The sequence below is a fragment of the Neovison vison genome, chromosome 7 (assembly GCF_020171115.1).
Source record: "Neovison vison isolate M4711 chromosome 7, ASM_NN_V1, whole genome shotgun sequence".
Taxonomy (NCBI): Eukaryota; Metazoa; Chordata; class Mammalia; order Carnivora; family Mustelidae; genus Neogale; species Neogale vison.
Genome location: NC_058097.1, coordinates 147012449 through 147082736, shown reverse-complemented (window position 1 = coordinate 147082736; position 70288 = coordinate 147012449). Strand labels below are relative to the sequence as shown.

The 70288-nt window shown below is 53.0% G+C and overlaps 2 protein-coding genes across 2 annotated transcripts in view; both read right to left on the bottom strand.

The window, feature by feature from the left end:
- The window catches only part of LRRC32 (leucine rich repeat containing 32), a 13238-nt gene extending 6517 nt beyond the window's left edge, over positions 1-6721 (bottom strand). The window contains exons 1-2 of the mRNA XM_044258482.1: positions 6690-6721; positions 1895-1985 (exon numbers count right to left, since the gene is read on the bottom strand). Coding sequence (XP_044114417.1) covers positions 1895-1981 — 87 coding nt within the window. The 5' untranslated portion in view covers positions 1982-1985; positions 6690-6721. The remainder of the gene's footprint in view (positions 1-1894; positions 1986-6689) is intronic.
- A 14412-nt stretch (positions 6722-21133) lies between these two features.
- Positions 21134-55592, bottom strand: LOC122913491 (guanylate cyclase D-like). The gene is made up of 18 exons (XM_044260203.1): positions 54890-55592; positions 52069-52364; positions 49685-50039; positions 45992-46076; positions 45221-45317; positions 45008-45136; positions 43545-43625; positions 42848-43024; positions 42456-42612; positions 42027-42176; positions 38497-38645; positions 35616-35779; positions 34999-35191; positions 28603-28777; positions 27502-27600; positions 26500-26594; positions 25083-25168; positions 21134-21242 (listed from the first exon to the last, which is right to left on the bottom strand). Exons 1-18 carry the CDS (start codon positions 55590-55592, stop codon positions 21134-21136), a joined length of 3300 nt encoding a protein of 1099 aa, XP_044116138.1.
- Positions 55593-70288: the final 14696 nt, after the last annotated feature.

The window sequence follows — 70288 nt, the reverse complement described above, 5'->3', positions numbered from 1 at the left end:
TTTCTATTGGGACCCAGCCAGGGACCCAGGCTGACTCAGCAAGGTAAAGAGTACCAGCCAGCCTTTACTGAGCCTCTGCTGTGTGGTGGGCACTGTACCAGCATCCACATGACCCCACACCCCATTTCACCTCTGGATATCAAAGGCTCCCGGGACACCAACGCCTGAGAGCCAAGCCAGGACACAATGCTGGCCACTCCCAGTTTTCTACCGTGGTGCCTACAGGGCCCAGCCGTGGCTGCTGGTCAGCAGGGCAGCACTGGGCTGCCGATCCAGAAGGAAGCTTAAAGGCCAGAGCTGCTCTCAGATCTCTGTTTCTAAAGATGCCCCCACCCCCTGAGCGCTGAGTCTCCAGCATGACAGACAGAGCCAAGTTCAGAGCTCCCCTTGACAACCTGCGACCCATTCTCTCTGGGATGCCAGGATGCCACTGCCCCCATTTTTTTTTTTTTAAAGGAAGGAAGAGGACTTGCCACCCAACTCCATTTGGCTATCTTTCCATAGAAGGGAAACGGGGTATAAAAAAGTAGCTGGCAGAGGCCAGCATAAGCTCAGGAGAGCTGAGTTCAAGCCCTAGCTCTGGTACTTCCTGTCTGTATGAGCCTGATGGGTCACATCTCTTCTCTCGGCCTTGGTTTTCTCCACTGAAAAGAGGAGTTCTTTGCAGGATAAAATGAGAGAAAGCCTTTAGTGCGGTGTGGGCCCTTCCCCAGCCCTCAGGATTGTGGCCATTTCTTTTTACCATTTTACAAATGACCATAATCCCTGTACTGATCTTCCCTAGCAGTGCGGAGAGTGCTTTCCTGCTTATCGCCCCCCAGAATCCAAAGTCACCCAGCTTCCCTCTGCCTGTGGGGTGGTCCAGGCCCTTCACCTCTCTGAGCCTCTCTTCATGGGCAGAATGGGACTCTGCACCTGGGGATGTCTGAGGCCTCCTCTGCTGGTTATCTGGGAATCTCAGGAGGGCTCTGAGGAGCGAGAAGGGAGGTGGCAAAAGCAGGACCTGGCCAACCCCAGGGAAGGGCTGAGGGCCCCTGCCCGCCAGCACTCCCAGAGGTAGCTGCCTTGCCTGTGTCAGGAGTGTCTAGTCCTAGCCGGCTCCAAGTGGGGCTGCTGGAGGGCCTGTCGCTTCCCCAGCCTGACTCTGCCCTTGACCTCAGTGACTGCCCAGCCTTGTAAGAGGATCTCGGTGGTTCCTCTTCCCTGTATCCCGCAGGGTCCCAGTGACTTCAGGGCTAGTCTCCCTGGCCAAGGGCAAGAAAAAGGAACAAAAGTGAATCTAACCTTGTCCCTGCTCTGAAGAAGCTCTTGGTCTGGCAAGTGAAACAGGCTTGGACCCATTCACCAACTCCCCCATGTGCTCAGTCTGAGAGTCCAGAAAAGGGCACCCAGAACCAGATCAGCCTGGAAGGGGCTGGGGAGAGGGGGCTCCCTGGAGGAGGCAGCCGTGAGTGAGAGGAATCCCATCAGAGAAGCAGCAGAGGGGCACAAGTCAAGGACCTATTAGCAAAGGGGATTTGGCCCAGAAGGAACCCAGCTCACCCACCCCAAGTTCCCTACACATTTTGTGCATCATGCTGAGGGTCCACTGCCCTACAGGGGCAGCTGGAAGGAAGAGAGTCCAATCTCAGCCCCACTGGTGCTAGTCGAAAGACCTTGGACGAGTCATCTAACCTCTCTAAACTGCAGTTTCCAACTCTATAAAACGGTAACCATGGTACTTACCTAACGGGATGAAGAGCACCTCAGGTCTTTAAACATCCTAGTAGGTACTCGTGAAATACAAGGTTTAAATGCCTTCCCTTTCCTCTTCTAACCCCTCTGCCTTCTGGCTCTTGGGGCTGGGGCAGGAGGACCCCTCAAGGGTTTACCCCGCCTGGGCAGGGCTTCTTACCATCTCACAGGGCGCCTTATCTTGCTGTTGGGAGATGGGCAGGCCCCGGGTCAGCACGGCCAGGAGCAGCAGGATCTGGTGGCTCATGGCTCTGCAGAGGGTGGGGAGGAAAGGGAAACACTGTAAGACCCCTGGCTCCTTTCCACTGCCAGCCCCCATCGCTCCTGTCCTGTCAGGGCTGCCTTCAGGGAACCCCAGGTCACAGCCAGAGCTGCACCAAAGACATGGGTGCTGGGGCCTGCCGCCTACCCCAAGGGCCCTCTCGTGCCAGGCCAAGGGACTAGGCTGTCGCCCCAGGCAACAAGAGTTTTGAGGCAGTGGGTGACTTGGTCAGATCTGGGTTTCAAAAGACCCTCCGCAGTGGAAGACTGCATGGAGGCTGTGAATGGGAGACAGAGGGACTCTAAGGGCTGCTCTGGGGCCAAGCGCAGAGCTGGGGTGGGGTAAGGAGGGGAGTTAGGCCTCTGCATTTTTACCCAGACCCTAAGCGGGTCACCCATCCTAGTTTCTTAGGCCATGAACGGAATTCCTCAATCCCCCCACCCCTGGACCTTTATTTTGCCCTTTTTCTTTTGATTTTCTGATTCTGAAGTCCCTGCCATTGTTTGAAGGCTGGGCCTGGAGCCCTGACAGGAAGCCCCGCCAGGAGGCCTGCCCTGCCCCCAGCACTGTTGCTGCGGACTTCCCCAGGAGCAGGTTCCAGGCCCTTTACTTTCACTGAAGTTACCACCAGCGCCGGGGCCACTGGGGCGGGCCTGCTGGTGTCCTCTCTCCGTATAGCCCAGTCGAGGTGGCGTTGAGGGGGATCACAGAGGCCCTGAGCAGAATCAAAGGCCAGTGTGGCTAGGGGCTCACTTACTGAGGACCTGGGTTAAGGGCCACATCAAGTCATTTCTCTTTCTTTCTTCCTTTTTTCTCTCTTTCTCTCTTTCCCACCTTACTGAATGCCTCCTCCAGTCTGGCTCTGTGCTGGGAACTAGGGTCACAATAAATGCACAGAAGGGACCAGAATGCATACTGAGTGTTCACGAGGAAGGACATACAAAACCCTTCGAGAGCACTGGGCTCAGTCACCCGTAACTCTCTCTCCCTCCACTTACTTTCTATGGGACCTTGTACAAGTCACTTCACTTCGCTGAGCCTCAGTTTCCCCTTCTGAGGTTAATGTCAACTTTGCTAAGTTTTGGTAAAGAACAAATGGGCTGCATTGCATGAAAATGCACTCACGGAGCCCTAAATATGCACCAGACAGTCTTCTTGATACTTTAATCATTAACTCACTTAATCCTCACAGTAATTCAAAGATTGGGGTCTATGATTACCACCCACACTTTGCAGGTGGGGGAAACTGAGGCTCAGATTAAGTAACACACCAAGGTCACACAGTTCACTGGTGGCAGGCCCACGCAACCTGTGCCCTTAACCTCTACTCTAGAAGGTCACCTGCAGGTGCTCAGTAAGTGAAAAGTGAGTTGTGACTCTGAAGGATGCTTTAGAAGAAGCAGCATCTATAGGACCTTTGAGGACTGAGTCTTTGACCATTGGAATCCACTTGGGCCCTTGCTATGAATTTTAGATTAAGATGGTTAGTCAGAGGCCCTTTTTTGCCCAAACATGCTTGAGCCACAGTGGTCTCTTTTCAACCTTATTCCCCGGCTTCAGCTGACGGCCATGGGCCCCCTGCTCCCCACAGCTGCTCCCCTCTCACCTGCGTTCACAGGAAATCTGGTTCTGCTGTTTAAAAAGCAGAACATCACCACCCATTTGAAAGCTAGTGTACTCAGAATTGAATGGAAACCTCTCAGTGGGACCTTTGAGGCCCTTGGGGAGTGTATCTGCCAGGCCAGCTCTTCCCCCAGCTTCATGGCTGGTTCACTGTTGCCTCTCCCGCTCTGGCTTCTTCTGGCAGCCTCCCACGTCCTTCAGTTCTGTGAGCACCTTTTCCTTGCCCCAAACCTTCAATTCCTCCCCTGCCTTGTGCTGAATGCCTCCTCGTCCTCTGGGTTTCTACTTAGATACCCATTCCTCCAGGAAGCCTTCTCTGATTCCCCAAGTTTGATGATGGAGAACTCATCCTCCAGGTTCCCACAGACCTTGAGCTTCCAGTGAGCACAGCACTGAGCACTCCGTTCCTTCCTCTGATCCCTACTCCCCTCCCACCCAGGGCCAGGGAGGCACTGAGACTGACACAAGGTGGGGGGAGGGGGCAGAGGGCAGCAGGGGAAGACCTCTCCCTTCATCTCCCTGTCATACTCCTTCCCCCCATCAGCAAGTCCTGTCTGTTCTGCCTGAAAAACAGATCCTGGGTCTGCTACCTCCCTCCTCCATCGCCATGCCACACTGAGGCACTGCCCCAAACCTTGGCCCTGAAAGCAGCAGCACCCCGTTTCCACCCTGACCCCTGCAGGTGGTCCCCCACACAGAGCCAGAGTGCTGTCTTTAAATCATATATCAGAGCATGAATCTCACTGCTTGAGAACCTCCCCTGAAATCCAGGCTTTACCCACTCTCCTCTCTGACCACATCTACCATGTGCCCTGCCCTTACCAAATTCTAGTTTTTTTCTCACCATTCCTCAAACACAGCAAGTGCATTCCTGCCTCAGGGCCTGGAATGCTATTCCCCAGATTCCCACACATTTGGTTTCCTTGCATTGATAATTTCCTGCTGATAGCTTTCTTTCTTTTTATCTTTCTAACTTTCTTTCTTTCTTTTTAAGATTTTATTTATTTATTTGAAAGAGAGAGAGCAGGGGGACAGGCAGAGGGAGAAGAACAAGCAGATTCCCCACTGAGCAGCCCCCCCCCCATACGGGATTTGATCCTGGGAGCCCTGGATCATGACCTGAGCTGCAGGCAGAGACTTGACAGACTGAGCCACCCAAGCACCCCTCCTATTAATTTATTTCTGATTCTATGAGAACAGGGGTCTATTAAATGGTGCTCACCAAATATCTATTGAACAAATGGCAAAGCAAGGGCTAGAACCTCTACTTGAGGGGGCTGGGAGGTCAGGACAAGGAAGGACCTGGATTGGTTCTGAACCTGAAGTCAGGGGCACTCAAAGGAGCCCTCACTATTCCCCTTCTTCCTCCACCTGCCAGATTTCACTCTACCCCCAAGGCGGCACCTCTGCATCCAGCAGAAGTCTCTGGCACCTCGTGTGCAGGCCCCCTTCGGTTGTGCCCCCGACTCGCTGTGTAGCACGTGAGGGCCACTCACTCTCAAGAGGGAGGACTGTGGTCACATAGACCCAGGCTTACATTCAGACACCCCCACTTCCTTGCTCCCTGGGCAAGTCCCTTAACCTTTTGGTGCCTCAGTGTCCCATCTGTACAGCAAGTCGCCTGGTGGCCCTTCTGCCACCGGCTTCCCCCAACCACTGTGATGATCGAGCTGAGATCGACTGTGAAGGTGTCCTAGGCACACTGTCTTTCCCAGCTGGGGCAATGACTCAGAGGGCTGAACGGCCCAGGTTGAGGAGGGAGGCCCCAGGCCTGCAGACTAGTAGCCTAGACAAGAGAAGGCAAGAGACATTTTAGGACTCTGACTGGGAGGACAAACGCCAGATACACACAGTGTGTGTGTGAGAGAGAGAGAGAGAGAAAGAGAAATAGATTGGGGGAGGGCAGTGCCTATTATACTATCTAATAAGCCTATCCCTAATATTTCAGGACATTAGACATTGTTCTAAGCACTTGATCTGTATTATCTCATTGAAGCCACAACCCAATAAGGTGGTTACCATAATTTCCATTTTACAGATGAGAAAACTGAGGCTCATAAAGTGACTTAGCCCATAGTTCATAAGCATTTGGGGAGGGTGGGGGTTAACCCAGGTCCACATAACCCAAATGCTGAGCTACCTGCTCTCTATAGAACTACTCTTACTTTCCCCAGAGGGGATTACAAGGCTCAGAGAGGTGACTTAAGACAAAGTCACACAGGCAGTAAATAGCAGATGCATTCAGAATCTGGTCTGTCTGCCTCCAAAGCAAATGTTTCCACTACACCAGGCCAAGATCTCCCCCTCTAATCACCTCCAGCGATGCCCACCCGCACCCCTATCACACACAGACAAGCTCACAGGGCTGGGGTCTGGGGTGCTCCTCTCCCTCCTCCCGGCCCCAGTCTCCAGCAGAGTAGGGTCCTGGGAGAGCTGCTGTGGATGTTCATACCAAGCAGTGAATCACTACGGGCCTGCCCCATTCTGGAGACATGTGCATCCCACGGGGGAATTAGACCTTAACCCAAAGGAATGTAGCTGTGATGGCGGAATTTCAGGCAGCTCGGGTGGGGGTGGGGGGTCCCTCACATCTTACCACTCACGAAGAAGGCCAACTTCAGAACCCTTCAGGGAGACGTGGGTGCCCCCCTCCCCGCCAATCCCCACCAGAGATGGGCAAGCTATTTGGTGCGTTTTTGATGCCGTGGGATAGGAAGCGCGGATCCGTCTGAGTCCGAGGGCGGTAAGAGACTTGGATTCAAATCCTGATCTGCCCTTGACAAGCTGTGAGTTCCCGGGCAAAAGCGTGCCGGGCTTTCGGCCGCTTTTTTCCCATCTGTCAAATAGGAACGCTGGCCTCTCCCTTCTCGGGAAAGATCAGCTGAGACAGGAGCCTCAGGGCCAAAGGACGGTCAGGCTTGGCTCCTCGCGGAGTGGGGGCGGCGGCGGGAGGGGACTACTGGGGGGCGGGGGGGGGCATCGGGATGGACCGGTCTCACCCCGCGCTCTCCAAGGGCACGGGACAGCCTGTTCCCCGAGGGGCTGGCAGCCTCGCCAGGGCGGCTCCTACCTGGCTCAGCGCGGCCGCCGCTCCTCTCCCGCGCAGCCCCGGCACATCTTGCGCAAACCTGACCCCCCCCACGGCCCCACCCCGCGCCAGACCCTGGGGTCACGGCCCGCGGAGGCCCACGGCTGCTCCACTGCCCCACGGGAACCCGACCCGCGAGGGGGCGGCTCGGGCTCCAATTTAAATACCTCTCCCGCCGACCCGCCCCACCACGCCCCCCCCCTCGGCCAAGCTGCGGGGTCCTAGCGCCCGGCCGGCGCGCCCCCGCGTGACTCGATTTCTCCGGAACGCGCGAGGGAGTGAAGCATCTTTCCGCTGGAGCCCGGGCTGGGAAGGGGCGGGGTGGCAGGGGGCGGGATGAAAGGGCCGGGGAGGTGGGGTTCGCTAAGGAAGCACTGGGCGGGCGAGGCCGCCCGGACCGCCGCACGTGCAGCTCGTGGCCCCGCGGGGTCCGGAGAGGCGGGAGTCGTGGGGGGGCGGGGGACTCTAGGAACCGCAGGTCCGCAGAGGAAATCCGGCCTGGACCCGTTTTCCCGTGGCCGGCGCCGCCGCACTTAGGGTGAGCAAACAGGAGAGCTGACGGCAGGGGCTGAAGGCGGAAGGAAATGACCCTTCTCTGGCCCTGGGGCGGCCACAGAGGGGGTTCCCCACAGCAAGGCCATCCCCTCTGACGAGTCCAGACAGGTCACTTCCCCTCTCTGATTGTGCTCTCTCCTATCCGCGCTGGCCTTCCTCCATCTACAGGACCCTTAAGCAGTCGTGAGAGATGGTGCAGTCCAAGACCCCAGTCCCCAGTCCCAAATGGAGAAAGTGAGGCTAGGGATGGGACAGCGAATATAAATAAATAAAAACCAATTGTCTGGGACTAGTAAGGTCCTCGTTTATGTTTGGGGAAACTGAGTCTCAGAAAGGTTACATGGAGCATCCAAAGTCACGCAGCCTGTAAGAGCAGGAGTTTGAGGCTGATCTGAGTGCTCTTTTCCAGGCAACATCCTGCTCAGGTTAGTTTAAAGTATGAGGGAAGGGTGACTCAGTGGGTTAAGCTAAGCGTCTGCCCTGGGTTCCCTTCATGATCCCAGGCTCCTGGGATTGAGCCCACACTGGGCTCCTTGCTCAGCCGGAAGCCTGTTTCTCCTTCTCCCACTCCCCCTGCTTGTGTTCCCCCTCTCGCTGTGTCACTCTCTGCCAAATAAATAAATAAAATCTTAAAAAAAAAAAAGTGCAAGGGAAAGTAGCATGGTGGTATTCTTGTCTTTTACATTACAGGTTGAGGTGCATCTTCCCCACAAAGCCACCCTCTCTCCTGGATACCTTGGCCCTCCCTAATCACAGGTACTCTGCCCTGCTACGTGTTGACACAAGGGTAGGGGTGCCTGGAAGAGAAAGGTCATGGCAGTCCTTCTGGCCCCCAGTTCCAAGGATAGAATGTTTCTCTTCCCAGCCTGGACAGTGACACAGGGTGCCCCACTTTGCAGATGGGAAAGTGACCACCCAAAGCCTCATGGTAAATCAGGGTAAAGCTGGACTTAGAAGTCAGGATCCCTGAATCGCTAGGTGGCTGCCATCTTTGTTTCCTCCCATCTGGCTCACACTGGGGACAGGCCTGCACTGATGGAGACAGTCCAGAGAGGACAAACTGTGATAGCAGATGGCCCAGGGCCTTATCTAGCCTCAGCGGAGGAGATCGGGGAAGTCTTCCCTAAGGACGGGCCTCAACTGTGATAAAGGCATGGGTAGGAAAGGGTTTAGGAGCAGGGAAGGATGTCCAAACATCTCCTGTCCCTCGCGGCCACTGGAGGCCTCAGATTTATGCTCATGGAGGTCCCAGCTGGTCACCCGAATCCTCTCTCTGAACTCTAGTGCTCTTCTGGTCACATGAAATCTCTGTTTCCCTGCCTCTACAGTGAAGAAGATAGTAGCTACTTCTTGGGGTTGGTGCCAGAATGAAATATAGTGAACCCAGCCAGGGGCCTGGGCCCAGCAGGTGTTAGGTAACTTCTTTTTATTGTTGATACCTCTGCTGTGCCCTGCTGGTTTCCTTGTCTAGATCCTCGTCCAAGGGGCCAGATGCCCAGAAAGTGCTTCGTGGCATCCCTGCAGCATGGGCAGAGCGTGGCTGAGCCAGACTCTGGCATCTCCCAGGTTCTTTCTCACATGCAACCCGCTCCTGCCACACCCAGGCCCAGGCCAGCTATGTGCCAGCTCTTCTTTGCCTGAGTCATTGGCAAGCAGAGATCCCTGGGCTGGCACGGAGCTTTGGCTGGTGTTGGGGTAGGGCAGGGCTTGAGCTGTGACAGGCTGGGGGACAGCGGTCTGCCTCCCACACCCCCCCAAAGGCTGTGGTTGTGGTTAGTTAGTTCATGGGGTTCCACCTCACTTGGTGTCCGGATGGGGCTCCCCAAGAGTTGGAGATAGATGGGCAACCAAGTGTGCCTACCTGTGGAGGGTGCCCCATGGGACAGGGGGCTAAAAGCCAAGAACGCTGCGTGCTCAGCACCCCTTCTTTCGTCCCTTCGCTTCTTCAGCCATCACGTTGCTGTGGGACTTTTGGCAGGTTGCTTGAGCTCTCAGACCTCAGTTTGTGAATCTGCGAAGTGGGGCTAATAATATCATCTGACGTCGTGGCTTGCTGTGAACAATCAAAGGCAACCTCGTGTGTAAGGTACCTGGGCAGGGCCCTGGGCCGTGGTGCTTGCTCAGTAAACATGACCTCCTTTCCCTGATGGGCCCCAGAAAGCGGAGGAATAAAAGTGTCCAGGACCTACCCTTGTGGAGCTCCCAGACCAAATGGGAGGCAGATGAGAACATAGGATGATTGAGTCTAGAAGCCTTGAAGGCCGAGTCCAGGAGTCTGAGCTTGACCTGAGTGAGGGGAAGAGGTTGGAACTGAGCAGGGTCAAGGTTGCCTGGCAACCATGTGTGTGTGTGTGTGTGTGTGTGTGTATGTGTGTGTGTGTATGTAGGAGGGGTGGTTTTCTTTAAAAGGCCACCAAGGCCGGCTTGCCATCCAGTATTGATTAAGTCCCAGCTTGAGCACCCCCAGGAATATGGAGTTCTCCTGAACAGCCTATCGATGGGTGGCTTAGTCTGCACCATGTTGGTATTTTTGTGAAAATGCTTCCACTCCCTCATCCTCTTTGTGAAGAGAGTAAATGCGTCTTTTCCTGCATTGTCAGACTATCACGCTGAGCTAAGAGGGTTCTCTCAGTCACCAAGTTGGGCTCAAGGCTCCCTGGGAGGCCTTCACCTTAAAGCCAAGATGAAATCCAAAAGTCTCAAGTAGGATCGAGTGGCCCCTGAGACCACACAGGATAGCCCAGGAGGGCGATGATGTGCATATCCTGTGTGACCTTGGGCAAGTCGCTTAAACCTCTGGGCCCTGCTGCCCCCATCTAACTGTGAAACAAGTGGAAAGGATCATGGCACCTTGGGCCCTCAGTTTGGTTTCCACTGCTCTTTGCTAAAGCCCCAGTGTGGGCCAGTTTTTCATCTCATGTGGCAAATCAGGATAAAAACAACCACAGAGAGCCTTACAGTGAGGTGTCTTTATTATCAGTTACTGACTAGGCAACAGGTTCAGTGAGGTTAAGTAACTGGCCCAAGTCACACAGCTTTGGAGTAAGGAATTGAACCCCCGTCTTTGTACTCCCAAGCCAGATCTCATGGTAAGGATATGACTGTCCTCACTCCCTGCCCCTGCCTAGCACCTTTGTGGGCCCCTGGGAGTCAGGAAGTCCCTAAGCAGCCCCTCCTGGGGCCCTGCCTTCTGGGGCAGAACCCTGGGTTCCCCAGTTCTTTTACCACCAACCCCCCCTCTTTGCTCCCTGGGGCAACTGGGTTCAGACTGTGCTAGCTATGTGCTGTCTCCTGGAGTCACAGTAGGAGAGGAAAACAAATGTTAGTGGATGTCAGCTATAGGGAGTTTATGAGCCAAAAACCAATGTTGGGTACTGGGAAGTTAGCACTTATAAAGGGACAAGAGGTGTGTCCCTTGCTCTGAGGAAGCTGATGTATTAAATGGGAGTAAGGAGGCCTTGCAAGACCAGGCCTGGTACTAGGTACCACACTTGAATTATCTCCTCCTTACAGCCTTCTGATGAGGTGGGGGTTACTGGTGCCGCCCCGCCTTTTACAGAAGAGACACCAAGGCTTGGAGGGATGGTGGGACTTGCCCACAGTCACACAGCTAACAGGACAGGGCCTAGCTACCATTTCCATCTGAGTCCTCAGACTCCACGGCCCTCACGCATGGCCAGAAACTAGCTTGGCTGGTTTTCTATTCTCAGTGGGGGGTCCTGAGCACTGGCATTGACCAATGCCAGGGAAGGCGAGGCCCCATGTACCCCTCCACTGCCACACAAGAGGCTCCGGGCTCTGAGTCTGGTCATCGAAAACTGGTTCTGAGGAGTCTGGAGGCTCCGGGAGGCCCCAGGGGAGAGGGGGGATGGTAGACAAGAAAATTCGAGACTACGTGAAGCACACAAGCAGGATCAGAAGCGTCTCCAGAGCTTGACTGGGCTGGGCCGTGGACCATGAAACCACAGCTCTCTGCAGCACCCAGGCTGCTGGGAACTTCAGGGTTTGTCCCTTTGAGGCACATAACTTTCTCTTCCATTTTAACCATTTGAAGGTTAAACCCCATGTAGCTTTTTCCTGAAGATCTAGAGTTATCGGTGTCGGCTTGGGTTAGAGTCCACAATGTCGTGTCCTGGTTTCCAACAGCAGTATCCCAGCCAAGCCCAGTGGGAGACAGACAGCAAGCACATGAATGCCCTGAGGACAGCATTAAGTGGAGGCCAGGCTGCCTTGGGGACAGCCCACCACAGGCGAGCTGGACCACCTCATGCAAGTCATTCTTCCTGGTAGTCTCAGTTTCTCATCTGTGTACTGGGGACCGTCATTCTGCCACCTCAAGGGGGCATTAAGATGATACTCTGGAAAGCTGAGTGGAGTAGGCGTTGTTGGGTCAGTATGATTGTTGATGTCGTCTTCTTCACCTGAGAGGCTGTGACTCTGTGGTTGACTGAAGGGACCTGCTGCTGCCAGATGAAGCACCCAGCGACAGGAGACAATGACTGTGAGGGGCTGAGGTGGAGGGGCCTGAGGGCTGTAGGCTCAGGACAGAGGTGGGCAGCAAGCCCAGCTCCCATGACAGGAGGGATGGCCCAGGGAGGACATCTCATGGTGGGCGTACTCTGCATCCAGGGCCTCCTTGAAGGTCCCTTCCCAATGTCGGGTTCCCCACTATCCTGAGCTCCCAGCAGGCTCTGGGCTCCTGTCTTCCCATGGGGTAGAGGAAGCCCCAAGCTTCCAGAACCTGTCCTCAAACTGTGGAGACAATCGGAATCCTGGAGGGCTTGATAAAAGTGACTGCTCTGTACCCCCAAGACTCTGGTTCTGTAGGTCTGAAGTAGGGCCCAGAAGCTTCAGCTCATGCCAACCCCCAGGGGCACTGGTGCTGCCCGTTCGCAGGTCGCCCTTGGAGAACTGCCACACCTGTGAGGGTGAGGGGCAGCCTTCATCCTCTGTGAGATGGAGTTGACCGCAGGCCTTTCTCACTGAGTTGCCAAAATGAAGGCACGGAGAGGGAAGCTATGGTTACCAGGATTATGAGTCTTTCTCATCATGTGTGAAATTCTGAGACCAGTGTGAGGCCTGTGTATACTTTCAAGTTGGGAAGGGGACAGGCTGGTCTAGGCAGCTTTCTGATGCAGCTTTTGTGTTGTAGCCCATTCAATCCTACAACACCCAGTGAGGTAAATATTATTATTATTATTATTGTCATTATTACCTCCATTTTATAAAGATGACATATGAGGAAACCCAGAGAGGTTAAGTGATTACCTCAAGCTTGCACAGTCAGCTTAGAAACGTCTAGGCAACAGGCCTCCATCCCAGACCCATTTCATACTATAATGTGTTGTCAATTGATGGAACATTAATTAGCCGAAAGAGCATGTGTTCTAAGCGTCTTTAAATACACCACGATGCCCCTTGTGTGTAATGTCTTTTCTCCCCTCTTGGGTAGGAGGAGGAGTGGCCTGAGGAGGGCAAAGCCGAGAGAGAAGCAGCCCAGATTTCAGAGGCGGACCCCCTGGCTTCCCATCCTCACTGTGCTGCCCACTGCTGTGTGGCTTTGGGCTGGTGGCCTCCCCTCTCTGAACACATTCTGTCTCTGTGAAGTGGAGCAATAGTGACCAGCTAGGGCTGTTTGAGGAGTGAGCTCCTTTGTGTCAGAGCCTGCCTGCCCATGGCATTCATCCAGTCGACGGCACCATTATGATTTCTGGCGGGTTATTGTTTGCTTTTTTTCCCTTGGCAGCCGTTCTATCTTCTTCATGCTGGTTTCGTTCAGGGAAGGAGTGAAATGGTCTGTGAAGCTTTCCCTGGCTCTACTTGGAAGATGTGGGGTAGGAGGCCTCTCTGACGAGTATCTGTGGTTGCCCCCAGGGGCGGGGAGAACGGGTGGCATTCCCATTCTGCAGGGGGCGGGTGGGGCTTCCAGAGCACGGGCTAGGGGGGCAGAGGGCTGGGCACACCCAGCTTTTACTGGGACCATCTTCTTTGGCACAGGCCTCTGTGACCCCTTCCTGTCCTACTCACACTGCCTTCCTCAAGACCAGTAGGCCTTCCTAGAATACACTAGCTCACGTCACACAGCCAGAACATGGCAGCAGGGAAGCTAGATATCTGCCCTCCCAGCAGTGCTGGGCTGTCCCCCTCCCCTTGTAACAGCCCCTCACATGCACATGTTCCCCGTGCCCAGACACACTGCACCTGCGAAAGCACACGCCCCACCCCCAACCCCCACACCTCTGTATATCCCCTCAAAGACCACACAGGACACACAGGGCCACAATTCATGAAAACAACAAGCACCAGGCTTACACAAACATTACACAAAGGTACACACTGTCCACAAACATTCCACGGAGACATGCTTGAAAGTCACATAGTCACAACACACAGGTACGCACACGCTCCCAAATCTGACTCCAGTGTTACACCACACAGGCAGCACATGGCACAAACGGACACCTTGAGCATACCTGATGTGCACCCTGGAGATACATATACATATCTATCCCGTGCAAACGCTGGTCACAAACGCACCACACACACTGCCCACCAACATACTTCCTATCCCGTAATCACAGCAAAGACTTAAAATCCCCAGGCTCCCAGACCCAGGGCACATACAAGAACCCGGGCGTGTGGGAACTACGCTGTGACCTCACAGTGCTTGTGACTCTGATTTTCTCCAAAGTAGATCATACACGAGTCAAGTGGCTGATCTCCTGGGGCATGAAAGGGAAGAAGGGAAAGGACACAGCTTGACAGACTGGCGTGGCCTCCTAGCAAGCCTGTGCTCCATCCCAACGGGATGCTGGAACCTCGGGACACCAGGAGTTAGAGGCTGGGCTGAGGCTGCAGGACCCAGAGGATGCCTGGCCCTGTCCCCAAAGCCAGCCACTCTCACTAGGTCTGAAAGCTTGGGAATGAGTATTCAGCTTTATAAACTGCTGTTCTCTGGACTCTTCTGGGCTGTGTGACTTCTGCCCAGTTGCTCTCCCTCTCCTCTGCATGCTAGGGACAGGCCTGGGTTTGAGGCCTGATCCAGACCCCTGAAACTGTCCTCACCACTGCTCTCCTGGTGTCCTGGGAACCGGGCTGTGCTTCCTGCTGGCGGAGGCCATCTCTTGGGAGGACTGGGCAGCCCCTTTCCTTGCAGCCTCTCCCCTCAGCATGGACACTCCCGTATTTCCCAAACCCCATCCCAGTCCCATCTGATCCATGGCCCCTCCAGCTACTGCTGCCTCCTTTTTTCTCCAGGTGAGACCTACCCTTGCTGTGTCCATTCCCACCCTTCTCCGACCCCCACCCGCATGCCTCCCTCCTTCCTCCAGTCATCTCCAGCCTCATGTTCCAACCAGTTCATCCCCAGCTCCCTCTGTCCCTTGGTCACTTAGCCGTCCCCTACCTCTTTCCTGAATCACCCTCTGCCCTTGGCACCCTGTGACGCCCTCTCCTGGCTCTCTTGCCATCTCTCCAGCATCCCTTCCCTGATCCTTCCCCGGCCCCTCCTCTTCTTCCTCCTCCATCTGATCTTTAAGTGTGGACTCTCCTAGGTCACCCTCTGCTTTTGGCCTGGCCTGTTTCTCCCCTTGCCCTCCCTCCAGGATACCTTCCTGCCCCAGGGTCTCCCTTTCCTATTCATCCATTCAGCCATTCATCCTCCACGTGGCAGCCAGATGGAGTCTTTCCTAACCAGATCTGACCAGGTCGCTCCCTGCTTAAAACCCTTTGATGGCCCTGGGGGTCCAAGCGCATGTCACATTTCCCATTTTCCTGTCTCTTTCACTACTCCCAGGGACCAGATATCACGCACCCACATACATCCTCCACCGTCTCCTTTCCTGCCATGTCCCGGCTGTGCTGAGTGATCTCTGCCACAACTCCCGCTCTCCCTTCCCCCCACTCTGTCCTGCTCTTCCCCACCCCCACATCCCCCTTCTGTCTCCGTCCCTCTCCGTGTTTAGTGTTGCCAGAGGACCACCCTTCCTAGCGCTGCCTGCCTTGAAGACAATCTGCCCAGTGCCTGGAAGGCCCCATGAGGGCTTCTGGTTGGCCAGAGTCCACTGCCGCCCTTGTTATTTTGTTCTCCCACTGCCCCACTGACACTGCAGACACAGACCTTGACCTCTGACTGCAACACCCTCTGACGTCTGCCCATTCAGCATCTCCATCCGCCATCCGGACACCTGGCTATTGGCCTTGGCTACCCCTGGGGACCGGCCTCACCTGCCTGCTCCTCTGGGCCTCACCCCAGAGCTCACCCCACTTCCTTTGGCTGGTCCCACCCTGTAGCTGGCGGCCGAGGCCGTCACCATGTCTGTGTCAGCTTTTTCCATGTAGTGCGTAGCTGTGGCCAACAAGGCTTTGGAGGCTAGGACTGGCTCTGGGTAACCATGGACTGAGTCTCAAGAACTCCATGGAAAATGTGGGGACACTAATGTGTACTTGGCATGATCACAGTGGGGTGTAAAGCGCAGGTATGCTGTCCCAGCCTCCTGTGGGCTCCCCATAGGCAAGTGAGCCTGATTCAGCCCTTTAAAAGGTTCCCAGGCCTTTGACCAATCTTATAATTGCTCTTTGGGTAGCTACCGATGAAGCAGGATGCAGACGCTGGGTGCTGGTTGACTTGGGACGACAGGGGGGTTGGGAAAAAGGGGAACAGGAGGGGAAACTGGCCCTGCCAAAGAGGGGACTGGGGGAAGAACTGAGGGGCTGGGAGGGGTTCATGAAGCCCAGCTATATGATGCAGTGATGTGCTCTGGCTCCCAGGACATCTCCAGCAAACTCTCTACTTCTCACGATGCACTGGGAAGTTGGGTCTGGTTTTAGGGCTAAATCAAAGGGCTGGGTGTGGGCTCCAGGTGGACGCACAGGGAGACTACAGACTGCCTCCACAGCCCATCTTTCCCCAGGCCATGCACCGGATGGCATTTGGGACATGCGCCAAGAGGATATTGTGATGTTTCTCAAGCTAGTATTTGGGACTTGCACACCACGGTCACCCAGCCTCCAGAACACTGAGTCCAGATCTTGGGGATGTGGGAAAGGGCTGGGCACCAGACGGGACAATGGGGAGGACCCACTGGACAGAGCTCCCTGGAAAAGTGCCCTGGCCATCTGCAGTGGGGAACGTGCTAAGTGGGAAGGTGACCTGGCAAGGTCTGTGCTGCTGGTAGACTGGAGATGGCACAGGCCAATGGGGAGTGGCAACAAGAGAGTGGACCGGGGGTCGATGCCATCACCGAGTACCCTGATGGTGGAGCCTGAACAAAGGCAGAGGCCAGTGTAGCGGTGGGACAGACCTGGGGATTGATTGTGGGGATACAGGTTGGGGAGAGAGTCATGGGAAGGACAGGGAAGAGAAGGTGATCACTCCCAGTTCTGGCCAGGTGACCAGGCAGAGCACAGTCAGGGCCTAGAGCCCAAATGGAGGACTAAGTCAGTGATGGAAGAGAGCTGCCAGCAAGAACTTCATTCTCCTGTCCGTGCATGGGGACCACTACACCTGCCTCCCGGGGCAAGGTATGGGGGCCTTGTGGACGTCCCCTAGGTGTTACTCAGTAGCACAAATGTCTGGAGACTGGACAAAAGTCTGACATAGGTCAACTTGGGCCAGGCTTTTTGAATGGGGACAGGACACTGAGATCTGTCCTCTCATTGTCCCTCACTCATCGGAGACAGTCCCCCAGCAGGACTCCTCTGTGAGGCAGGGCCCCACCTGTCTCTCTGTGTGCACAGTCAGTCCTCCCTTTCTGGCCTGGTAGTCAGCCCCTGAGCCTGCTGGCTGGGGAGGGACCGGGAATCCTGGGGTGGCCAGAGGGGCTCCTGCTCCTTTCTGGAACAGCTTGCCTGCCCCCTAGTGGACTTCTGAAGAGTCTCAAGGACTCCCAGAAACTGGAAAGCAACCTTGAAGATTTAGTAGACCCCTTCCCCGTTGTGATTGGGAGACTGAAGCCCCCGGCAGGAATGGCTTCTGCGAGGTCAGGGCTGGAGATGGCATGGCTGGCCCTTGGGGAAGAGCCCAGGCTTTGGCGTCCTGCGGCCCCAGGTGAAGAACAGAGGCAGTGGGGATGACAGCACCCCGTGCCTAGGGCTACAAGGCTGGCTCCCTGACAACACACACACTACATGCTCAGTCATGTGTGGCCCTTTCCTCCTGCTCTATGTCCCTTCACCTCCCCCTGGAAGAGCATAGATTCAGCTCGAACAGTCTTTGTGCAAATCTGGATCTTCATGCCCGTGGATTTCCTCAAAGTGAAGTTCTCTTGCCACCACAGTAGCCTCCTCTAGCTCCCCTGCCCTATTATAGTTCTTTCCCACTGGAGTCACAGAAAGGGGGCTTAGACCCTGCCCTGCCATTAGAAAGCCCCCAGTCTGCAGGGGCAGGACAGGACAGGGTGGCCAGGGGATTGGGGGCCCAGAGGAGTGCCCCTCCGACAGTATGCAGGGGTGAAGGGAGGGCTTCAGGAAGGACTTCCTGGAGGAGGCGGCAGGGAAACAGAGGCATAGAGGGTGAGGAGGAGCTGGCCAGAAGGGGTGGGAAGCACGGGGCTAGGGAAGGTCACTCAGGCTAGTGCAGGGGTGGAGGTGACACCCTCCATAGTAGGAGACGGGGTGGTGGTGAGGAGAGACAGGGCAGCTAAGGGAAGCCATGGGCTGACACCCTACCTGTACCTGGCGTGCAGGGTCCTAGCTAAGCATTCAGCTAGGCAGGAGAGCTCAGAAGCTGGCCATGTGGAGGGGAGACTCCTTGCTGAGAGTCTTTGGGCGAGCTAGTTCTTTAGTTTGTGAGTTTATCCATTCAGTTTCCCACTGCACACTTCCCCCTGGGCATTGGACTAAAGGAATGAACTAGATACAGATCCTGCCATCAAGGGAGGGTCAGGCAGGCCACTACTGATTACATATAGAAGGCATATTGAGAAAGGTTTTCTGGAGGAGGTGGTTTCCAGATGGGTTATGAATGACATTTGGGAGTTCACCAAATGTGGGAAAAGGGATAAAGACACGTGTGTGGAGAAAAGAACAAGACTAAGATGTGGCATCATTTGGGGTTTGGGGAAGAACAGTCTGTCATGACCAGAACATTGAGTGGAAGGGGGCAGTTGGGGTGAAGCCAGCATGAGTAGAAGAATGCCAGGCTAAATCATTTGGCTTTCCCAAGGAGTCCGTCCTGATCTGTGCCTTCCTGAAGAACCATATGCCAGACACTTCCAGACCACCAGGACTGGCATCCACCTTCTGGAACCCTGTGGCTCTGTCTGCCGTGGTGAGAACTCCACTCCTTAGATGTGCCAGGAGTGTTGCTGGAAACCGACCAAGGGATTGGATGATGGCCCCGGGCTAATGGCAAAGGTGGGGGACTTCATGGGGACCAGCTAGCAGTGACTCACCATGAAAGTCATGACTTGGGGCCCCATCTCTGGGGTTCCACCGGGGCAGTTGCATGGAAGCCCCATGCAAATGCCAGGCCGGCTCCTCGTGAGAGGAGGATGAAGTCCTCAAAGCCTCCTCAGCCTTCCCTCCTCAGAGGGAAGTTCTGTCCTCACCCACCTCATTCACAGGAAAGCCGTGTGCCCCCTGCCGATGCCCCCTCTAGAGCTTTCCAGGGACCACTGCTCTTTCTCTGGCCTTTTGTCACACTGTGTAACCATATCCAATCAGAAGGCAGAAGGAGGCTGGCATGGATGATCACTTCACCCCTCTGAGCCTCTGTTTCCTCATCTAGAAAGTGGGCCTTTGTCCTCCGTGATCTTGTCTCCAACTGATGAGGGAAGGTTGGGGAAAGGCAAAGACCTGGTGTGGGGTCTGAGAGGGACCTCTGAGAACAGAGCTGCTTCTGCCCTTCTCAACATGGGCAGCTCAGGGGGTGGCTAGATGGACAAGTCCTACTTTCCCCACACTGCCGTTCTAGAGGGTCCAAGAGAAGGGAGACCCATGGCTGGGTCCAGGCACAGTCTGACATACAACCCATATGTGTACAAGGCATGCACTTGGACACATACCACAAATGGACACAGACACGAATATATGGAGATCAGCCACTGCTCCCAGACACACACCTATGGACACATAATGTACACAGAGCCATATAGGTCTGTTCATACGCATGTGTGCCCTGAGGCCTCCCTCAGGTGACAGCATGCCTTCATAGCTGTTGCCACCTTTGACCCAACAGCAGCCCTATAAGGCAGGTAGGGCAGGGGCCTGGTCACTGCTCTGTGGCAAGGAACCCGGGGCATGGAGAGACTGGGGTCTGGGATGCCATAGGAAAGTTGGCTCTTGCTTGGAATTCTGGTCTCCTGGGTCTGCCTCCCACAGGGGTCTCACAGAGACTCATGCCCAGAGGGACCTCGTAGTCGCCTCGACCCCACATCCCTTCCACAGATGAGGAGAGAAGATCCACAGGCAGAATGTGGGTCACAGAGTTCAGTGGAGGAAACAGGGTCACGCTTTTGTCCCCATCACCCCCTTGGCTCTATCACGGGCACAGATGTGGTCCCACCCAAAGCCATGGATATGTCCCACCGATGGGGATGTGCAGGTCCTCCCTCCTCAGCACCTCCACGGCCTTGCTCTGCCTGATGTGCTGTGTCCACAGTGCTCTCTCTCAAGGGAGCTGAGGGTAAGCAGCCCCGTTCAGCATTTCCGGAAAGTCCGGAGTAAAAAGATTAGGCCCAAAGTCATGCAAGGTCAGGAACGGCAGTGGCGTCTTGCAAAGCTAAGTCTAGCACTTTGCACTACACAGCTGTTCCTGGCTCCATACACACAACATCCATGGGCCTCTCACATTTCCTCTCTCTTGCTCCAGTGCAGGCACACATGCACACACGCGCACACACGCAACCTAGCATCTGTGAGTGCACCCACCCACTGGGACATTTTTCCAATGACCCCCCAGTTCCGTGTAGTGCCAGCTCTGTTTCCCAAGGGCTCTTTTGAAGAAGGACAAGTTTGTTTAGGGCTGAACCTGCCCCCTGGCCCCTGGCCCTCTGCCCCCAGTCAGGGAAATGAATTCCACTTGCTTCTGTCTGCCCACTCTGAAATCAGCCCAGGGGCTTTGGTGAGCACGCTTTGATGTTAGAAGCCAGTTTAATGAGTGGGTTGTGGATTTGTTTGCTTTTTTTTTTTTTTCCCCCTGTAAGACAGAAGTCTCATTTTCCTAAGAACTAAGGAATTATCACTCCACTCCTCTTCCTTCCCCGACATCCTGAGCGCGCGAGACCTGGACTCCCTGCACAGTGCTCACAGATACCCAGAGGGTGAGGCTGGTTAGGATGGGAGAGGCAGGGAAGGAAGCAGCGCACTTCCGGGGCTTCATAAACAGGGCTTCCATGGCCTCATCAACAGCCATTTTAGAGAGGACCAACAGTCTCGGAAACGTGAAGTGCCGTCAGGAGGGAGTCCCTCTCAGTCGGGGGCTCTCATCTGCCTGGCTCTAACTCCATCGTGCTTTCCCCTGTGAAAGCTGTGCCCTGGGGCACATGGCCTCCGGCCTCTGGGCACAGGCACTTCAGCCTTCCAGTGGGAACAGTGTTCTGGATGTGAGGAATAATGAGCCCTGTGATAACAAGCTCTCAGAGTCAAAACGATTAGTCAGGAACAAAGCACTGCCTGAAAGGGAGGGAATAATTCTATTTTTATTGGTTTTGTGTCAAGGGGCAAGTTTACCCACAGGATTCATACTGGAATGCATCAATTAATATCGCTCTAGGGCACTTAGTAACGAGGACCCTGATGGCTGCCCGGTTGCTCAGCGAGAGAATTCTAGAGAATTCTTTGCGGAGACTAGAGCAGGGAGAGGATTGAGGGGTAACCAGGCAAAGAGTTTCTGGACTGGCACAGGACCCTGCTCCACTCTGTCCTCCTACTTAGGGCCCAGCGAAGGCTTTCCCCGAGCTCCCGGGCCTCGCCATGCTCTGGCGTGCTTTGCCAAAGGCCACCCTGATTTCTTGGTTGATGAGGTCCTGCCAGGGATCTCTAGGAGAAAAGGAGAAACAAGAATAATAAGACCACCACCCAGAATAGGGGTGGACATTTTGAGCCCCCAGGTGCTCACGAGGAGCCCCTTCTGCTTCTTGGGCTTGTCCTGCTCCTTGTGGCAGCCCCGCCATGGGCATCCCCAGACCAGGCTTGGAGAGGGGCAATGTCATAGACTCGTGTGCATGCACAGCTTCATGTCCAGCAGCCTCCCAGGAGGTGGGGAACAGGCCCCACATCCATCCCCTGCTCCAGATGGTTGCCAGGAAGTCAGAATGCTGTGGGCTGAGGGGTTCTGTGACTCTTGGGGTATGAGGCATATCTGGGATAGGGACCCTGGCCCCCCGCCTGCACACAACTTCATTTTCTTATTTGCTTCCCTTATATGCCTGGAGGAGGGTGGGTTAGGGTTATGGCCTTTGCTTGGAGAAGAGAGCAAGGCTCTGAGTGACAGCCAGGGCCTCACATCAACCTGGCAGGGGACACTTTTGAGCCCGACTGGCAGGGGTAGAAGGAAGAGAAGGGAGCTTTCCGTGGAGTGTTTCTGTGACAGATGAAAGGCACCTCTGTGAGCCCTGCTGTTTTGGTTGTGTCCCCTTCCCCTGATCTTCACCAGCTTCCCCAAACATCCCCAAATAAATAACAATTAATAACTTCCGCAGGTATGGTAAATACAGAAAGGGAGGATAAAAGCATCTTTAGAAAACTTGACTTTAAAGAAAATCATGTTATAGCATATACTTCAAGTAAAAACTTCAAATTTCATAACTGCCTTATAGCCACAACTCCAAGACAAGTCCCCCTAAGCTCTTCCTGTAGAGATTTTGGTTGTGCATGTGCACGCACGCGCGTGCGGGGGTGAATGCATATCTGCTGGTCTGTCTGTGATCTCATCTCCAGGAAAACAGAGGGGCACGTGGTGGCCTTTCCATGCATGCGTGTATCTGATGCCCACGACGGAGGTAATGTGGGTGCGCACACATGTAGGCACACTTACGTTTGTGGGCCCACGTGTGTCCATGTGCTAGGACAGAGCCCATGGGTGAGGTGGGTGTCGATTCCCCCCTGCCTGCCTGAAGGCCTGGGAGGCTCCCAAGTCAGGTAGAACTCCCTGCGACTCATCTCAGCTCTCTCTCCTCCCTGAGCCAAGAAGATGAAAACGTTTCTGGCACTTTCTAAAGTTTCCATCCGGGAGTGGAAAAGTCATCAGCTGACAAGCTCGGGATGACAAATGGTTGCCAGACCTGCTATTCCCGCTCCTCTGATGGGGTGGGCCAGGGCCTGATGGGAGCCAGCGGGAGCTTGCGAGTCCCCCTTCCCTGGGCTCCTGGCACTGAAAGACCTGTGGTGTATCCGCCAGCCAGATCTCCTGGAGCTTATGTAAGCAGGGGAAAGTTCCATAAAGAACTCAAAAAGAAGCGTCAGGAAGCAGCAAGTGCTGTGGGGATGCAATGCTGGGAGATGGGAAGGAGGTGACAGCAGGGTTTCCTTTAGTGCATGGCATCAGAGCGGCCTGCCAAAGGAGCGGCGTCAGAGCTGAGGCCCCGGGGACAGGATGGGAATGGGCCAGGGCACCTGGATAGCAGGCACAGAGGCTCTGAGTCAGAAAGACGTTCAGGGTGTTTTAAGGTAACAGCAAGGAGGTCCCAAGTCGGTGGTGTGCAGTGGAAGGTGGCCAGTCCACGGGACGGCCCAGGTCCCAAGGAGCAGGCCTCCAGGGCAGGAGGGAAGAGTTTGGGCTTGAGCCTCAGAGTAATAGGGAGATCCAGAGGGTGTTAACTGTGGGACTTTCCTATGGATCGTGTTCGTGTTGTCCTTCAGACCTCGCTGGGGCTGCCAGGTGCTGGGTGGAGAGGCACAGTGGGTAGGGGAGTGGTGAGGCGCCCCTGCAGAGGGCAGGAGACAGGTGCCCAGGTGGAGCCCTCAGGGGGTGGGAGGGGAGCTGCTGGGGGACTCCTGGACGGCATCCTCCACCTTTCAGACGGAGGATGGTGAGGCCACCCACGAGGAGAGAGCCCTGGAGGAGGACCAGGCTGCCAGGTGGAGCTCCCAAAAGGATCTGTTGAGGGACAATGAGCGCTCCATAGCTCCGAGCTCTGGAGGGGAGGTCAGGCCGAGGCACATGATAGACATCATCAGCGTCTGGGTGGGAAGGGAATCCCCGCATTTCAGGGGAGAGGCATGGGGCTGGCTGACGTGGAGCCTGAGGAGGGTGAGTTGGAGAGGAAGGAGCCCAGCTGGGAGGCCTGGGGCATATTTCTGGGAAGAGGGAGGGCAAAGGGGAAATGCTGCTCCAGCTGTGGGTCGGGTTAAGAACCAAAACTGGCCCGCAGATCTAGTGACACGGATGGAGGTCACCAGTGACCTGCACGGAGTCTTCTGCATGCGTGGGGGTGAAAGTCAGACTGTGGGGGCTGGGCAGGGAGTGGTGGGTGAGGAAGTGAAGTCACCATGAGCAGACAGGCCTTCTGAGAAGTGCGGCTCCCTGTGGGGGTGGGACCTGGAAGGCTGGGAGACCGAGGCCTGCTCTTGGAAGGGCAACAGAGGCAGGTTGGAGCAGAGGACCTTGGTGGGCAAGGAAAGGACACAAAGGGCCATAGCTGTTCCCCTGCAGATGGTGAGCCAGGGTCTGTGGCTCTCAGTCCCGGGAAAGGCCCCGGGGCCACCTGTGTTCCTCACCCCACATGGCTGCCCCAGCAAAGTGTCCCCACAGACACTGGGAAGCAGAAGGACTCTGGGCTGCGTGGAGGCCTTTCTGAGAGCAGAAGCTGTTTCTGCACCCAGGAGGCTGGAGTGGCCTTATAAAAAGGGAGCCCTGTGTGTCCTACAACCTGGCCTGTACACTGGTGTGGGCCCGCCGCCCTTCACTGGCCCTGCTATGCTGGACCCCACTCTGTGTCGGGGGAGATGCCCTTGGAGCCCCCAGATGGCAGGTGGAGGGGAAATGGCCTCTGTGAGCAGCTCCCTGCCCATAGCCCCTGCTCCACCAGTCAGGCTAGTCTTTTCCCCGGAAGCCCATGTGTATCCTGCACACTTCCTGTCTTCGAGAGGGAGCAGCCTTGGGGGGGGGTGCCCTGGAAGAGTTGAGGGGAACCAGTCAGAAGTTCTGATGACAGAAAACTCTAGTGGAGCTCAGCCTCCACAACTGCAATGAGCCTGTGGACCCCAGGACCTTCTCATCTCTAGGAAACTGTCATTTTTGGCCACTGGCGGCACCCGGCCACTCTGCTCTGGGCCTTCTGTGGACTGGACTGTCTGCTGCTTGAGAAGAACACATCGCAGCAGAACAGCTTTCCCTCCCTCCACCAGCCGGCCTGTATCCCTCGGGGAAGGACACAGGGTCACACAGGACAGACGACAAAGGGAAGAGCCAAACTACCAGGCAGGCACCAGCGCTCTAAAGCGTGCGTGTCCTTTGATCTATAAATTCCTCATCTGCAGAAATAGTCTGAACCGCGACAAACGCCCCGTCACTTGTTATCAGCGCGTCACGGGGACCTGGCTCAGGAAGGGAAGACTGCGCGTGCGCGGCCGCAAGAGCGAGGTTGCCGCAGCTCCGCGGGGCGGAACCGACGCCGTCGCGAGGGAGGTGTCTCTGTGACGTGCTCTGACCCAGAGCAGAATGAAAGACCAGCCAGGCAGCGAGACCTCAACCACAACCCCCGTGGCAGCAATAGGCCCTCTCTCAGCAGTGGGAACAGGGGACTCCTTCATCGCTAAAGAATTCTGTATTTTCCCAGTTTTCTACATTGGGCAGGTGATACTCTTATAATCAGAAAAAGAGCAAACCCAACTTCAACCAAAAGAGGCTGAGCTTTGGGGGAAATTCCTCTTACTCACCCAGGTTTGATGTCCAGAGGTGTGGGGAGGACACCGGGGAAGCCTGCCTTCCCCACCAGCCAGTAGGTCTCCTCTACGCCCTTCCCCTGGAGGAGAGAGAAAAGGGGATTGAGCACAGCTTCTCAGGAAAGGCCAGAGGAAAGGGCGCAGCTGCGAACAGCTCCAGTGCAGAGCAGCCTCGGCCAGACTGTCTGGGTCCAAATCCTGGCTCCTTCCCTGGCTAGCTGTGTGACTTGGGCCAACTTACTTCACCTGTCTGTTCCTCAATACCTCATGAGTTGTTGTTCTGTTAGAGAAGTAACTGAATAATAATAAATCATGAATTCTATGACCAGCAGATCTGGAATGCTAAGATCCCAAGATGCTACAATCTGTGATTTTCCCCAACTGTTGCAGGACCCCTTGACTGGGATAGGGGTACGGCTGCCTGGAACTTAGGAGTAGAGGAGGCACTAGAGGCTCTGGGTCCAGGGATGGGTATTGCCCCGTGGAGCCCCCAGGCCATCTTGAAGAAGGTCTGATTGGTGGGCTACCCTCCCCGCCCCCTCTCTGCATTCCCCTCCAGCATCAGAATCCTCTGTTCCTCAGGACATCTCATGCCCACGCCGCAAACAAGCCTTATGCCAGCTCACGCTTCCATAACCTCCAGAGCAAAGGATTGCACACATGCCAGCCCTCACAGGCTGTGTGACCATGGACAATTTGCTGCACCCTCCTGCTGTGACATTTCACAGTGGGATGAAATCAATTCCACGGAGCACACAATTTCTAGGCTCCTGTCATGGTTCTGGGCCTTTAAATGTCTAGGCCGTCCTGGTCTTACCACCAGCCCCTGACTGTACCCAAGGAAGTAGGGTAGGAAGAAAAGTCACTCACTCATGGGAAAACTAAACCATTATATTTATTGAATGTTAACATTTCAAAAAAGAATGCAGAGGTGCTCGTGGGCAGGGATCTCCTGCTATCACCCCTGCAGCAGCAGAGGGCGGTCGTGGGAAGGGTGGGTGCACAGAGAAGGCAGGCTAGCCACAGCCGGGGAAAGGGAAGCTGGGTGTCCCCGGGTCAGGGCAGGCTTCCATGGGAGGTGAGATGTGCTCTAGGGTCCTGAGGGATGAATAGGAACCTGACGATATTATGGAGAAAGTGTGGGCCTTAGAGCCATCAGCCGTGGGATGCCACCTACCTGATTGCAGACGCATCACTTCGCCAAATTTCATTTCCTCAAATATAAAATGGGAACATTGATCCTTCTTTCATGATTGCTGGGACAATGGTGATCAGCTCCATCCTCAACTACAGACAGGCATTTCCTTCTATGTCAGTCAAATGACTAAGAATCTTGCCTGCTGCCCACAGAAACTGGAATGGTGGTGGTGGGGGGGGGGTCCATCAATTCCAGGAAAGAAAGTTCCCTTACCTTTAGCTCAGTCTGGCCTCTGATGTCAATTCTGTAGCCTTCGTCCAGGCTGAGCAGTGTCTGGACTGTGCTTCTGCTGACGTGAATTCTGTATGCTGACAAGAAACGTCACAAGTCATCACCTGGAAGCAGCATCCCTCGTGTTCAGGAATATCATCAAGACTAGTAACAGCCCCAGTTCCAGCCAGTAATGTAAAATTCTGATTCAGACGACACCCTTAACCTGACCTTTATGTCCCTCTGGTAGCCTGTTGGTCACTAAAATAGAGGCCTTGAGGAAAAGCAAATTCCATAGATCGAGGGCTTAGAGGAACTTAAGATGAAGTCAGAACCCCTAGGAACATAATTTTCACTTACAGGGAAGTTTGTAAAGGCTAAGTCAGAGCAGATAAGCAGTTATTTTTATTTTAAGAGCAGGACTCCCCACTATGGCCCACATATCTAGTCATTCAGGATGTGTACCAAATGACATTAGGGAACACGTGACTTCTACAGCCAAAGGCTGAGGTCCTAGGACTCCAACTTTTGCACCTGCTCTAACCAAGCCATCTTTCTGTCTCTGTGAGGACCTCCATTCCAGGTGCCCTACCAACAGTCAGATCTGCACACTTCATAATCACCTCTGGCTTCTCCTGTCAACAAGGGCCTAAAATGGCATTTAAAAATTGAGAGGGATCTCCTCCTTGTAAAGACGTGGAAACCAAGACCTAGAGGAAGAGTATTTTCCTCGAGGATATCAAGCAAGGCAGTGACAGATTTGGGCTAGGACCCAGGCTTCCTGCCTCTCAAGTCATTGTCTTCTCTTATAAGATCATCACAAAATCCCCATGGAAAGTTAAAAGATCCAGTGAAATACATTATCTCCATAGAGTTGTTTCACTGAAAACTAAGGTACGCTGCCACCAGGTGGTGGTTTGGTTACTAAGCACTGTTTCAAACAGCCAGGCTGCAAAGGTTGTTCAGAGTCCTCACTCAGGCAAGATAGAAATATCAAACACTCACGCAGCCCTGTGGACTCCATCCGGGATGCAGTGTTAACAGTATCACCAAAGAGGCAGTACCGGGGCATGGTGAGACCGACGACCCCTGCCACACAGGGCCCTGAAACTCAAATGTACCCAGTGAATTCCAGGAAGTCCTAGACCCAAGAGAGGTTCCCATCACAGTCTTGCCCTTCCCCCTAACACCCCCAGCCCTACTGTCTCTACCCCACTTCCTGGGCTCCAGCTGGGAGTGAAGATGAAGCTCTATGGAATCTCCGACCATCCCCAGAGAGGAGATGATATCTGTGCCAGGGGGTAGGGGAACACAGATAAGTCAGAGCCAGTTTTTGTTCCTGGGGAGCTCCCAGCCTGGTTGGGTAGGGGGGCGTGTAAGCTGTGATCAGTATTGTCAGATGGAAGGATCAGAGCTGTGCCAGCCCAGAGAGAGTGGTCTGATCCAGCACAGAGGATCCAGCACAGGAGGCAGTGCGTGAGCTGTGTCTTGGAGGACAAGAGAATGAGTGGGCAGGGAATGGCAGATGCCAAGGCACAGAGACAGAGTCCACACGTCTATGGGAAGTGGCAGCAGCTGGATGTGGTTGGATGGCCAAGTAGGAAATAATGGGAGTTGAGATTGGACAGAATAGCAAAGGGCCTGGGAGACTATGGAGGGGGGTGTCAGGAATTTGGACTTTATCCTACAGGGGAAACCATGGAGGGAGGAAGGGGTGGGGGCCTGAGAAGTAGGTGTTAGAGACCCTGTAGTCTCTGCTAGATCCATCCCAGCGAACATTTTATTGCTTGCATAATCACAGAAGGTGTCTGTCCTGCCTCTTCCATCAGACTCTCAGCTCCTCTGTATGGCCTCAGATGACTCTGACAGAGGCTGAGACAATGTGTGTGTGTGTGTGTGTGTGTGCGTGCGTGTGTGTGTGTTTCTATATATGAAGGAAATTGAGCATCACAGATTCTTTGACTTAAAACATCTCAGAACCTTCAAATAACAGAAGAAAAAGAGGAATGCCAAATTTTCTATCCCAGAACTTTAGAATCTCAGAATCCCAGAAGCACACCAGCCCATGCCCCCTAGCCCGTCATCCCCACGGCCCCCCATTTGTACCTGAGTGAAGGCCAGCACGGATGTAAATGGGCACATCGGGCGCATGCTTCATGCGGAAGCCTCTCACAGAGCTGAGGATATCCAGGGACATGTTGGCAATCTCAGCCGCGTGCCGACTCCCGTTGCGCCGCGGCAGGCCTGAGGCCACCATATAGGCATCCCCGATGGTCTCCACCTAGAAGCCACAGCCTTCACACCCCAGTGCAAGAGCCCGCCCTGCTGGACTGTCCCAGAGCCCGCACAAGACCCTTTTTGGGGAGCCCTGACCCACCCTTCAAGTCTCCAGCCCAACGGTGTTGTCTCTGTGAGAACCTCCATTCCAGGTGCCCTAGCCACAGTCAGATCTGCACACTTCATAATCACCTTGGTCTGAATTGCAGTTGATGGTGCCTCTTTGGTTCTTCCCCACCCACCCTCCTTAGCGGCAAGACCCGGGCACCCCTGTCTGCACAACGCAAGGTGATGTATCAGGACTTCATTTGGAGAGGAGCGTGTGCATATTGGATGCACCCTGGAGGGCTGTAGAAAATAAGTACTCCTGGTCTGCCTTCCAAGGTGTACTAGAAAAAATGTAGGTTTGGGAATCATATAGATGTGGGTCCAATCCTGGCTCTGCCATTTACCTTGGACGGACCACTTCACCTATGCAAGCCTCAGTTTCCTCTAAGGTGGAATGCACGTTAAAGATAGAGTATTGAAAGAACTAGGCTCTGGTTAGCAGAAGGGAGGTGGGTGAGGGATGGATGAGACAGGGGATGGGGATCAAGGAGGGCACCTGTGATGAGCACCAGGTACTGAACATAACTGTTGAATTACTAAATTCTACACCTGAAACTAATATTACATTGTATGGGACCTAAGATCATTTTTTAAAAAAGATTTTACTTATCTGAGAGAGAGAGCACAAGCTGTGGGGAGCTGCAAAGGGGAAGTGAGAAGCAGGTTCCCTGCTTGACAGGTGTGGGGCTCGATCCCAGACCCTGAGATCATGACCCGCACCAAAGGCAGACGCTTAATCAACTGAGCCACCCAGGCACCCCGCCCCCCCAAAAAAAATTGTTTTAAAGGAACAAGGCTTATTAGAGCTGCTCAATGGATGGACATCTCTGTCTCCACCACCACCACCATCATAATAACTTCCTTGGCTGATGTTGTGGGAGATGAAAGAATCCCAGGATCCCAGAACTCGGAGGTGCTTTAAAGTCCACCCACCTTCTTCCTCGATGCCTGGCCTGGCCTACTTGCACCTCTTGGTAGGAAAATCCTCTTCTAGAGTTGGCTGCTTCCTCCTCCAAGTAACTCTGATTTAGACACAGATGTGTACTGTGGCCTTCTGCTCTGCCCCTGGCTAGGCTACCCCTCCACCAAGTCTTACCCTCTCCAGCTCCTGCACTGCATCTTCTGCAGCCAGCAAATGCTGGCACATCGGGACCTGGGGAGCAGAGCTGTCCTTCTGGCCCCCCACATCTGCTCTCCTTCAGCACCTCTCCTTCAGCAATAATAATAATAATACGTCCCCTGCCCCTAGGGGGTGCTGTAATTCATTAAATCTCTCCCACAATTGCTATGGACCCTGCCCAACTACCTTTGCTTCTCCCTCACCCAGGCTCTCTCTACCCCAACACCAGGCAGTGGTCTGCCCTAATCATGCCACATTCTATTTAGATACTTAAATTTGCTCCCAGTGGGCTGGCAGTTAGGGATTCCCATGATTTGCAGAATTTCCGGACAATTCCTAACCGTTGCTCCTGGTTGCCGATGCTTCCATCAATAGGAAACTTCCTTCGGTCTGCAGAGACCCTCAGTGCTTGCTTGATGGCCTGGCCTTTCTGCCTCAAATGTTCTCTCTCAGTACCTGTTTGCTGAGATCCAAGCCAACCCTCAGCCCAGCTGCCACTTCGTCCTGTCCGTAAGATCTTCCAGGTCACCTGTTTCCCTGCTCGGGGCTGGGAGCTCCTCCTCCCCTCCACATCACTTGCTGATGTCCACCCAGCCCTGGTGGGCTGGCAGTGAATGTGGCAGGGGTCAAGGACATGGCTACTCCCCTCTTTATACATTTCCACAGACGAGAAAGACCTCTCACCCCATGCCCTGGGAGGGAAAGTTACGAGTGAGCCCTGGCTATCCCTCTGCCCACCCACTTCTTCCCACAGGAGGGAGGACCCGTGGTCTGCCTGGCAAGGTTGGAAGAAGGACTAAATGCTCGAGTCCTTGGAGAGCAGCTATGACATGCCAGATGCTGTTCCAAACCCTTCAAAAATATCAATGCATTAGACCGTCTATGGCAAGAATTCTACCATTTTACAGGGGAACAGTGAGTCAGAGATTTAAGTCACTTGCCAGCGTCACATAGTACAGATTTGAACTTGGTCAGTCCAGCTCCAGAGCCTATATGTTGGCTGCCTCTTGATACCCTGGGTTCAGGCCCTTTCCATCTCTATTTTGGGGAGTGTGCCTGCTGTGTGGGGTTTTCCTCTGCTACTGCCCTGCACACAGTCAGCATGTGCGTGTAGGTCAGACCGGCCTCCCAGAGGCAGCCCCAGAGACCTATAGCTCGTAGGCCCCACTTCTAGCCACCAAGCGTACAGCTGCAACTCAGGGACAGTACGCCTGCTCTGGGGACCCAGCACTGCCTCGGTTGTGTTGCCTAAGGTCCAGACTGGCGGAGAGGGGCATGGCGGTTTCTCTAAGCTGTTTCTCTACACTGACCTCCAGCCTTCTGTCTGCCTTCCACCTGAGTTGGGAGAGTTTGGTGTCACTAATAATCACCCCTACAACTCCAGGGACAGAAAGTTCCCACTCTGTAGGATCTTGAACCCATGATGACAATCACTCAAAGACTCCTATGATCGTCGGCACTCAGCTGCAAGCAAGGGTATACACCGGTGCGGTCCTTTTGCAGATGGGAGGACGGAGCCAGAGGAGAAGTGAGGGCAAAGGTTTCCACACTAGCAAACACGGACGTGAAATCCAACTCCACCACTGACTTGCTGTGTGACCTTAGGCTAGTTACTTCTCTCTCCGAACTTGGGTTACATCTGAAGGGATAATGGCCTCTGCAGGCCATTGCAAGGACTCATGAAATCCCCTGTGATAGTCCCCAGGTTGGGCCAGTCCTCTGTAGATGTTTACCTAGCTCTGGGCCCCACCCCTGACCCTTGCCCTGTTCTGTGCTTACAGAGGGAGGCTGCTGTGCTGCTCAGCGGCATCGGCATCGAGCTGGTGAATAGAGGAACCATAGCACTTCCTCTCACATGGCTTGATGGACAAAACCATCATAAGCCACATGCACTTCACCTCTGTTTTACAAATGGGAGTGCGAGACTCAGAGAGGTCAAGTGATTTGCCCAGGATCTCTTGGCAGCATGGCCAAGGCCAGTCTCACCCGCTGGGGCTGAGCGGCTGGAGTAAGTCCTCTCCACTCCGGCAGCCCACGTGGGCTCCACACTGGAGCCATGTCCATAAAGTGTTCATTCAGTGTGCGCTGGCAGGGAGTCCCAGACCCCCACGGAACCGGGAAATGATCGCCTGGCTGCCTCCCAACCCAGACCGGATTAAAGAGCAGTAACCAGATCCTGCTGAGGACCGAGGGGAAACCGAGGCGGACGGCGGGAGTGATGAGAGAAGCACTCGCACATCGTCAGGAACAGGCTGCCTGTTTCCCCACATCTGGAGCGGTGCGCGGGCCTTGTTTTATTTCATTTCATTCTGCCAGAAAGATGCAGACCTCTTGGCCAGAGTTCAGAGGAGACCAGAGAGCATGATTCAGAGCTGGGAGGGACACATGTGTGAGAAAAGATTAGCAGGAGAGGAAAAGACAAGCCAGGGGTGACTCAGGGCACATCAAAGCTGCGGGGCTCAGCAAGATGAGATGAGAGATGAGGAATCTTTTCCTGGGGCCCATGGGGCCAGCGCGGCTCTGGAAGCAAGAGGGAAACTCAGCCAGCGTGAGAGACAAGACCTCCGAACCTGGGGCTGGGAAGGAGTGCGGGCTCTTGCATGGGGAGTGGGAGGGACACTGCGTCCTTGGAATGTTGGTGGCTCAGTTTTCTGAGGCTCAGTGTGGACAGAGCTGGGAAGTGGTGGTAGGCATTGCAGATTCCTGGCTCTACCACCTGCTGGTTGTGTGACCTTGGGCAAGTCACTTTCCTCTCTGGGCTTTAGCGAGCTCCTCACTCAGTCCGTATCTATTTCTGAAGGACCTATGGTGTGCTGGACATTGCCAAGCACTGGAGACAGAGCGATTTAGAACCATGAAGTGTGGCTGTGCTGTCCGGGGGTAGTCATGAGAGCACCGCCCAGGAGCTCCTAACCATGTCTGGGAGGGGAAGGAGGCTAACCTGAAGCGGGATGGAGGAGTAGGAGGGAGCCAGTTAAGGAGGAGGGAGAGCAGGGTCTGAGGAGGAGGCAACCACATGTGCAAAGGCCTGGTGGCCCTGAGAGCAAAGCATGTGTGAGGAATGCAGAGGTCTGTGTGGCATGGCCAGGGATACCATTGGGGAGGTAGGTAGGGCCAGTTCCTGGAGGGTCTTGTGGGCCACTACGAACCTGTGGCTTTTTCCTGAGGATATCCATGACATGAGGATGGTGAGCCCCCTGGAGGGGGTCCTTGGGATCAGAATGTCCAAGTTCAGCGCTCAGCTCCACATCCCATTGGAAATTTGTAATTAGATAAGTCCCTTAAGCACCCATTTCCTCCTCTTTACATTAGGGCACCATTACCTACCTCACAGATTGTTAGGATAGTTAAATGGATTAGTACATATAAAGTACTCAGACTAGAGTCCTGTATAGACTAAGGACTCAGTAAGTATTGGCAATTATTGCTTCTGGAATACAGTACATAGTGCTATCAGCAGACCGCTTCTGAAACTTCCTGCCCAGGCCTCTTGTCCATCCTGGTTTCTGCCCCAGGGCCTGGACCTCCCCTATCCCTGCCTGTCTGGAGGGCTGTGGCTGGAAGGGGACTGGTGGGTCACAAAAGAAAACTGGAGTCTGAGTGTGGTGGTTTCTGGGGATTCCCTCCCCACCCTCCCTCACTGTGTCTAAATCATCTCAAGACCTCCAGCAGCTGCATCAGAAAAAGGGGCAGGTTTGGGGTGGGGTCCCCACAGCAGGCAGGGAGGGAGAGGATGCTAGTCACTTCTACAATCTCAGTTTACACAGCACTTCCTCAAGGGGGATAGGATCCACCCATTATCTGTAACCCCCTGGGTTGGAGTCATCATTCCTGTTTTATAGGTGAGGACATGGAAGTCCAGAGAGGGGAAGCCATTTGCCTAAGCTACACAGATGCTGGTAGCCAAGCTGGGACTCAAACCCAGGATGGAGAGATACACAGGGACTAGATCATGTAAGGTCTTGACAGCTCTGTCCCTGCTCCTCTCTCTAGTGTCCCCCAGGCACCACCCACTCCATCACCGGCCCACTTCATGTCCAGCCATTACAACCCATTCAGCACTCCTTGTACTCACTAGGCCCATCCTTTCAAGGCTCCAGCTTTGGCACATTATTCTCCCACGGCTTACCTGGAGCCACCATACCCAGACTGCCCAGCACTAGGAAAAGAGCACCTCCTCCAGGAAGCCTTTCTTGCTTTTTTACTCTACACATCTATCCCTAGCTGGATTGGGGGCCCTCTCAGCCTCCGCTGCCTGCCTTGATCATCACTTTGACTGTGGGTTAACTTCATATTTCATCTATAGCACTGAGAGGTCCCGGAGGGGAGGCATGGGAGATGACTCACCTCTTGGCCCTTGCCCAGCACAGGTGGAGTTTATCTTCCCCCTTCTTGAATCTAGGTTGGCCTCTTTTGTTAAGTAAACTCTATGCCCAATATGGCGCTCGAACTTATGACTCTGAGATCAAGAATTGTATGTTCTACTGATTGAGCCAGCCAGGTGCCCCTGGATTGGCTTTTTGACTTGCTTTGACCAATAGAATATGTCAGAAATAGCCATGTGCCCAATCCTGGCTTAGACCTCCAGAGGCTTCTGTGCTTCTGCTTTCTCTCTCAGAACACTACCACACTATGGGAACAATACCAACTGGCCTGCTTGAGTTTGACAGACTATGTGGACCAGAGCTGTCCCATTCAAGGTTCCAGAGATGTGAGAAAGCCCAGCCAAGGTCAGCAGAACTTCCTATCTCACCCACACTGCCCACAGATGTATGAGTGGTCCAGCTGAGCCCAGAGAACTTTCTAGCTAACCTATAGATTTGTGAGCATTAACAAATGCTTATAATTTTACATCACTGGGCTTCAGTATTATTTGTTATGCAGCAATAGCTAACTGGTAAAAACACACAAATAAATGACAGGAAGTAAAGGCATGACACAAACACAATAGTAAAGGAAGGAGGGATGCGATACCAGCCTCCCAGTCTCCTCCTCACCTTATACACATCGTGGCTGCCCAGAACAGCATCGAACAGTGTGTAGAGGTCGTTGAGCAAGCCCACCACCTCAATGGGCTCGCTCAGGGCTGAGATGATGGTGAAACCCACAATGTCACTGAAGTAGATGGTGACCTGGTCAAAGTACTCTGGCTCCACAGCTGCCCCCATTTTCAGAGCTTCAGCCACAGACCTAAAGGAATGGGAAGGACCAGAGTCACAAGGTGGGAGGACCCCCTTCCCACAGTTCAGAGGTGAGGGAGGGATTTTGGGGGGAAATTCCTTGGTTGAGCATCAGGGCATCTGGGTCAGGTCTGCTTCTGGCCTGGCTTCCCTCCACCAAAAACCTGTCCCTCTCTGGACTTTACTTCCTCTGAAGTCAGTTGGGGGACACTGCCCTCTCCTTGTTCTCAAGGGAGTGAGGTAGCAGGATTAATACTTAAATAGAGCCTGGCACATACAAGGGCTCTGTGAAAATGTGCTAGATAAATAAATAATGAACAAATTGAATGAGTTCATGGAACCCAGATTTAGTGAGTCTATGCAACTATGCTGCAGGTGCCATGCTCAGAGCCACCAAAGCTAGAGATACAATTAAATCCTAAGCGGCCACTCACGGAGGGAGCATCTGAGAGAGCAGCCTCTCTGTCTTCTGCCTCTCCAGCTCTAGTTCCTCAGTCCGCTCCTGGATCAGGTCCTCCAGGTTCTGGGAATACTTCTCCAGCATCCACAGCATAGAGTCAGCAACACTGGTCTTCTTGCCTTGATTGATGCTTTTGAACTGAAAATGGAACAAACATCCCAATTCATCCATGAAGGTCAGCGCACTTGCTCTCAGGTTGGAAACCTCAGCCACAGGAATGAAGTAGACACAGTCCCTGCCTGGAGGAGCTCCACTGGTGGGGAGCAGATGTAGAATAGTCAAGGGATGCAGCTCTGGCAAGGGAAAGCACAGACATCTGGGAGGAAGCATGAGTTAGTTCCCTATGAGGCAGGTAGTCAGGAAGATGACTTTACAAAGGAGCCTATGCCCAGCGTAGCATTACCTCTCACCCTAGTGCTCTGGTTCTCACAAAAATACTGTAGAAGAGACATTCTTTGTTTTTCTCAAAGATAAATGGATGGATGGATAAACAGGTGGGTAGATATGATGGATGGAAGGATGGATGGAAGGATGGATGGATGGATGGATGGTTAGATAGATGGGTAGATATGATGGATGGATGGATGGATGGATGGATGGATGGATGGATGATTGATTGGATGGATGGATGGACAGATGGGTAGGTAGAAAGGATGTGTGTAGATTATTTACATATATAACCATTTGTACCTATTTCTTTCCTTGTTAAAAAAAAAACTTAAAAAAATAATAAATAGGTAAGGACACTGGGACCAAAGGAGAATAATACATGCTATTTTGGTCTAGCAAAACGCATGCTAGAAGTTGATCCCAATTTTGAATATTAGCTTCCTAGCAACAAAACAAAGAGGGAAACAGAGATTACAAAACCCACAGAGTCCATGAGACAGTGGAGCATTAAATTGGTTGCTCAATAGAAACACAGCTACAGCGAGTTGCTGAACAGAGAGAAATACCCCTCTTAGGTCTTCATAGGAGGACAGTCACATATGGTCATAAATCATATCTTCAATGACTATCTTGCAGGAAATATGGCAGTGTGTTCCCTAAGGAGATTTACTAGAACCTTCCCCAATCCAGTTTGCACCTTTCCAAAGTACAGTCAGAGAAGAAGCAAATTAATGATGGTCAAAGTGAAGGAGTCCATTGCTGTCTAAGTCCAGCAGCTTACTGTGTGTGCGTGCATGTGTGTGGGTGTGCGTGTGTGTGGGTGTGCATATCCAACTCCATTAATACCACTTCTCTCAACCAAACATCTGTAAAGTGGAGAGTGGCAGCAGTCCCTAACACACACCTATTTTGTATTGCCCATTAAAAGCAGAGGTGTAAGCTTTAAAAAAAAGATTTTTTTTAGATTTTATTTATTTATTTTCCAGAGATCACAAGTAGTCAGAGAGGTAGGCAGAGGTGGGGGGAAGCAGGCTCCCTGCTGAGCAGAGAGCCCAATGCGGGGCTCGATCCCAGGACCCTGAGATCATGACCTGAGCTGAAGGCAGAGGCTTAACCACTGAGCCACCCAGGTGCCCCTGTAAGCTTTAAAGGTCAGTCGGGGTGGGCTTGGCAGCTGCTGACCTTGAGACACCAAGGATACAAGGCTGACCAGAAGCTCACCTCCACAAGGAAGGTCCCCATTATACAAATGAAAAAAAAACAAAGGGTCTGAGAGGTAAAATAACTTGCCAAGGATCTCATAATTGTGGAACTGAGATCGTTCATGTGTTCATTTTATCAGCAGCCACCCCACTGGATTATTTTAAAATTTGGGATGTGTTTTCCATTGTTTCCCTCTGGTTGCCCAGGAACACTATCTTAGGATTTGCAAATAGCAATAATTTTCTTCTTCCTTTCTAATATTTATCTTGTTGTTTAATTGCATTAGCTGGCACTCCCAGAACAATGTTAAGTGAACATGAACCCAGGGCTTTTGACTTCAAGGTTATCGTTCTTTCTCAACACCTCTCTTGCTTTCTTTCTCAGAGAACCACCACGCTCTTAACTTTGTTGTCTCACTTGATGGCCACTCAAATATGGCAAGTCGGGCCAGAGTTAGTCTTTCCAGGCAGCTTTTAGGGAGGTTGAAGCTCAATAGAGCAATCAACTTGGCCAAGGTCAAAGAGGTAAAGTGCTGTGTAGGTGTGAATGCAGGCATTCTGACCCTTAGCCCCCAAACAGCGTGGTAATCCCCACCTTCATGCTCTCTCTCACGTGCCCGTCCCTGCCTTCTCTGCCCCAGAGCCCTGGGCTGCGTCTGTCCTCCCAGTCACCCACTGCTGGTGACGGTGACCTCTGATCCCTGGATCAATTCCAGGCTCGTGTTAAGAATTGGCTACTGGTCCTAGTTCTATTACGGGCCCTCACTGTGGTCCCTGAGAGCTCATTTTACTCTGAGTCCCAGATTTCTCATCTGTGGAATGGGGACATCACCCCTGATGCCAGAGCTGAGGTGGGGAAAGGATGAGGGAAGTAAGGGGTTGTGGAAAGGGCTCTCAGAGGACACCCGTGCATTTCTCCTGTTTGTCTTCCTGGCTCTCGCTCCCTCATCACCTGTCTGGATGCCCGTCTTGCTGGCTGAGCCTCTCCTTGGCGACATGCCACTGCGGCCAGGAAAGTGGGGGTGGAAAGGTGTGACATGAAGCTGTCACCTCAGGCTTGGTGGGTTGGCCCCATGGGAGCCATTAGCCAGCACAGTCAGGCCCACACAGTCCACCTCCACCCTGCAAACTCGTAGAGACTTGCCTCACCCATCCTGTTGTAGTTCCCGAGGCCCCTCACAAATTCTAGCCCCACCTCTCATTCCCTGAGTCACCTTGGGGAAGCCCCTCACCTCTCAGAGCACTGGCCTGGGGAGCACTGACCTGGGTGTAGATCTGGTCTAGGCTGGGTCTGTCCTCCGGAGCCTCCTCCCAGCACTGCTCCATCAGCTGGATACACTCCGGTGGCCCATGGTCAGGAGACACCAGGGGCCGGCACAAGGGAGGGGGTGACACCACCTTCCTGATGATTTCTGCAATAAACAGCATGTGGATGATAGGTTCAAGGTCCCCAGCAAGGCTTGTGGGAAGGGGTTGGCCTGGGGTTCTGAGATGGAAGGCCTCTGGGGGTACAGGGATCAGGCCCTAAGAGTACTCCTTGGCTCCCCTGCTCTGTACCCCAGGACATGCTGGCCACTGGACCCAGGAGAGTCCGGGATGTGATCAGGGAAAGGGTCTAACGTTAGTAGCTGGAAGGGCGGGTTTTGAATTCTGGGTCTGCTATGACCTCTCTAGAAGATGGTGGAAAAGACCAGAGATCGCTCCGAGCCTCAGTCTTCCCATCTGTGAAATTAGCTTAATAAACTGCTTTCTTGAAAGGGGTGTAGAGGGAAGAGAGCATGGATGTTAGGCAGCCAGCACCTACTAGTCTCTCCCTCACCCCCAAACCCAACTGCTGCTCCCTGCCTGTGGTGACCACCCATGTGCTTGAAACCTTGACGCCGTGGTTCTTTCCACCAGCCCAGCCACCTGGAGACCTTCTGGTGCCAGTTCCCCGTGGAAGAACGAGACTGTCTGCTTTCATTATCGTCATCATTATTATTTTCCCAAGACAGCCCCTACCATGATCTTCCTATCCCCACTCCCTGTAATAAAGACCGCCAGTCTAAGTCGAGGTCCAACAGATCAGTTCTAGTTCTGGCTCTGCCACTTGCCATCACTCCGTGCCTCAGTATCCCCAGCTAACAACTGCTTGAAACATCTCTGCCTCAGGAAGCTGTTGGGAGCACTGGGGGAGCTGAGAGATCACAAGGGCCCTGGGGAAAAGTGGGGCTAAAATCAGGAGAGGACTTCTAGATCACCCAAGCACATTCTAAGTTATGTCACCTCCTTGAGCCTCAGTTTACCCACATATAAAAAGAGCATGAAACAGTCCAGACTCCCTAGGGCTCTCAGAGTTATAGTCCCCCTGAGAAGGACTGGGATTCCCCTCTCTTGGCCCAGGAACTGGGAGCCCTTGGTGCCCATGAGGAGAAGGTTCTTTCTGGACTTCAATCCCCTCCCCATTCCTTGTTGGCCCCCTTGCTGGGGAGAGAGCATGAGTTCCTGCTTCATTGTACAGATAGGGAAACTGAGGCTCCTGGGAGTGAAGTGGCTCCCCTACAGCTACAGGGCTAGTAAAGAGCAAACTCTTGATGTGAGCCTGACCTCTTCCGGCATGATTTTCTTTGCCCAGAGGCTTCCAGCCCACAGTCCTCAGACTCTGAGGGCCTCCGGGTACAGGGTCTAGAAAGCTGTACACGCTTACAAAGAAGTGTGCGCATACGGAATCAATAACACACAACACACCCATACAACTCATTTGCAGAAGTATTTGGATGAGGCTGTGATGAATACATTTCAAAGTACAAATGCCTTTCAAAGTGTTGCTGACTTCAGAGCAGATTCTGTCTTCGGATATTGTCTCAGTTAGCGGATATTAAAAATCAAATAGCAGCATGTGAGGCTCCAAACGTTTTTGACATTAAAATGGAGTCCTCGGAAGTGAACGTGCTGAAAATTACCCCCCAAGCCAGGCCGGGTCCCATGTTCCCTCACCATATGCCAGGCCTGCTGTCCACAACCAAGGCCTCACCGCGGTTTACCAGCCATGCCCAGCTCTGTCGGAATATGCTCCATAGGTGACTCCAGAAGATTTGAGGGCAAAAGCCCTGACCCACTGCTTTCCACCTAGAAGTTCCTTCCCTTCTCTGAGCCTCACTCAGTTATGCCTGAAGAACGTACTTGCCCTCACCCACTACGAGCTTGTCCAGGGAAATAATGCACATGACAGAGTTCTGGAAGTTGCTAGTGCCCAGCCCCCCCAACACAGGATCTTAAGAAGATGTTATTTCTAAGAGCGAGGAGGATCTAAGTTGGGAAGTCAGGCGAGAATGTGGGTTCCCCCTATCATCATATCCTTAAAACCACTGGGGCAAATATTTATGAAGGGCCTACCAGGTATCAGGCCTTTGTCTAAAGAATTTCACTGAACCCTCACAACCACTCTGAGAGGCAGGCAACGTGGTCCCCCCATTTTACAGCTGACAAAACTGAGGCTCAGAGCGTAAGAGCGATTTACTCAAAGTTATGAAGCAGATTGGCACGGAGCTGGGCTTAGGTCGGTTTCCTCCAGTGCCTGTGCTCTTTGCATTTTTCCTCCCTGAGCCCAGGGAAGTCACCCCCCCCCACACACACACACACACCGCCCCAGGAAGTAGCAGGGCCTGGACTCGCAGCCCAACCCAGTGGTGACCATCCAAGAGTTCCAGGCCTGGTTCCTTCCCCTAGAACCTCACAGCGTCCAGGCCCGAGGGGCCATGCCCTGGGTGCCAGGCTCACGCAGTCCAACTGGCTGGTCTCCCCTCTCCTGGTGGGTGAATGTGGGGGGCGGACTGCTAGGGGTGTTGAACAAATGGCCTGACAAAGGCTCCTCTCCTTCCCACTCCTCCACCTCATAAATTTGGGGCCTGGAATGCTCATTACTCACTGAGCAGGGCTTTGGTGGAGAAAGGAAGGGAGCCAGGCCTTCCGTGAGTTAAAGATTACCCACTGGGGGTGAGAGGGGATGGCAGGCTCGGTTCCATCTCTGCCCTGCCCTGCGGCTGAGATGTCAGGGCATCTGTGGGAACAGGTCCCTGGGACTAGACACAGGCAGCAGGGGGACAGCTAGAAGAATAGCCCAGGATCTGGCTCACCCTGACAGGGAACACAGAAGTGGAAGAAATGATTCTGAACTTGGACCCTGGCACTGGGGTCAGAGAAGAAAATGTCTAAGACCAGGGGATGATGGGGAAGGTGTGAGTGAGGGTCCTGCACACCTTGAAGGAGATGAGATGCTCTTGAAGGAGCCACACGTGGGCAGAGAAGCAAGCCCAAATACTGAGCAGCCCAGCCCAGCCACATCTGACCTTGGCCAGATGTCTGGCCCATATTTTTGTTTCACCCCATTTCAAAGATAAGAAAACTGAGGCTCAGAGAGGGGAAGTGATTTGTGGCAAGTCGTGTAGTAAGTAAGTGAAGCAGCTAGGGAAAATTGAGGTCTGTAGAAGCACAAAGTCACCACTAAGCAAGGGGTTGGTTAGAGCATGAGCCCCCAAAGATGCAGCGATGACCCTGGAAGAGGTAGAAGGGGGTGGAGGTTTTCTCCCCAAAATCAGTGTCTTCAGCCCTGAAGCTGGTCACTGCCGTTTTCGGCAGAGCTGCCAAAGGCTGCCTGCCTTAAGACAAAGAAACTCAATTCTCACTGTCAAACCAGGCAAGCATGTCTGTGTGGTTATTCCCAGGGCTGGATTTCCTGATGGCCACGGGGCTCCCCAACACCATGGGGACCCCAGCCAGGGGAAGGCCATGGAAGGAAAACAGGGGTGCTGTACCTTCTGCAGAGAGGCCCGAGGAGCTGTATGGTGGGCCTCGAGTCAACACCTCCTGCAGGACGATGCCGATGCTGAAGATGTCTGCTTTGAGGGTGCCCCGCCCAGGCGCCCCTGGCACCCGCAGCAGCTCCGGAGCTGTCCACAGCAACTCTGCAGTCACAGGGCAGGGCCACACTGTCCTCACCCACCGACCTCCAAGCTGGGCAGGGATGGGTGGGCACTTCACACATGTGGTGTCCTTGCCCAGGAGGACGTGGGTGCTTCTGTTCTCCCCATTCCCAGGCAAGGAGCCTGGGGCAGCTCAAGGTCATACCAGGGGAAGTGCTGGAAGGTTGGACATTTCCCCACCGCCACACCTGCCCCATAAGCATCCGATGGAAACAGAGGCCCCAGAACCTACTGGTGGCCCCTGCCTACCCACAAGCTGACCTTCTGGGGCTGGCCGGGGCCGGGGAACCCGCTGAACATCCAGGAGCTCCGCATAACCGTGGTCAGTAACCTTGAGAACAAAGCGTCCATCCACCACACAGTTGCGGGACTTGAGGCGGCCGTGGGGGAAATGCCGATGGTGCAGATAGCGCATACCCTAGTTGGACGTAACGGTTGTCCGGTAGGCCTGTGATGAATGGAAGGGGCCCCTGGTCCTCTCCGAATCCCACAGACCCTAGAAAGCCTTCCTGCCTCTTCTCACTGTTTCCCACACTGTTCAAGTTTTTCTTAGACAAAGTGGAAAGAGACCAGGTCTTGGAAATCTGAGCATCCCTTATTTCCTTGCCCTCTGCATGCCCCCCCCCAGCTCCAAACCCAGGGAGGGTTCTCACACGGATCAAATCCAGCAGCAGAGAGGCCTTAAACGTCCAGTCCAGCCGCAGAGCCTCATTCCGCAGCAGGTCCTCCAAGCTTCCCCGGGCACAGTGCTCCAGCACTAGAGCGCTGACTCCAGGGGCCACAAAGACGCCCAGACAAGCAGCCACATTCTCATGCCGCAGCTCCCGCATCTGTTGGGGCAAAGGGCACAGTACCAGCCCCCAAGGGCTTGTCAAAGGCTGGACCAGGTAAAATCCACATTTGGGCTTCCAGTATTTAGCACCCAGCACAGGGCAGAACACAGAGAGGCACCAGAAATGTTGGATGGATGGATGGATGGATGGATGGATGGATGGATGGATTGATGGATGGATGGATGGACGAATGGATGGTCGGATGGATGGATGGTCGGATGGATGGATGGATGCATGGATGGATGATGGGAGATGGATGGATAGATGGATGATGGAGAGGTGGATGGATGAATGATGGATGGATGGATGGATGGATGGATAGATGGATGGATGGATAGACACGTGGATGGATCAAGGAAGATGGATGGATAGAGGGATGACAGATAGGTGGATGGATGACGGATGGATGGATGGATGATGGATGATGGATGGATGGGTGGATGGATGGACAGATGATGGTTCAGTGAACAAGCAGGTGAAAAGCCAAGTGGAAATATCATGGGTAAATAAGTCTTACCTTTCTCAGGAGGCTGAGGCAGCTGGGCCGCAGCTCAGGGCCAGTGCCCGTTTCAAACCTCTTCAGCCACACCCACTCTCCCTGTTTGAGGAAGAACAAGAGTTCACTGCTGCTGGTCCCCAGCTTTGTGACCTTGGGTAAATCTCTCCATGTCTATTGGCCTTGCTTCTTCCCCATAAATTTATTCTTTTCTGTGTGCTCCAAGCCAGGCAGAGCATGGCCGGTGGAAACCGAGGCTAGACTTTCACTTTGGTGGGGCCAAGCCAGAGGCCAGGCTTTGGCTGACAGACCTGAGTTCAGTCCTAACCCTGCCACTGTCTAGCTCTGTGACCTTGGATGTGTGACTTTGGTTCTCTGAGCCTCATGTTACCCACTGGGGGTGGGAGAGGATGGCAGGTTCAGTTCCATCACTGCCCTGCCCTGCAGCTAAGATGCCGGGCCATCTGTAAAGACAGATGAGAGACACCTCAGAGGCTAACAATTGGTGTATATAAAGCATGTTAGTTCCCATTCTCAAGGTCAGCTTTACTCTACAGACCTCAGGCACCCACAACACCCCAAAGCTTGCAAAGTGAGTAGGGTGGGAGGTGCTTGACCCAGGGTCTATAGGAGAGGGGAGGATGGAAGAGAAGGAAGCTTTGGCCCAGGGCTCTGTCCTCGCCTTGGCCTTGCCCAGAGCTGGCTGCAGCCTTGGCCCATTGTCCTCTGTCATTGATGGACTTCTGCCTCCTTAGCCTCACATGGCCCATCAGTTAACTCAAAGGAGCAGACAAAACATGCTGTGTACATCATTAAAGCCTCCTTTCAGCATAAAAGAAAAAAGGCGGGATTCTGCTGGAGAGAAGGTGGAAAAGGAGCGTGAGCCTCATGTCACTCATTAGCCCAGCTCTTCGACCGTGAGTCACAGAATATGAGAATGGGAGCACCAGTGAATTGTCAATCTTGAAAACCCAGCTGCTGAGAAGCCACAGTGTCCTCAGCAACTTTAGAATCCTGCTGGTCTAATCTTTGACTTCACAGCCTTCCTATCAGCTGGTGGCGAGGCTCTGCCTAGAGGCAGAGTCTGGGGCTGGGTGCTGGCCCACACCTCTGGATCTCAGGGACCTGGAATCTCACAGTCCCTTGCTGAAAGAGGCAGGAGGGTGACCCAGGCTGGCCCCATGAGAGAAACCCTGGGGTGGACCCATGCCCGGAGTGCTCAGGCCCACGTGGCCAGGATCTGGGTACTTCCCAAGGTCCGGTCACAAACCATGCAAACTGGGAGCTGGGAGACTTGCTTTTCACTCCTACCATGCTGCTGATTTGCTGTAGGACCCAGGAAAGTCACTTGTTTTCTTCAAGCCTCAGTTTCCCGTTCCATAATGGAATACGGCATACTGAGCCCCAAGAGGCTGTGGGTGCCCTCGCCTTCTCCCAGACTCCAGCTCCTCAGGCCTGGACATTGGGGTGACAGAAGCCCTCACCTGGTAAACGGCCACACTGCTGGGTTCCTGGGGGACTGGCAGGCTCCTCGCTGAACCCTGGGCCACCGACCTCAGGCTTCCGCCGTCCACCGCACTCCTTGATTCGCTCAGGCTGTCCATGTTCAGCCTCTGCAGGGAGCAGGCATGGTCAAAGGCCTGGGCCAGGCTTCCATCAGTGGCTTGCCCACCCAGCCCGGGGCCTGCCCCACCTACACGTCTGCTCGGGGGCCGATGGATGAAGGTGAGCTCCTGGGCTGTCAGCAGGATCCGGTGGGGGCCCCGCACAAGCTGCAGCTGTTGGATGCCAAATCTGGAGGCCAGAGAAAGTGCAGGGTGGACGGATGGTACACATGTCACTTCCAATTTGATCCAGCCCCTTGGACCTGCACTGCCGAGGAGCCCTCTCCCCAGCAGCCCCAGCTGGGCTGGGAGGGCACTGCTGAGCACTTCCTCCTAAAGAGGCCCTCAGCCCCAGCTCAGGGTTCACCCCCTGGCCTAGTATGCCTGCTGGTCCCTAGTTCACAAGTTCCAAATTGCCTGGAGGCTTTCTGGGGTGAGCAGAGCCTAGGGTGAGGGCTGGGGGGTGGAGCCCTAGCCCTCCTAGATATGGCTAAGGCTCAGGGAGCACAGAGAACTTCAGACCCAGGAAGAATTGTCTTTAATGCTGAAGGGCCCAGGGAGCCATCCTGGTCAAGCCCTCATTGTCCATGTTCATAGCCTGAAGCTCAGCAAGGGACAGTCCTGGGGGAAGTCCCAGGCTTCTTCCCCAGCTTTCAAATGGACATTTCGGGAGGCACCCCAGCCTTGACAGGGCGCTGACCAAGGTTCTAGGACAGACAGGAGTTCTGGGTGGTCCTGAGGTCCTAGGAGGATAGGAAAGTTTCCTGCGGATGGCCAGAACTGTGCCTAAGGAAGAGACACCTTGAGGGGGTGGGGGGGGGCACCAAGAGGTGGAATGAAGCTCCAGGGTAGACAGAGTCTTACCTGATGAGGCACATGAGGGCCCCGCCAGCCAGGACCAGGAGACAGGCCAGGGCAAAAGCCAGGAGGCTGCCAGGGGACTGGGCATCTGTTGGGGGAGCAGGGCGCATGTGAGTCCTAACAGTAACAACAGCGAAAGGAGAGCGGCCCCTTTCCCCCAGCTCCTGAGCCTCCCCCTTGACCTTCCTCTGGGAAATGGAAACACAAACCCCACCCCAGGCGCTCCCCAGGGAAGAGGCTCAGAATGGCCTCCAAGTGGGAATGTCCTATCTGTGTGCTGGTGATCACACACAAATACTGATTCCTAGTGTTTTCTGTCTGGGTTCTTGGGTTCCCTGTACCCAGGTCCCCATGGACCCTGCTCAGATCCGATTATAGTCCTGATCATACTATGGTCTCTTGTTTCCTGGCATATTAGGTCCCTTCCCACTAGACAGAGTAGCTGGATAGGAGGACCTGTGTCTTACTCATCTCACTGTCCCTGGCACTCAGCACAGGGCCTGGATGGGGCCGCATACAAATTTTGTATCCCTCTCAGTTGCTGTCTTACTTCTTACATCCCCCCCTGGGATGGGCCACTCACTACCTGTTTTGGCAGCCGGTCTTATTGTCCTTCATTCTGACTTTAGGAGAGCCCTCCTTAGGCTGAATCCAAATCTTCATCCCTCGTGTCAGGAGTTAGATATAAAGAGGCTGCTAAGGATCACTGGGCCAGGTTGGAAGGGCTATCTTGGGCAACCCTGGCATCAGCTTAGGCTGGCAAGGAGGCTAAATGCCCAGCGCCGTTCTGGAGAAAGGACATTGGCCTCTGCTGCCACAGGAATGGGGCCATCCCTTCCTCCTTCCTTGCCTCCTCCCTTCCTTCACTCACTGGAGGATGAGCACTGCTGTCTGCCCCCTGCAGAGGTCCCCAATCTGAGTTAAGTCTGACATAATAACAGCAGCAAATAGCTTGCAAGCCGATTACACTATTGTATTGCATTCAGCACCTATTCTGAGACTATTCTGTAGCTCAGTTCGGTTATTCTGCACAGTGACTTCTGGAAGCAGGGATGGTCATGACCACAACTTAGTAGGAGAGAAAACAGAGAGAAAGAATGGTTTGTGAGTAGCAGAGCCCAGGTTCAAAGCCAGGCAGTTTTGCTCTGGCATCTGGCCTCCCAACCACAGCTTCATCCTGACTCCCTCCCAGGCTCCCAGGGGCTGAGCTCTGAGTCTGAATCTAGAGGCAATGAGGGAGCAGGCATAGAGCCTGCAGCAGAAAAGCGTTCCAGGCCTAGGGGGCGGCAAGTGCCAAGTTTCTGAAGCAGGAGCAGAGGCGTGTGATCAAGGGAGGGTAGGGCAAAGGAGGAGGAAAGCAGGCCAAGGAGCTGAGGGGGCCAGGGTGCTGTGAAGTCCAAGGCCTGGATTCCAACGACGTGATTCTGGATAAGGCCAAGTTCTGCAGGTTCGGCTGGGGGCATGCCAGATCTGATCACGTTTCCAAAGGATCCTCCAGCCTGCCGGGTTGTATGAGGACAAGGGGGGAAGCAGGGTAGCAACCCAATGAGAGATGATGAAGGCCTGGGCTGGGCTGGGCCAGGGAGGGATGAACCGCTCTGCTTCTGGGCCACTTCGAAAGATGGACACCCTAGGGTTTGCTGACCAATCAGAAGCGGGGTGTGAGGTTAGAGGTTCCTGTGCCTCTGGGAGGTTGGGGGGCCGTGACCTGCAATGGGGAAGATGATGGGAGGCAGGTTGGGGGCCAGATCAGGAGTTCAGGTTCAGAATACACCAAGTCTGAGATGCCAACTAGACCTCCAGGTAGCATCTTACTGGACATGTTCAGTAGGAGGTGGCACAGATACAGAGTTTGGGAGTCAACAAGTCTGTAGAGGTCAATCTGGGGGCCACAAGAATGGGTGAGATGCCAAGGGACTGAGCACAGAGGGAACACAGAAAGGCTCAAAGCACCGAGCCCACAGGTGTCGGTGGTAATAGGCCAGCTCTGCAGAAGCACAGAAAAGGTGACCAAGAAGTAGCACGAGCCAGGGAACCTGGAGAGTGATGGAGCAGCGGGGAGGAGGGAAAGGGGCTGACACTCCCTGGCCCAGCAAGGCACAGACTGACAACTAGCCCTGGGTCTCAGCCCTGCAGAAGCCATTGGTAGCCTCAAGATGACTGCTTCTGTTACAAGAGGGGTGGAGAGAGTCAGTGGAGAGGATTCAAGAGAAGAGGGAAAGTGACATTTAGTTCACTTAGCATGGGTGCCATTTCAAGGAATCTTATTGCCAAAGAGAGTCAAGGAAGGCAGCGGAGCCTGAAAGGAGGGGTGAATGGCTCTCTAAGTTTAACATTTCAAGACAGATAATCAGAGAAAACAAAGAACATGGCACGTCCTCTTGCCAACAAGACCTCTGAGACTCAGGCGGTGGAGAAGCCAGCAGTGGACGGGACAAATCCAGCCAGTCCTAGGGTTCCTAGATGCCCCCTGGGGGAGTAGTTTTCACTGAGGATCTGCGACCACGTAGCCCCTTCCCATCTCCTCAAAGCACAAGCCCTGCTCCTAGGCTCTGCCTTGCCCGTCATGCAAGGACAAGCAGTGGAGGGTGCTAGGTCTTTGTTCCTATTTCTACACAAGACATGGAGAACAAGAGAGGGTGTTTAACTCGCCCAAGTTCACATAGCTAGTCAGAAGCAGCCCTGAACACATTTGCCCCAAAGCCCCTGCATCTAGTCTCTCCATCCATGATGCCTGATTTGTTGTATTAGAGATGATCATGACAATCCTGGGCTGGAGAGTGAGCTGTCATTTTTGGATTCCTGGGAGAAGACCCATCCCTTGGCCGGTGCTGCTGCTCAGGCCCCCACCACTACCCCCTCAGAGCCCTGACTCAGAGCACCTGCCCTTCCCCTGCTCCCTTTATCAAGGAGCTTCATCACGGTTGCTGGCCATGGGCAGGAGTCTTCTCTGCCATCGCACCCTTGATTCTCGGCACTGAGCATAGGACACAGCAGGTGCTGAATAAATGTTGGCTGATTGATTGGTTGAATGAATGAATTGAAACCTGTTAGATGGTGAGGTCTGTGAGCCAGGGCTGATGGAGCCCAAAGGAGAGAGATCCCCCTTCATCAGCCCCTGGCTTCCCCGCTCACAGCTCTGATCACACTGTGCTGTGTCCTTTTCAGCTATCTCCATCTCTGCCACCAGACAGAAGCCCCTGGAAAGCAGGCCCTGGAGCTGGTCTTCAAGCACATCAGCTCTACAAGGACAGGGACATCATTTAGTTCACTCTTCTATCCCTAGGGCTAGGCACAGTGCCTGACACTGTGGGAGGTCCTCCAGCAGCATTGTGGAAGAGAAGGGGCAAGGAAGCAATTGGATGAAGGCAGCTTCATGAGCTACCTGCTAGTCTGGGGGATGGATGACACCAGTCCTCCCCAGCGTGGGACACACACCCTTTGAACATAAAGGTGCTATGGGGATCACAGAGGAGAGGCCCCAGCCCTGACAGATAAGACAGGTGAGATTTAACCTGGCAAGGTGGCAAGCACTCCAGGAAGGAAAAAAAATGCATTGAATGGATGGACAGATGGATGGATGGATGGATGGATGGATGGATAGATGGATGAATGTTTGGATGGATGGATGGATGGATGGTTGGATGGATGGATGGACGGACGGACGGATGGATGGATAGATGTGTGATGAATTACCTCTCACACATAGCATATCGGGGTCAAACCAGCAGCTGGAGTCCCGTGCTGGAGGGGCCCCTCCTGGGAAGTGTATGGCCCTGTCCAGGGGCTGCACTCGCCATGTGCCTGTGTCCAGAATGTGGGTGGGGACCAGCTGGCTTCCCCGACCATCTGTGTCCAAAATGACATACTGAGCCAGCCTTCTGCCCTTCTCATCCGTCCGGATCCTCTGGCTAAAGCCAGCCACGTTCAGAGCCCCTGTATGGTCCCCCAGGTGGGCCCCAGAGAGCCTGGCCCCATGGCTCTGAGAGCGGTTCAGGGCATGGATCAGCAGGACAACCGCATCATAGATGGTCCCAAAGAGAGGGGACACCTGTGGAAGAGAAGGTCCCTCAACCACACAACCCCATGACACAGACTCCCAGACATCTCTAAGCCCTGCCAGCCACAATCTTGTGGATTATGACCCCCACCCTGCCCCCCACACAGCCCTCTCTGTGGTCCCACTGGGATTTCAGTCCCCGCTCAGCCGTTTGACAGTCTCCATGGCCACCACCAACTCTGACATCTCACAGGCACCTCCAATCTGCCCGGTAAGTCCAAAACGGAACTCCTGTTCTTCAAGGTTTCTGTCCGGCTCTGCGACACAAACACTCCTCCCACAGTCTGGGAAATGGAATGGCCACCTGCCTGCTGTCTCAAGTCTAGATCTGATTCCCAACTCCTCTCTTTCTCTCTTCCAGTTCGTCACTGAATCTTTTTGGTTCTATCTCAGAACTTATTCCCAGCCCAACTGACTCCTCACCTGCTCTGCTCCTGCCATCTGGGTCCAAGCCCCCTTACCCTCACCTGGCCTACACGGGAGCCTCCGAAAGGCCTCCTTGCTTCATCTGGGTCTCTTCAGGCCACTCATGCAACCAAAGCAATTTTTTGTGAAAAACCATAAATCAAGGGGCACCTGGATGGGGCAGTTGTTGGGCGGCCAACTCTTGGTTTCAGATCTCGGGGTCATGGGCTCGAGCCCCGGGTCAGGCTATGGCTCAGCACAGAGCCTGCCCAGATTCTCTCTCCCTCTGCCCCTCCTGCTTGTTCTCTCTCTCTCTCTCGCTCTCTCTCTCACACACAAACAAATCTTAAAAAACAAAAACAAAAACAAAAAACCTATGAATCAAATTATTTCTTACTTAAAACCTGCTGGTGTCTTCCCATTTCTCTTATAAGTGGAGACTCCTTGACTGGCATAAAATGCCCCACCTGGCCATGCCCCAAGCTTATCTCAGACTCCTGTTCCCATGTGACATGACAGTCCAGCCTGTCCACGCCCTCTGCCTGTTCCTCTAGCCTCCAAAGCTCACTCTGCCTCCGGGCCTTTACACCTGACACTGCCCCCGCCTGGGTGCTCCTCGCCCAGCTCTGCACCCTGACTGCCTCCTTCCCATTCAGGACTCCGATCAAGGGCTAACTCCTCACAGTGTGCTCCCCTGCTTGTCCTAACTCCTGTTACCCTCTTCTCCATCCCGGCCACTCTCTGTCACTTTATCCTGTTTTTTGTTTTTTTGTTTTTTTTCACTTGGTGACATTATCATGATTTGAATTCTGTTGTATGGTTGCTTGCTATTATCTGTCTTGCCCTAATGGAAGCTCCCCGAACGCCAGGTCTGCCTTATCCATCGCTGTGTCCCTGACGCCTGGCCCAGGGGCAGAGCAGAGGGACCCCATCCACAATTGTCAGATGAATGGCTCCTGTTAAGGCCCTCCATCAGCCTCTACATTCCTGTCACCACCTCCAGACCCTGCTGTCTTCTTGTCACCAAGAAACAGACATCCCAAGGGGGACTCAAGCAGCTGAGTTCTTGTATGCCAAAGCCGAGCCAGCACTCACGCCCCCAGCTCCGCTGGCCCCCCTCAGATTCATAGCAGAGACTCCAGAAAACATTCCCATCCTCCCACACCCCGGCATCTCGCCTGCTGATCTGCACAACGTGCTAGGTGATGCAGAGGAAGAAGAGGGAGAATGTCTGTGAGAGGAAGAGCAGCTGGGCCAGAAAGGAAAATTGTAGGCACTGAGCTGGAGATAGAAAAATAGAAGCAAAAAGTCACAGGAGAGGGAGAATTGAGGAAGCAAGCCAAGAGAGTCTAATAGACACCCACACACAAGCAAGCACACACGCACACATGCACAGACACACACAGATGACAGAGAGAGAGAAAACTGGAGATGGCATGAGTGCACCTAGGGACTAGGCAGGGACACTTTGTCCAGTAAGGGACAGGTCACGTGGGGCTGAATCAGGCAGGCGGCTGGCGGACCAAGACCAGGAAGGCCTAGAGTGCGTGAAGAGTGCGTATAACCCGCCCACAGCCCCGCACTCCGGGCCCTGGGAGGGCTTGGACAGACCCACCTGCTCTGGTTCCAAGTGCGTGGCCGCCTCTCCACTGGCCATGGCAGCTTCAAAGGACTTGTCTGTGGGGCCAGACTCCAGGCTGACGGTGAGCACGGCGTCATAGACCTCCCGCAGGGGCCCGCTGTCGCTGAGGGCCAGGTAGGAGTGGTTGCGGTAGGGCAAGGCGAACAACATGGTATCGTAGGGCAGGAAGACCAGCCTCCCATCTGCCAGGCCCCGGGCCCACGCTCGGCTCAGCAGGGCGGTCTGCTCCAGGCCCCCCAGGAGCGCCGAGTGCATACACAGCACCACAACTGGAGGCAGGGGGCGGGAGGGGGTAGTGACAGGCTTGCCTCTGCAGGCCTTCCCCGCAGCCCAGGGTCTGTGGCCCTGGAGAGCTGCTCTGAGCAATCAGGTCTGATCCCTACAGGGAGCACATTCCTCTTTGCCTTCACAAAGGAGATAGGCCTTTGGTGACTTGGCAGCCAGGTTTGTCCCCAGGCCTCCAGGACAGAAGGGAGCCCTTGCCCAAGGCAAGTGTCTCACACACCTACCCAAGGTAGTGGTCCCCTGTATATTTCCTCTCTTCTCCACTTTGGTCCCTGACCAGGGCTATAACCTCAGCCAACAAAGGGCCACCCACTCAGGTTCCTGCAACAATCCCTTTTCTCTAGAAAATCCATGAAAACAGAGCCACTTAGGAAGGCTGGGGGTCTCCCTGCTGGCGTCTGAGGCCCTCTGGTCATGTGGAAGTCAGAGCCTAGAGTCCTGGGCTCTGCTGAGCCCCTGGGCGGCCATGCTCTGTGGGCCATGGGCCACAAGCCACCTGCGTCCTGCCCCAGAAGAGTGGGGAGGATGCTCAGAGACTCACTCAGTAGGCCCAGGAAGAAATAGAACCAGGGATTCCTTTGCTCCATCTCTTTGGCCCTGTGTTTACTCTGGCTTCACACAAAAAACCCTTCGTGTGATAAGTTGGGGGTGCTGTTCTGCAGTTGCCCACAGGGGAAAGCTGATACCCACAACTTGGGAGGAAGCATGCACTGGGTTGGGGAGGGTTTAGTAGCTTCATGTGGCTGATGAGGACACCGTAGCACAGAGAGGTTTAGCGAGTTGCCTGAGGTCACACAGCTGGTAAGAGGTGAGGCCAGCAGAGAGATTCTGGCAATCTGACCCCAAAGAATGTGCCCTGAACCCCTTTGCCTCCTGGCTCCTGAAAGCCGGCGATTTGGTTGGAACTCAAAACTCGGCAACAAGGGTGGAGGAGTCTAATGACATGGCCCCCACCGCTGCCACTGTGTTCAGGCCACGCACAACGGAGCTGTCCATTCTCCTAGTCCCATCGTCCCGTTACTCCATTCCCTTGCACTGGAACACCTTCCTCCTCATTGCCGCCTTCACTTAACTTCCTCTCAGGCCCAGTCCTGGTGTCACCTCCTCTGGGAAGCCCCAAACAAAGCACCTCCTACCAGACCATAGCTCCTCACTGCTGGGGCCTGGGTGCTCTCTCCCCAACACTGCATCCCGCCCCCCCCATCCCCCAAGCCCAGCCAGGCTCTGGTCCAGGGCAGGACTTGGTGACTCTTGGCTGAATGACGTATTTTCAGAGCGCTCAGCCCCAAGCAGCTGCTGCTCATGATGCCATGAGGCTGTAATGATCCCCATTTCACCAACTGGAAAACTGGGGCTCAGAGAAGTGAGGTCCTGCTCCTAATGGGCAGTGGGCACCCCGGGGCCAGATCTTGCTGTCCACCTGGCGTGAACTCTCAGAGCGGCCACACGAGCTGGTGGGCTGCCCACCCTCCCCCCTCGGGCGTGGGCTGCAGTTCCCTCAGGTGGGGGGCGGCAGTCACGAGTCTCTGAGAAAACAACACTTTCCCCTGCTGCCTGCAAAACATTCTCATACTTGCCACCTTTGTGCCATTCTCATTTCTCTCTTGTACTCAGTTCCGCTCTTCTCTCTTTCTGTTCCCTTCTTTCTTTCTTTTTTTGTGCTGTTCGTCTTGATTCACTAGTTTCTTGACACCACCCCCCCCACAATGGGCCACACGCCACAGTTTGAAATAACCCCAATCTGGATTAACTTTGAAGTCCCTTCAGTTTTCCAGGTGCCGCCTCTGCCCCACAGTCTACGCACCATACCTCTCCTTACCTGACTACTTCCTGAAACACAGGCATCTGCCACCTCCCCCAAGAAGCCTCAGACCCACAGGGCCCAGCCCCAAATCTCCTCTGATTTTCCAAGATTCTGTTCCCTCAGATGGTCTTGAACTCTCTGTCATAATCCCAGGCTTATATACCTGTCTCTCCATCACATAGTTATGTCCGGAGCTCTCTTGTCTGTCCTGTTCCCCTACGTGACCCAGCACTCAGCACAACAGGGGCTTGAGAAAGGCAAGAAGTGACTGTCTCAGTCAGGGAAGCATGTGCCTCTTGATCTCAGGGCTATAAGTTCAAGCCCCACTTTGGGTGTAGAGGTCACTTAAAAATAAAATCTTAAAAAAAAAAAAAGTGATTCTGACTCTAGCTGCCTCCCTGGCTCAAGTACTGCTACCCTCTCATTTCCTTCAGGGTACTAGGCAGGAAGGAAGGAAGCTTTGGGCTCTCATTCCACAACTAACGCTTGAATCAGAGCTCAAAATCCAATGGCACGGCTTGCCAACTGTGTGACTCGGGCAAGTTACACACCTCTCTGAGCTGCAAAGTGCAGAGCTCAACAGGACTCACTCACAGGACTGCTGAGAGATTAAATGCAGGGCTGCCATCCAGGGCTCAGACCAGTCTCTTCACAGCCACAGGAAGTCCGGCTGCCCACAGGAGGAAGGCACCCAGGTACACTTACTTTTCAGGCTGTCCATGTTGCAGAGCTGCTCCAGGACCTCCGTGGCCCCCTGCTCCCCGGGTCCTAGAGAAGTCACCAGCCCCACAGGCAGCCCATGTGTCCTGAGAGTCATGGCCACCTGCCGGGCTGTGGCCACCCAGATGTCCTGGTGGGAGGACACGATGGCCACGTGTGCCCAGCCGAAGTGTCTCATGATGGACAACAGCACGTGGGCCGCTGAAGGCAAGGTGGCCACTAGCTCCCCTCCTCCTTCGGGAGCTCCGCACACCCAAGAGAAGAGGGTCTTGCCCCAGCCTTGGGCCAGCAGAGCGGCTGCTTGGCAGTAACCAGGATTGACGGGACCCACAAAAGCAGCTATGGTGTTCTTATGGGCCAGGAACGTGGCCAGGGCATGAGGGGTGTCACAGCCTGTGGGAAGGACCACGGAAACCAGCCTTGAGCCCAGCACCAGTGAGGAGTCCTGGCTGGCTTGGTCCACAGCCAGCTGGGCAGCCACACTGGGGAGGGCCTGGGCAAAGATGGGGTCACAGTCCCAGGGGCCCAGCACTCCTAAGGTGAAGGTCCCTGCCCCCAGGGCCAGATCGGGGAGGGAGCCAGCCCACAGGAGGACACTCCAAAGCACCACAGAGAGAAGAGGAGGGGGAAAGGCTGTCCTTGGATGATGGACAGTGGCCCCCCACGGGCCCTGGGAGGGCAGGCACATCTTCCCACGTAGCCACGCCCAGCACCAGTCTTCAGGGTACACGTCCCCCTGTGAGTCCTGGGAAAGGGGGACAAGAATAAAGTTTGCTTTCTGACACTTTCTGCCATTACTGCCTGCATGATTTTGAAGCAGACAGCACCTCTCCCCAGAACCTCGGCCTCCTCATTGATAAAAGGAGGGATTTGGACCCATGATGTCTGAAAACTGCCCCCCCCCTTTAGGGGCCCTACATCCTCCCCAAGACTGGCTCACAGCCTGGTGACGCCCGAGTAAGGTCCTGGGCTGAAGCTTGGTCCCTCAGTGGGGGCTCGGGAGTCAGAGCTGGCCAGCCCTGGCTCCTATTCTCCCCTTTCTTGGTGCCCTACCCCCATCTCTGAGTTTTCTAAGCCTCATTTTCCTCTTTTGTAAAAATGTGGGAAACAAAGACTACTTTATGGAGGGATTGTGACAGTTAAGTGGTATGACATGAAGCACTTAGCACAGTTCCTGGTACTTAGTTGTTCCATAAATCGTGCTTTTCTCCCCCTATTATTTGTTTGTTTCCTGCACTCATCCACCCAGGTGGGCCAGTCCCCTGGTCCCCCTCTGAGCCTCCCCTGCCCCCATCCCCTCAAGCCCAGCACCATCCAGCACTTGACTCTGCTGGACTCTGGGGTGCCTTAGTGCACACGCATTTGTAGCAGGAGGGTTTACAATGCGTGTGCACAGCCCCTTCTCTAATCTGCTCAACCCTGTTCAGACAAAGGCCTTTCTATCTCCATAGTACAGATGAGGAAACTAAGGGAGACTGGATAGAGTTGGCAGAGAGCCAGGATGAGGACAAGTCTCTCCCACTCATCCTCCAGCCCACACAGGATCTCCTTGATGAAGACATTTGGACTAAAGCACCCCCCCACTCCATCCCACTGTCCCAGGACTTTGATGTCCACCCTCTGCCTACAGCCTGGTCATGGCCCATTCCCCAGCCACGGCCCTCAGTCAAGTCCTCCCACCTGCTTCGTGCAGCCAGCAGCCTTCCACTCTAGGGGCCCCCTATGATAAAATCCAATCTTACTCTTAAGAAACCGCTGGGCCGGTAGGGAGGTGGGTTCCGGCGAAGAGAAGAGCTGACCGCAAGTGCTGGTAGTAGGCAGGACCTGTAGGGAGGTGCTGTGAGCTCATGGAGGGCTTCCCAGGGGAGCCGAGATGGAAGCAGCCTACACTTGGAAGTGTAGGTCAGGAGAGTAAGGGATGCCTTCTCAATGCCAACAGCAATGGTCTTTGCAGAAGAGGTCCTAGAAATTATGTTCAGGGGCTCCTGGGTGGTACAGTTGCTTAAGTGACTGACTCTTGGTTTCGGGGCTCAGGTCATGATCTTAGGGTGGTAAGATCGAGCCCTGTGTGAGCACAGAACCTGCTTGAAAGCCTCTCTCCCTCTCCCTCTGCCCCTTCCACTCATGCTCTCTCTCTCTCTCAAATAAATATATTTAAATATTTAAAAAAAAGAAATGATGTTCAGTGTAGAGGAATAAGAAGGTTCTTGGAATCACACAGCAGAATAACCCTGATTTTTATCCCTCACTTGTCCCTAACCCTGGGTGAGTCGCTTAAGTTCTCTGTTCTCCATCTTCCCATCTGTAAAGTGGAGATGAAAATAGCTATCCAGCAGATATTGTGACAAAAACTAAAATGCTTTTCGAGTGTCTACGATGGCGATATCACTGGGGTCGGGAGGTAAATAAGTAGTAAGTAGCATTTGCTAAATGGAAGTAAGTGGGTACTTACTTGGAATAGTTTCTCATCATCGCCAGCACCGTCACTGTCACGACCATCACCATCTCGGGATCTTTGAGGAGCAGCAGGGATACTGTGGTGTGAAAAGAGCTGGACAGGGACTTTCTGCCCCTGCTCTCCTTGAGGCCTCAACCTCCCTACCTGTGAGAGTCGCCAGCTGGTAGTGCTGGCCAAACCTGAGCCCCTCAGGCCTGATAGTGTGATACTACAGTTTTCCCAGCTCGGGGCTCAGGGACTTGGGGAGGGCTGCTCTCCTCCCAGCCTCTGAGGAGCACTCTGTGACCTCCCTCCTCCTCTGTCATCATGTGCCAAGTGGTCTCCTAGCAATGCCACCACTTGGGATGAACCCCTCTGGAGTAGCTGGGCTTGTTCTGGGCTCAGAGAGAGCTAATTGTTTCCGGTTGGAAACATAAGCTTACAAGCCTGATACTAATGATAGCCACCTAGCCCCCTAGTTTGTACTTTCCAGAGCACCTGTGATCCACTAATTTGCCTTGTCCTCTCAGAGGCCCCAAGAAGAGGTCTTTTACCCTCTTCTTCAAAGGAGGAAACTGACTCTAGGGGAATAAGAGTGTGTCCGAACTCTCACCAAAAGTTAGGGTTGAGTTGAAACTGGAGCTTGACTTCCTACCTCCCAACCAAAGACAAAAATCACCATTTTATCAAACACCTAGAACATCACATCTTGAAGAGCTAAACATCTAAAACAGCCCTTCTGTGTATAGATGGAGAAACTGAGGTACAGAGGCATATGGGTTTCTTTCAGTCCCACAAAATAGCAGCAGGCTCCCCAGCCCCACAGTCCTTCTGACCACACTCAGCATCCCAGGAATCTTACAGCTGAAGGCATGCAGGGGCTCAGAGAGGACTTGGACCTGGAGCTCCTTTTAGCTCCAGCACTGCTGCTGACTTGTGGAACAGAGCCCATGCCCGTTTCTGTGCCTTGGTTTCCCCATCTGTACAGGGAGGGCTTAGTTTAGATGTAGGTCTCCAAAGATCCTTCAGCTATAATGCTCTAGGTGTCAGGAGATGGTTGATTTTTGTCTCTGAAGCTTTGTCCCATGTCCCAGCCCTTCCCCCAGTAGTGTGTGAGCTGCCGGCGCTCCCACCTCCAGCACAGTGGGTTAATTCAACATTCACCTGGGGAAAACCATTTATATTTTTAGACTCTAGGAGATGGATGCCAATGATTAGGAGCAGATCGTTTGGCTTATAGAGCAAGCCCATGGAATTAGTCAACTCATAGTAGAACCCAAAAAGATGACGATGCCGTTGGCTGCATTAAAAGACAAATGAGCAAAATAAAAAAGGTAATAGGAACCCAAGGAAGAAGGATGGAGGACTCCTGTTAGAGCAATGACCCCTTCAGCTCCTGTAGCCAAGGGTCACCCTTCTGACATCACCCCAAACCTGACCCTTCTTGCCTTCCTTGAGGGCAGCTCCCTAAAGACCCACCTTCCATGCTGTGCCATTGAAGCGGACTCACTGTATCTTTGTATCTTTGTGGACCCTAAGGTTGCTGCATCAGGGTCTCAGATATTAAGCTCTCCAAGTAGGCTCTGATCGGGGGAACCCCCATTCCCACCACAGCCTCCATGGTTAACACTCTATCTCCAGCTGCCTGTCAGCTTCCCAGGGCTCTTGCCCAATGAGTGCCTCATATATGGCTCATTTCCTCCTTATCCCCCTCAGGGGCCTGAAGAAGCCACTTGGAAAATTCGATCTATTCAAACCCTAGGGCTCTGGGGAGCCAAGCAGAGAAAGGAAGTAGGGAATGAAGGACAAAGGAACAGAGGGAGAGAGGGAAGATGTCTTCAGCACTCCGGACAGCTCCATACCCGGCCTGAACTCATGGGAGGAAGGAAGGATGGGCTGAGGTTAAAGTAATTAGCATTACTGAGCATCCAGTAATGTGCCAAGCCCTGTGCTGGGCAGTATTTTTACAACTCAGTGAGACAGGTTTATTGTTATTCCCATTTAATAGATAAGGAAAATAGTACCAAGTTAGGTAATTTGACCAAGGGCACAGAGCTAGTAAGTGACAGGGCCAGCTACATATCCAAGCTTCTGCTCATCATACCACATTGATTCTTTGGGATCATAATGGTGATTTTTCTTCCTTCTTTTTTGGGGGTGGACACTTTTATGGAACTAGATCCCACAGTCCAGTGGATTTTCAACTCTTCCTTCTCCACCTGTTCTCTCCTACATAGGCGAAATTGACCTTTACTAAGTACATGAAGTATTTACCACATGCTAGTGATCCCAACTCATTTAACTCTTACAACAACCTTATAAGGTTGGGTGTTGTATTTTGCTTTCTTCACATCCCTCAATTCATACTAACAATATTTCCTGAGCAACTACTGTGTTTCAGGAACTGTTCACTTAAGATATATCCACAAACAAACAAACAAAGTAAAAAAAATTTCCCCCTTACAGAGCTATCTTTCTAGCAGGAGTAGGGCATCAATGAACAATACACATGATAAATAGTTAGGTTTATTTTTTATTTTACAAAATCATAGGTGGTATAAAAAAAGAAAAAGTAAAGAAGGGTAAGGTTGTATTATAATTCAGTATAAGGATTTTCTATATTGCTACACAATCTTCATATTTGTAACCTCAATGGTCAAGGAACATACTGGGTGGGTGTGTCATAAGTTAGTAATTAACTTTTTGTTGGATATTTTTAGCCCTAATCTTTTTCTGGAAGGATTTTAGGGCCCTCGTTGCTGTGCCAGATTTATGCCTGTTTGCTCTCAGATCCATTCATTGACTTTCCCAAACCTGACTGGGCTCCCAATATAGAGATTAGACAGGGCTTTCTGCCCCACAGAGGTCTGACCCTAAAAACTTCATTCCCAGCATCCCTTGTCTCTGGTTTCTGGCTGGATCTAGCCAATAGGAGATACTCACAGGGAACTGGAGGCAAGGAGAAAGAGAGAAACCGGAGATCACCTACTCCCACCCCCACATGTGGAAAGTATCCCAGCAATGGCTATTTCTCTCTGGTCCTGGCCTCTTCAAACACTGCTCCTGATGTAACTCCAATTTCTGGGCTCAGGTTCCACCACCTCCTTCCCCCCTTTTCCTTGCCCCAGTAGGAGTGGTAGAGATTTCCTGCTGTTGCCAATGTCTACACTGCTTCATATCCCAGCATCTTTGTAATCATTCTCTTACTCTAATTTCCTACTATTGATGTACTGATGAGAACTGTGTTTTCCAGAATGTACCATGACTCATATACTATACTATACTATACTATATCTGAGTTGTTTGCAATTTCTCACCATTATGAATAATTCTTTAATAAGTATCATGCCTTTATCATCTTTTGCATTTTTCTTTATGATAAACCTTCAGGAATAGTCACATTAGATCAAAGAATAGGAACATTTTTAAGGTACTCATTACATATTGCTTCACATTGTAATGGATTAATGTCAAGATATTCTTTAGATAATTGGGGACATTTTTGAATATGGACTGAGCAATAGCTGATACATGGTTATTCTCAAGATTTTTTAAGTGTAATAATGGCAAGGTGGTTATGTAAAGAAATTTGCCATTTGTTTTCAACTCTGCATATTCTAATTATATAGAGGGAAATGACATCATGTCTGGGATTGGTTTTGGATTATCATACAAAAGGGAGAGAGATAAATGAAGTATGAAAATATCTTAAATTTTGAATAGGTTGTGGTTGTACTTGAGTTAATTATAACTATTTTTCCTACTTTGCTTGTATTTGAGAAGTTGCATTATCAGAGAAAATAGTGTTCATACCAAATAACAATGTAGGTATACAAATTTCACCAAATCCTCTTCAGCTTTCAGTATAATATTTTTTAAAGATTTATTTATTTATTTAAGAGACAAAGCATACACAAGAGCTAGTGTGGAAGGAGGGAGGTGCAGAGAGAGAGTGAGAGAGAGAATCCCAAGCAGACTCCCCTTTGAGTGCAGAGCCCAACTCGGGGTTTGATCCTACAACCCTGAGATCATGACCTGAGCTGGAACCAAAAGTCAGACACCTAACTGACAGAACCACCCAGGCACCCCTATTTTTTTTAATTTAACCAGCATTTTTAAAAATCATGCCTTGTATTAGTTTTTCATGTTGTCTGACAAATTACCACAAACTTAGTGACTTAAAACAACACATGTGTTTTGTCAGTTTCTGTGGATCATAGGAATGGGTGCAGCTTAGCCAGACTTCAGCTTAGGGTCTTAAGGCCACAATCAGGACACTGGTCATGGCTGAGTTCTCATCCAGAGGCTCAGCTAGGAAAGGATCCGCTTCTAGACTCCCTGGCGTCGTCATCTAGATGATTCATGGGAACTTGCTTCTTCAAAGCCAGAAACAGTGAGAATCTGCTAGCAAGATAGTCTTAGAAAACATAATGTAATCCAATGCAACAAAATCATCAGCGTAGAATCCTACCACATCCTTTACCCTGTTCTATTGGTTCCAAGCAAGTCACAGGTTCCACCCACACTCAAAGGGAAGGCTGATACAAGGCCACAAATACCAAGAGGCAGGAGTTGTGAAGACCACCTTAGAATCTGTCCACCATAGGCATATAATAGTGGAAGAAACTGACAGCCTGGAGGAGTTCATTCCATAGCAATCTGAGTCAAGACTAGAACCTGAACTCAAGCTTCCCTGTGAAAATCATCACCACCTGCTTTATGACTTTGCTAAAGGGAGAGCCAGAACCATCTTCTTTCCTTCCCTTCATACTCCTCCCCTAACTTCTATCATCTCCCTCTCACCTCCAGGCAGGATCCTGTTCTCTCTTCTAAAAGTGCCTCATAGGACAGTCACCTAAAGGTCATTCTTGCACTAAAGGACTGATGGTAGATATAAACTTACTAGGATTTCCAAACCTGGCTATCTGCTGGGCTGACACAAGACAATAAGGCAACAAGAGGATTTGCTCCAAGAGAATGAAGGTTGACTCTGAGACACTTGGGCCATGAACAATCACTGGGGACGGTTTTTGAATGGAAGGAATAATCAGTTACTATCTCAGAGTGGGTAAACCCATCCTGGCACAGTAACCAGAAGGGAACTCTGAGGTCTACAGACCTCGGTTAAAATCCTGAACCCATCATCCATTCTCTAAGTGACCCTAAGCTAGTCACTTAGCCTCTCTGAACTTCAGTTTCCTTATCTACAAACACAGTGATACTACTGTATCTATCTCACAGGGTGGCTGTGTTAAAGCATTCCATAAGTGATGGGAAATAATAATGACAATAATCACCATCCTCACCATTATCAAGCACTTACTAGTTGCAGACACAGATTACGTGGTTTGGAAAAGAACGTGCTCCATGCCCTTGAGTCATATAGGAAAGGGGAATGTTTAAAGAAGGAAAAGTTTATACAGGTCAGGATCCCAGCTAGAAGCAGAGGCACATGAAAGTTAGGATAATTCAAGGAGGATTAATTACCAAGGAACTGTTAACAAAATAATAAGAAGCTTGTGCTATCAACCTGTGGTTAGCAGTAGCGGAGCTGCTACCATTCCTGGCCCCAAAAGGGCAGGGGGCACAGTTACTAGACCCTGCGAGGATGAAGTCATGAGAGAAGGCGCCTTGATGGAGGCAATGACCTCTGGTTGAGGGATACGGCCAGCTTGAGACAACCCTGCAGGGAACAGCAGTGGAAACAAATCTCTTGACTTCGCTCCTTTTGATCTCCCAGGTCTCGCCTTGGTTAAACTCAAGCAGAAGCCCGCAAGCATGGAGATTTGATGGTGTTTCCCACACAAGCCAGCCTCCCATGTCAGAGTGAGGGAGAGGGAGAGATCTTCTGGCAGGCAAAGGGAAAGTATATGGCACAGTCTCTACCTTGTATAGCGATCCGAACCCTCATTCCTGAACGAACTGAGTCCTCAGTGGCCTGCTCTTTCCTGGGGTCCCCATTAACTATTAACCAGGATCCAGTGACAAAGGAAGGTTAACAGCAGGCTCCCCAGTTGATGTCCTGGGTGACAGTCCTCCCTGCCCCATTGTGAGGCACCAATGACACCTCCCAAAGCAATTAGGACCCATCCTTTGGCTTATATAGTCATGCTTCCCTTCTTTGCCTGTTGATTCAAAGTCACAAGAATCCCAAAATGGTCAAGGGACAGTTTCAGCTTCCAGTTCCTAAGATGAATTACTGTGTCCTCTGGTGAAACTATTCCTCTCCTAGGAACTAGGTGCTCCAAACTGCCAAGTCCAAGATCAGGCACAGGTGGCAGCAAACATTCTTCCAGTGAGTTTGTGGGTTAGGAGTGAGAGACGCCACTGCTCTTCATTTTTTTTGGTTTCCAGCGTGTGCATTCTGTCTGCACACTTGGGCACTAGTATCAAGCATAAATTGCATCTTGTGAGTACAAGCTAGAGTCTCCAGCTTGTTCTATAACTGAGCTCCAGCAGACCGGTCCACGGTTCCATCCGGCCAGATGCTTTGGGATGATGCGAGATGAAGCTAAACCAGGGAGCCCAACGCTGCCACTCCTTCGCGGTCAGATGCTCCCCTAGTTGGATCATTGCTGTGGAAGACACTGTGGTAAAGCCAGGAATAACAGAAGAAGCTGACGGACAGCCCAGCTCATCTCGTCCTCAGAAGTGTTGAGGGCTTCCTCTGCGGCAGACGCTCTCTCGTGGGGCCTTCACGTGCAATGGGGATCTGCACACCTTGTGACTGTTCTGAGAGATCCACCCACATAGCTCATCGGCTCCCGTTTTTCTATCATTTATACTAAGACCTTGGTCATCCCAATGACCCATTTTCAACCACCCATGAGTCAAAGCAAATTAGGCCCTCAGGCCATCTCTCCTTCTGCACAAAGTGGACAATGATTGGGAACCCCCTGAAGTTCTGCTCCTATTTCCCTTCATCCTTTGTGTTTCAAAACCAGCTTTCACTGGGGGTTGTAAAACAGCTGCCATCCACTCCTGGCTGGGGCCAGCGTATCGATCCTGGGATGGAGTCCAGCATCTGGCTTCCTGCTCAGCAGACAGCCTGCTTCTCCCTCTGCTTCTGCCCCTCTTTGTTGGGCACTCATGTGCTCTCTCGCTCTCTGATAAATAAATAAATAAATAAATAAATAAGAAATTTAATAAATAAATAAAACCACTCTTAAGTGGTCAAATGAAAAATTTAAACCCCAAATCCCAGGCTAGGGCATTTGCCAGTGAATCCAGTCCAGTCAAGTGTTAAAATTCTTCCCTTTTCTCGGACATCCTTGAAATCCACTCCCACAGGCTCCTTCCAATACAGACCGACAAAGTCTTCTAAGAATTTCACCATGTAGACAATCTTGTGGTGTAGGTTGTATATTTCTCCTCCGTGCTCCAGTAGTGGGCTTGGAGGCCGCGAAGAATGATGAGAGTAGCTCTGAGGAGTGTAGGGATCCGCTTCTGGAAGGACTGCTGCTGGTGAGACCACTGAAAAGCTTTTATGCAGAGAAAGGAGGTGCATTCTGACAGGTAGGAAGGGGCTGCCTCTGCTGGCCAAGGAAGTTCAGGGAAATTTGCAGGCGGCAGCTCTCAGTCCCAAACTATGTCTCCCCAATGCCCCCTCCTTCCTTGTTACTACCCCTCATTTAATGTAAGGCACCTGGGCTGGGGATGCCATGACTCTGCAGACTTTGCCATTAGAACCTGGGTGTGGTCCTGCTACCCCTTTGCCCTCAGGCCCAGGACATAAGGGAACCCTTCAAACTTTGGGGGGAACCTTTTACAGTTCATGCATCTTCTCAATGATGACATAATTTCCCATTCATTTCTTCATTTTCTCTTGGGCTATAAGAAGAAGCCAGGTGCCTCCACTCTCTTTATAATGAGTATTGTAGCCATGGGGCCACGTGCCACAGCCCCTTGATACTCCGTTCCAGCTGACTGGCATTTCAGTTGCACGACCTCCTGTGCAACCACTAATGATCACCAAAGTCGTGGCGATCCCACCAGATGCCGTGAGTTGCAACCTCTTTGCCTCAGAGAGATTATCCCCGCATTGCTCAAATACAAGACCGACCCAATTCCAAAATCCTGTTGGAAGGGTCTGTCTCCTAAAGCAGCTCCCGGTACGCAGTCAGGGTCCCAGCAGGAAACCAAAGGCACACTCAAATTCGGATAATTCTAGAAGGGCTCCTTCATAAGGGTCTATTATCAAGAAGGAGATGAGGGTACCATAAAAAATATTGCAAACACTTGAGGCTAGTGGTAGCAGAACGGCTGCTTTCCCAGGCCCAAAGAAATGAGAGGAAAGAGTTTTCTGGAGCCCAGAAGACAGCGGGCTGCCGGGAAAGGCGAAAGGGCACAGCTAGATTGCAGCCTTCCTGCAGGGAGGAATCCATGGAGTGAGAGGCCCCGTGATGTTGTCCATACAGGTCAGCACCCGGCAATTCGAAGGGATGGAGAAGGGTAGAGTGTTGATCTGGGTGGGCAAATAAGAGGCCCCAGTATAGCCACTTTTCCCCCTGAGGTAGTCAGGGGCCGGCCAGCCATCCAGGCCTTGTAGAAGGGAAGGTCTTTCCAGACCTTGCAGAAAGGTGCCTAGGAAGAAAGGGGTAACACCAGCAACATGCAGAGACCAGAGAGTGCCAGGTACATCCTGATGTTGGCTGTGTATCTAGAAAGAGGGTTGGGAGCAAGACACACCACTCACGGGCAGGACTTAAACCTGGACCCTAGTCTCCAACCATTTGGAAGATTCCCTATTTCTGGAGTCTGTCCATCTTCCTGCACTAGGTATCCAGAGACTGCCGAGAGCTGATGGCTCTGGCTGAGACTCTTCTGCTCACCCAAGATCCACAGCCTTTCGGCCCTGATCTCACTTGGGCTCATCTGACCAACTGAGTTTTTAACCATTTGCCCCAAACACCGGGTGCTGCAATCAGACATGGCCTCCTTGCCCAATGGGGCCACAGCCTGGCGTCTGCCTCCCGAGAGCAAGTCCTGTGGCAAACATGGCCCTGACAGAAGGAAGTTCAAGGTGCACACAGAGCCCAGGGGAGAGGGCAACCTGCCTGGGCAGAGGCAGGGAAGTCCCCAGGAGGAGGTGTCCCCCGACCAGGCCCCAGGTGTCTGTAGCAAGCAGTTCTCCACGTGGAAGGAGAGGAAAGCAGGTGAGGCGTTGGGACCAGCAACGACACGTGTCTGGAAGTAAGGGAGCAAGGAGAACAGTAGGCTTCCTGTGGCTGGGGACAAGGCAAGGAATAAGCCTGGAGGGACCAAATGAAAAAAGGCCTCAAGTACAGGCTCAGGAGTTTACATTTTATCCCGAAGACAAAGGCAGGTACAGGGGGAGGCACATAGACTGCATTTTCAAGCCCTTCCTAAAGAAAATACATTTGCACTTTCAAGATGTTTCTATTCTTGTCCCCATTTTACAGATGAGGAAATTGACACTCAGGGAAGATATGTAACTTGTGCAAATTCACTTGGCTTGTGCAAGACACATCCATACGTTCTATGAGCATATTGTCTCTGAATTCTGGGGGAGACCAGCAGAGTGTGGTCTAATACCGGGAAACAGCCTCAAAATTAAACAGCCATTTCTTTCGCCCATGGATCTGCAAACTAAAGCAGAGGCTGGCACGGAAAGTTTGTCTCTGTGTCACAAGCTGGGCGGCTTGTCTGAAGCAAGTCCCAGAGTGGAGGCCTGTCTGGGAGCAGGAGGAGGGTCCTGGGAGGGCCAGTCAGGTGTCCACTGGTGTCCTAAGTCCTGACAGAGACGGAGTCACAAGCAGAGGGTGGTTACCTGGCATCAAGGTTGAGACTAGGAGGTGGCTGTTCTGCTCTATCTTGGGGGGCTCTCCATACGGTTTTAGAGTCCCGCCATCTGGCGTGTGGAGAAATGGAAACCCGTAGCTGAGGAAGGAGTTTTACATGTCCCCTGTGCCACCTCTCAGGCAGTATCTCTACCTATGCTTGCACACCTCCACTGTGAACCCCTCACTCCCCCTTGGCCAGCTACCCCGCTGTGGGCTGCTGGGCTGTTAGGGCTTCTGTCCTGCCTCCCTCTGGCCTCAATACCCACGGGCTGTTCTACACTTTGCCGATAGAACAAGCCTGCCCCCCGTCACCTTCGTCAGCCACAGGTAGTCAAGAAGCGTCACCAAACAGTCATCAGTCAGGATAATCACAATAGCAAATGCACAGTGCCCGTTACATTTCGGGCTGTTCTACGTGCTTGGCATATGCAATATTCATTTAATTGTCATACTTCTATGAGAGAGGACAGACCTCCCCTGTCTTGTTCATTTCTGGGTCCCCAAGACCCTGTCCATCCCTTACTAGCTAGATCATAAGTGTATATTGAATTATTACCCGTATTCGGTGATGAGAAAACCAAAGCCCAGAGAAGTTATTACTCACAGCAGGTCACACAGCTTTTAAGGGCAATTCTGGGATTTCAATTTAGCAGTCCAGCTCCAGACTTCATGGGTGCCTCAATTCCCATGGGTGCCATCTTTTTTTTTTTTTTTTTTGTGAATCATGTCAACCATTCCCTCACCTTTTCTCTTCCCAGCAAATCATCCCCAAATCCTTTCCTCATAGAGGTAATGACAATGACGTGACATGAATGGCACTTGGATGACATGTGATATGTTCTCGTCTCCTAGAAGCCTTTTTATAGCCTCGTGTAGTGAGGTTCAGAGGAACAGGGGCTCAGGGCTGTCTCCCCCAAAGCAATGCCTGACACATAGCATATGCCTAAAAAAATAGAAGTTGTGTGAGATAATTTTACAGATGAGGGACTGAGGTTCGTACAGCTTAAGAACCTTGCCTGAGGTGGTCAGGGGCACCTGGGTGGGGCAGTCGGTTGAGCATCCAACTCCTGGTTCCAGCTCAGGTCATGATCTCAGGGTCGTGAGATTGAGCTCTGAGTCAGGCTCTGTGCTCTGCAGGAAGGTTGCTTGAGATTCTCTCTCTCCCAGGGCACCTGGGTGGCTCAGTGGGTTAAAGCCTCTGCCTTTGGCTCAGGTCATGATCCCCGCATGGGATTGAGCCCCGCATCAGGCTCTCTGCTCAGTCTGGGAGCCTGCTTCCCCCTCTCTCTCTCTGGCTGCCTCTCTGCCTACTTGTGATCTCTGCCTGTCAGACAGATGAATAAAATCTTAAAAAAAAAGAGAGAGAGAGAGAGATAAATATCTTTAAATAATATCTTTAATATATATATATAATATATAATATATTTAAATAAATATCTTTAAAAAAAAAAAGCTTGCCTGAGATGGCAGAATTAGTAAGTGACCGAGCACTGTCTTGAAACAGTCTCTGTCCCTAAAAACTGTTTTCTCCAGCACCATGCTGCCCTGCCTCTCTGAGGCTCCATTTCCTCATCAGTTGAATGGGAATGGGATTCCAAGCCTCCTTGGGGTTGGGGTGGGGACAAAAGATACAATGGGTGTGAAGGTGTTCTGCAAACAAGAAAGGGGTACACCCGTGGGGCTTCCTGGTTTCTTTCTCTTCCTCACTGCAGCCCTGGTGTTGAGAAGGACCTGGGGGTTTCAGGGGGCCCCCAGAGAGTGAGGGTGATGATACAGGGCGTTAGCAAATCTGGGATGGGAGGATGGATGGGTGAGCACGTGGGTGGGGGAATGGAAGTCTGGACACACAGATGGATGAAGAAATAAGTGTCCTAAAGAAGACATTAATGTGGCAGTGTGGATTCGGCCTAGTATTTTAGTCTTTCTCCAGCAGAGGGCAGCAAGGCTCCAATTACTGGCCTAGAGGAGCTTTGCTTGGCGGGGCAGGAGGGCGCTGTAATCCTCAGGAGGCCTGCTCCATAGCGTGCTGGGCTCTGGCAGACAAAAGGAACGAAGACGTAGGGGACCACACCAGAGTCCACGGGGTAAAGGGCTAGAGACAGTCCTGGGGGTCCACCTCCACTAATGGGGACCTTGGGGAGTACGTCACACCCGGCGCCGTTCCCTTTTGTAAAAGGGGAAAATAAGTGTCCTTTCAGTATCAGGAGGATTAGATGAGATACAGGGAGTGCGCATTCTCCGCTCCAAGAGGTGTGTGGACCTACCCGAGGCCACCCTGCAAGCACGAGGATTATAAGACAACGTCTACGAGAATAGAGTTTTATTGGGGTAAAAGGGGTTCTGGGGAATGAAGTGAGCTCTGGGTGAGTGAGGCAGTTTTGGGGGAGGAAAGCTGCTCAGAGCTGGAGAAGTTTCTTGGAGACTGTGAGTTAAGAAAGTTCCCATCCTGGCCCCCCCCCACCCCCCCACCCCCCCCCCCGCGCGCGCGCTGGATACCAAACAACACCCACCCCCGCCCCCCGCCACACGTACACACACGGCCTAGGAGCTCCAGATGCATCTCGCTAGTGTGGGAAATTACTATTTTAACGTGGAACTTGACTCACACGTCCTCTGGCAGTGGGGTGTGAATTTGCCATCTTAGCGGGTGTTTCAGGAGTTTTTCCGTTGGCATTTATTTTTCCGTGTTGCTGTCACTCCTGAGCCCTGCCAGGGATTTACCTCAGGGACTAGGCCTGGCTTGAGCTGCCTCAGAGTGAGACTGACGACAAGCGGCCCCCTGCAGAAGGCCAGGCCCCGTTCTAGATGGCTTCAAAAGCATAAACAGAAACCTGCGGCCATGTTTCCCTGGAGGAACAAGCAGCCTTGCCAGGCTGAGAAAGTGTCCAGGCCAGAACAAGACAGCCAGGGGGCCCCCAGGGCTTAGCTGGTTCCCCAGGCTGGGACCTTGGCCCTGACCCTGAGCAAGAATATCATCCATATTGCCATGCTCCTATTTCTAAAAGTGGCTTGCACAGGATTGTTCCCCCTTTTGGGAGAGGACCCAAAAGTGGAGCCATGATGCTTTGTTTTGCCCTTTTTCCTCTAGAACATGCCAGGTGCTGCGGACAATGTAGAGTTGGGTGGGATCTAGGCCAGTCTGGT

Coding starts and splice junctions, on each gene's coding strand:
- LOC122913491 (XM_044260203.1), bottom strand. CDS start 55,592: ATGTGCCTGCCCTCCCAGGGCCCGTGGGGGGCCACTGTCCATCATCCA. Junction 42,613..42,847: donor TGCTGCTGGATTTGATCCGT/GTGAGAACCCTC, acceptor ACGTCCAACTAG/GGTATGCGCTATCTGCACCA. Junction 35,192..35,615: donor CTCTCTCAGATGCTCCCTCC/GTGAGTGGCCGC, acceptor CCATTCCTTTAG/GTCTGTGGCTGAAGCTCTGA.